This window comes from Sturnira hondurensis, unplaced genomic scaffold, assembly GCF_014824575.4.
Source record: "Sturnira hondurensis isolate 20B ecotype Veracruz unplaced genomic scaffold, ASM1482457v3 Scaffold0006413, whole genome shotgun sequence".
Lineage (NCBI taxonomy): Eukaryota > Metazoa > Chordata > Mammalia > Chiroptera > Phyllostomidae > Sturnira > Sturnira hondurensis.
Window position 1 is genome coordinate 51,960,085 of NW_028079044.1, and position 51,606 is coordinate 52,011,690.

A 51,606-nucleotide genomic window follows, 5' to 3' on the forward strand; every position below is an offset into this window, starting at 1 on the left:
GCTTCAGGAAAGCGTTTCTTTGCTCACTATCACCTCCCCAGTCCAAGGAAAGAGAAGACACCCCATTCTCATTCACCGAAGGACAAGACCCGCCTCCTGGAAGAACTCCTAACCACTGTTCACCTCCTCTGAACAGGACCCGCTCTCCCTCGGGTTCTTGCCACCACCCCTGCCAAGTGACAGCGTGCCCCGCCCCTCCGTTCCGGCCCCCGCCCGCGCCCCCTCTGGATTCCCTGGCTCCTTCCGCGCAGCCGCGGGGCGCGCGGCATCTTGGGGCTTGTAGTCCGCCTTCGGAAGGACGGACGCTCGCCACCGCCGCCGCGCCTCCACGGCACTACAACTCCCACGAGGCAGCAGAACGGCGCTCCCGTACCAACCGTGCCGGCCGGCCACCTTGCTGCGGGTCTGGGCTGCCGCTGCGGGGGAGGGGCACAAAGATGGCTGACGTGGTCGTGGGCAGAGACAAGTGCGGAGAGCAGCGCATCGTGTCGCTGCCCCTGTCCCGCATCCGGGTCATCATGAAGAGCTCCCCCGAGGTGTCCAGCATCAACCAGGAGGCGCTCATGCTCACGGCTAAGGCTACGGTGAGGCGGAGGCAGTGCGGGGAGAAGTGAGCGGGGCGCAAGGGTGGGGACCACCGGGACCAGTCGCGTTGCGCAGTCCCCTTGGGCCCGCGCGCCGCCGGCTCCCCTTCACGGGCTCGCGCCTGCGTGCCCTTGCGCAATTCGCCTCACTTCCCTTCCACGCCACGCGTGCCCCAGCTCCCCAGCTTCATCCTTGACTTCGCCCCACCCTGCCCGCGCCGGTCCCGTCCTTTCGCGCGCGCGCGCCCCTCGCCCCGCCCACGCCGCGCTGCTCCCGCGTTCCTCCGCGCGCCGTCCCGTCCTCCCTCGCGCGGGGGTCACGTGGGCAACGGCGCAGACTGGCGGGCGGCTGCTGCACCTCCTGCAACGTCGCCAATCTTTGAACCCCTGGCCTCCTCGACAGGCTTGTCCCGTTTTCTTGTGTTCGGCCTGTTTTGTGGTTTCGGGACCCGACTCCCCAGACGGTCCAGTGAGGCTTTCCTCGGAAGTTCCGCCGTCGGTTCGCCCCACCTTTCCCCGATATCCTAGCGGGACATCCCGGGCTGAAAGTAATTTTCGGGGACCCAAGCTGTGCAGCCTGCGAGATAATTATGGCTCTTCCGATTTGGGCTTGACGGTGGCGGAACAGCCCTCCCTGTTCTTTCACCGGGCCATGGTGAAGCCGCCGCCTCGGCTGCTGGAACCTTTCCCTAGATGTGCTTTCCAGCCCCGTTCCGCACACGATGTTCCCACAGCGGGTTGGACTAGAGCAAGGGGAGTGGGCAGTCTCAGATTTTGTGCCAGAGCCGTGCTTTCTCAGAGCCCAGGAAAATAACTGCCGTTCAGTACGTGATGCTGGGTCTGTGTGTGTGCCGGTACAGTTTCGGCTCCAAGTGTTCGGAAACTAAGAGTTTGTGCCTGGGACACTCCTGGACTCCCTCACTAATCACACTAGATGGAGTTCAAGAAAGAGGCCCAGCCCAGGTTGCTGCTTTACGGAAGGTGCTTGGGCAAAATAGGAAATGGGGTACAGTCAGCTTCCGGATGTTGACTATTTATAGGGAACCACCCAAGACAAAGGCTTCCCGGGCCAAACAATTTTTGAATGGTTTCTTGCCCCCGCCCCCTTTTTTAACTGTACAGACTGGTCATTAAACATTTTTGATTCATTGTTCAGTTTTCAATATTTTAAGTTAAAAATCAAAAATAAACTTTAGGGAAATGCCTGCTTCCTGCCAATTTCGATACTTCTGGTTTCTTTCTGACCTCAGTTTCTCCTTTCTCCAACGATTTCCTGTAATTTGAGACACCAAGATAATCTGCAGTCATCCAAACTTAATGTACTTTACAAATGTCAGCTCTATGATAAGTTTTCTAAGCACGCCTTTCACTTCACCTTTTCATTTGCTTTAGGAGCTCTTTGTGCAGTATCTAGCTGCCTATTCCTACAGACATGGCAGTGGGAAAGGAGAGAAAGCACTCACTTACAACGATTTGTCAAATACTGCAGAGCAATCAGAAACTTTCCAGTTTCTTGCAGGTACTTAGTTTTTGAAACATTCTGGTTAAAAAATGCTAAGTAATTTCAGGCTTTTCTCCCCTGCTTTCTCTGAAATAAACATTTTGCTGCTTTCCCTAGGTGCCAGAGTTAAGCATGACCTGGCACAGCCTTGCCTGTTGAGTGTGTTTGTAAAGGGCTCACCCAGAACGATAGTGTGGCCAATGTCTGGCACGAGGGTGTTTGGCTGCTGGTGAGCCTGGCAGACCTGGCAGACCCACCCCTCAGACCCCTCCTGCCACTGAAGGGAAACGCTGGGCTGGTGGTGTACTTGGCCCCAGAAACAGAAACTACTTGTTGTGGAACAAGCTGTGTGGCTGGGGCTAAACAGAGCTCAGCCAGGGTCTCAGGTTGGGCGGGCTGCTCACAGGCCAGCCAGCACACAGAAGCAGCAATGGTTTGCGGTCATGTGGAAACAGGTCTTCCGTGTCCGGCAGGAGGCCACCCAGAGGAACGGGAGTCCAACGTGGTGGTGCTCCGGACCCTGTTCCGGACCCTGTTCCGGAGGTCTGTTCTGCAGGAACTAGGACATCTTTGAATGGTGTTGCTATGTTCATGGCCTACCACAGGCAATTGCTAATGCTAGCTTTATGTTTTTAAGATATATTACCAAAGAAGATATTAGCTAGTAAATACCTGAAAATGCGTAAGGAGAAGAGGGAAGAAGACGAGGAGGAGGAGAGTGACAACAGTGATGAAAGTGATGATGAAGAAGCGGAGTCCTAACCCTAAAACGAAAGCTTTAAAGACTCAGCCTGGTGAGGACCCTCCTGGATTAGCACCACGGTGGTTGTTTTTTCATTGATTTTTTAGAGAGAGAAGCAAGGAGAGGGGAGAGAAGGAGAACGCGAGGCAGGGTTTGTGGGTGCACTCCTTCGTGCGTTCATCGGCTGCTGCCCGTCTGTGCCCTGCCTGGGACCAGCCCGGCCCGCTGCTTCACAGTGCCCACAGTGCCCACAGCGCCATGCAGTGGAGCCTTCACTTTTCAGACTCCGAACACACTGTCCTCTTTCCCGGCTGGGACAGAGCATCTCCTGCACCTGCACCTGCACCTGCACCATCAGCGCCAAAGGAAAGTGGTCAGGCCGCACTGTGGCTGGAGGGCGCCCAGGAGGAGCCACCTGCACCGTCTGCCTGCGCAGCCCGCACGCAGCTGTGCCCTGTAGCCGCGGGGCCCGCTCAGCTCAGCTTCTCACTCACGGGCAGATTTTGAAGGGCTTCTGAATGTCAGTTATGTGAAAACAACCAGGTCCAGTTTTAGCTAACAATGTGGAGTGTGTCGTATTTTGTTACTTTGTATGTAGTGTCTTACACTTGCAATTTTGTATTTCAAGAAAATTTGTTAGAATATTTGTCCAAGTACTGCATTTTTAACTAAAGATATTCTCATTAAAATTGTACAGTAGAGCGCTCTGTAGGTCTAATTTTGTTGTAATCCATCTGTTGCGATGCCTTGCTTAGTACCTCAGACCTTTGTGAAATTTAAAAATAGGCATTTCTAGCACTTTTATTCCCAGAGAAGAGTTTCAAGTCAGATCATAAATCCAAAAAGACGTATTACCTCTACTGAGCATATTTTTCTGAAAAAAAATTTTAGAACATTTTGCATATCTCATTTGCTGTTCCTTTCTTCATACCTATAGTAATGGTTTTTACTCTCCACAAGAGGAATCTGTAAGTCCTATATTTTTTCTTTTAGGATTTTCTTATTTATTTTTAGAGAGGGGAGGGGAGGGAGAGAAATATCAGTGTGTGCCACACGCCCCCACTGGGGACCTGGTCTACAACCCAGGCAGGTGCCCTGACTGGGAATTGAACCAGCAACCCTTTGGTTCACAGGCCAGTGCTCAATCCACTGAGCCGCAGTAGGCAGGGCATATTTTTTCACATGGGGTGAATTTTCAGTCTGTTGGTTGTGCAAACAGCTCCATTACCCCAAGTATCCCACTGTACCCCCCTGGGAGTTAGTCCGTTCCCCTGTTCTCAGGTACCCCACCAATGTTTTCTTTCTCGTTTTTTTAATATTTTAATTAAAAATTTAAAATCCACTTTTTGGTGTACACTTCTGAGTTTTGAGAAACGCAGAGTCATGTCATCGCCACAATGACGACAGAACAGCCGGATCATTTGCCCCCAGATTTCCCAACGGTCCCACTCACTCCTGCCCTGCACCTCAGAAGCCCCCCAGCTTTCTTCTGCGCCCCTGTATCAGGGCCTGCAGCAAACACCTTCAGGTCTGTGGTCCATCTTCAGGTCTCCGCAGTCCACGGCCACTCGGCCCGGCCCCGTGTGGGAGCAGCCACAGATGCACCAACAGGCGTGGGCGTGGCTGTGTGGGAAGAAAGCCCTGGACACCGGAGTTTGGATTTTGTGTTTCCACGGGTGTGAAATACTCTTTCTAAATTCTCAACCACTCAAGAATTTAATAACCATTCTCATCTCATAGGCCACACACTTACACGGCCAGTGTCATGGAAGTGGCATTGGTGCAGGCGACCTGATGGCCTTCCCAGTCGTGGGGCCTCTGAGCGCCGTGCTGCCCAGGGTGTCACCGCCCGGCCCCTTCCATTGCTGAGCGAGGGTCCGTCGTGTGGACCGTTGTGCATCCAGCCCCCAGGGGAATGGACCATTCCCAGTGTGGGTGGTTTCTGGGTTTGGAGGCTACAAGTACAGCCCTTTCTTGCTTTTCTTAATCCAACCTGCCTTTCCCTTCCCAACACCTGGCCGAGAACCAGGGGTCAGCTCCGACTCCCACACCACGCAGAGCTCAGGGCTTTGTGCTGCCCTGGGGCTTGGCTGGATGGTTTTCTGCCTCGTCTGGTCTCAGCTGCTACAGCAGGAGTGCCCAGTGCTTGCAGAGGGGGCCCTAGACTTCCGTCGTCGGCAGGGCGCTCCGCCTGGGAGGCCTGGAGTCTTAACCTGTGCAGAAGGAGGTACCCAAACACACGCGCCAGTAACTGAAGACCCCGGGGAGAGGCAGCTGTAAATACGAGGAATTTTATTTCATTTTTTGCTGACATACTATGAGGCAAAACAAAATTGACACCATACAAAATAACTTTATAAAATATCATTCACATCATATTTTATCAGATTTACAGCATTCTGTGCATGTTAAGGGTTATGTAAGGAGGTGAAAAAACACTATGCCAAACTTTTAGTATTAGTTTATATACACACAGTAAGAAACAAAACAAATAACTGTTAGGGTTTCCATGAATTTATTGCAAAAATAGTGCAAACTACCCAACCTAGAAAGCTGTAAAACAAACTCGAACGGACCCAGCGAAGCTCAAACGTGATAGATGCTCCGTGTCTCAGCCCTCGGCTTTCTGCACCAGTTCACCTGGGGGGAAGGGCACTAACTCCCACCCGTCCCGTGCGGGCGAGTCCTGGGGCGCAGAGACAGGAAGGCGCTCTCCTTGGAGAGCAGCCCCGTCCGCTGCCTGACGCCAGCATTTCCTTTAGGGTCAGGCTACTTAGTGGCAACTGTGTGAGGTGTGCTGAAAACTAAGATGCCACAATGCTGGAGTTTGACCTTAGAAACGAGCTGCCCAACCTCTGGTGGCCCGGAGAAAGGAGGCGAGAAAGCAGCATGAACAGAAAGGACTGGGGACATCTGTCGTCTGCTGATACATACACACGATGCCTTGTCCTGGGTGTGTCTGGGCAAAGTGTTCTCCTGGTGGGCACCCTTTGAACCAGATAGCAGAGTTGAAATAGAAAGGGTACTGTACCCCTACACGGGTAATTTAAAAATTTCAACAGTCTATTGGGGTCCAAAAAGCATATATCTAAACAAAATAATAAGAGCAAAACAAAATGCTCCATATAAAAGCGAACGAAACTAAATGCAGCATGTTCAGGCTCTTTTTCTTGAGGTACCTATAGAAATTTAATGACCTGCCCCAAAGGACTCTTGTCAGGTAAGAAACCAAATGCTTCTGGGGAGCCAGTCGGAGGGCATTTGTTATCACCGAGAAAGTGCAGCGAGGCCCGTCTCCACACACAGCGTACTAGAGGGTGACGCGCTCGTCCCACAGCAGCCTAAGGACCGACCCGATGGGAGTGTCACAAGGAAAACGTCAACCAGGACCATCCCATTGTTTTTGAGATCCTGCCGCAAAAAGCCTCCGCAATCAACTTTCAAAGTTTTGCCACTAAGGAATGTTGGTTCTCTTGTAAAATTCAGAAATCTCTTTAAAATAGTAAAACTATATACTACAGGAAAGATCCTTAATTTTTATTTCTTATTGGTATAAAATCAAATTCTTAAGACTCCAAAATATTGCGTTACCTCCAAAGAATTGAGTTAAAAAAGACCGCCAGAGTAGGAAATGTCTAGAATTGTAAACTGCCAAATAGAAAGGCCTGGAAAACCATCCATCAGCTTCCTCCCGCCTCTCACCTGCCTGAAGCTCTCCTACCGCACGCACGGGGCCGGGCCGCTGCGGAGTGCGGGCCTCGCCCCCTGCCCGTGGTCCTGAGCGCCTCCTCGGGGGCTGGAGGGCTGAGGCCCGCAACTGCCCGCTTGCTGCTTATGAAATAAACTTGTGTGCCAGAGGAGGAGGGGCCCGAATGGTGACAGAGCAGTGACGAGAGGACACGGAGTTGTTTCCGGCCACCCCTTCGTTGGCACCGGAAATGAAGTGACAGCTGTGAATACATGCATAGAAGAGTTTGGAGTCGGTTTGTCAAAAGCCGAATTCTCTCTGGAACACACTGTGTCCCTGTACACAGGAAGGCAGCTGGGGCTCCGATGTGCAGTCGGGGTTGGCTGGGGGTACGCTAGCCAGTGCCGTGGCCGACTGGGCTCTTCGCCCCGCCTGCAGTCTAGAATATTTAATTTTATACTGATTTTTTCCAATGCGTTAGGATTCAACACAAAAGGCACACAATAAATAAAAATATCATTAAATAAACGGAAATTATGAATTCAAGCATCGTGTGGAGTTATAGCTCACTGTTTGGTTACTTTTTCCAATTTAATCTGACAGACTTCGAAATAGCACCCAACTGTTGAACTGAGGTAGATCCACATCGTACAGAAAGCTGGGTCCCCTCCACTGTGTGTCTAAACTGAAGATGCTTTTACAGAAACAAAATCTCACTTGGTCGTGTGCAGAAGCCATGGCAGGAGGCACTGCCTGAAGAAAGCATAGAACACGAGCAGGTTTGAAAGTAAGATTCGTGCCCCAGTCATCCTCTCCGTCAGCCATAAGTAAATCTCAGACTGGAGGGGAAAAATTTCAAACACTTAAAAATAACCCTGAAAAAGTCTCAAGACTTTCAGAACAGGTCTTGTTGACGGGCTGGCTGCCAAGGAAATGCACAGCGGTCCTCTCCGTCACGCACCAGCGACAGCCAGTGAGGGGGATGGGTTGGGGGGGGAGGGAGAGAGAGAGAGAGGTGGAGAGAGAGAGGTGTATCACCAAAACTTTCCCTTTGTAACTCCAGAGAAAAGACTTGCTGAATTGGGGCACAGCACCCTGACCCGGACAGTTCACACTCGCTCTGCCTCATGTTTTTGCATACTCTGAAACCTACAAATTGAACGTCTGATTAAGGCGTGACTGGAAGTGGCATCACCACCAACATCATGCAAGCGCCGGACAGCCTCCACACGCATGGCAGCAAACCGAGACAAGGACGGGAAGCCTCAGACCCGAATGTCGCAGGGGCTGTAGTTTTATAATTCAGTTCACAATTCATGTAGCAGATAAAGAGTTACACAGAGAGGCCAGCGGATACAAATACTAGTTTCTACAGGAACTGTCAATTTACAGACAGCACTGCAAGCACGAGACTCGGACGCGCGGGCCGACTACGGCCGCCCGAGTCCAGGAGGCGGAGAACCACCCAGGACGGGGCCCTAGCAGGTGCTCAGCTTCTTAGAAGAGTAAACTTGAAATGGTTGTGATACATTTTGATTCAAAATGTCTTCTAAAATGTTTCATTGTAGGGGAAAATTAAGAAGGGGCAAGATCTACCTAGGTAACTTTTGAATTCATTTTTGGTTCTTTTTCAATTATTTTATAAAAATAAAATAAACCTAGAAAAGTTGATAAAACTCAGGGGCAAACCCCTCAATACATATTAGGTAAGTGATATGAAGTGCACCAGAGGTAAGAAAATTCTGGATTTACACGCTACATTCTTTTCTTGTATTTAATGAGTAATTAGCCACTTCGTTACACAGAAACTTACAATTATTCTCTGTAAACTTTAAAAAGTAAAAACTCACTTGCCTCTACAGTTATAAAACATGAATCCACATATTCAACAACCACATTAAAATCCACTATCAAACTCAGGACTCGAATTTCAACTTAGTGCTAACTAACGTACACACGTTCAGGGCTTTAGTCGGTGCGTGATTGGCTCTGAAAGGAACCTGGACTTCGAATGTGCTGCGTCCCTGGTGGTGGGCCAAGGGGGGGCGGGGGCTCTGGGGGAGGGGAGGGCCTAGAGGAGCTGTTGAGGGGGCTTCTCTACACATTTGTGAAATAAGTAACATTGGGTCATCTCTCCCACTTCAAGCCAGTCAAACCATCCCGTGACACGGAAGGGTGCTTTGGAATGAGACCATCAGCCAAGAAAAGCGCTCACTACCTGGCCCGAAAACTGAGAGGTACATACAAACTGCATTTCAGGGACACTGCAACTGAGGTCCTCTGCACGGCCCGCGGTGCCACCAGACCCGAGAGTACCGTTGCCATGTGTGCAGCCACGAGAGCAGCACCGAGAGCTTCCCCACGCACAAAGACCTGATGCCAGCCCCTTGGAAAGACTCCAGTTCCATAACACAAGCCCCTCGTGCTGTGTGACTCCGGACAAAGCCACCAGGTTCTGCTTATGGTCACGGCCAGTACCTGCCTACGGGTGGGTCGGTCTTCCTGGGCGTGGAAGGGGCCGCTTGGCCAGCAAGGTGCATTTCTGACCCAGGACAGGGCACGCGGTCACTGCCAGGGCTTCGGAGGCTGAGCAGCAGAAGTCGAGTCAACAGCGGGAGGTGGGTGACTGCCTCGTGGGCCATGGGAGCTCACTCACAGGGGAGGAGGCAGCCCCAGCTTGGCTCTGAGAGGGCGCCGAGGACCGGGCTGCAGAGGCACGGAGGCTGAGGCCGGTCTTCCGGGCAGCTCCGCCTGGCCCCTGGGGCTGTTCCCATGGCCCCCGACCCGCAAGCTGCCCCATGAGCCGAGCACTGCCCACCCTGGCCCAGTTGCAGGGGCTGTTCTTGGTGTCAGGGTGTCAGGGCCTCAACGCCCAGCTCCTAGGGTCACTTGGGGGCAACAGCGTGTGGTGGTTTAGCTTCAACTCAGCTCCCTAAATCCAAGACGGTTGGAAATGAGCTGATTCAGCCCCCTGGGCCCCTGGAAACGGGGTGGGGCGAGGTGAGGGCTCAACCCTTCAGTCACACTCCCCAGGAACAGTCAAGGATCTCACACGGCTCAGAGTTCTCACAGTGACCAGTACAAGAGGCATGCTAAGAGAAGCACCAGCGACCTTCAGTTCCCTGGGTCCTCCGCTGCCTCACGAGCACGAGTGTGGCTGGGGAGACCCGCCCTGACCCCGGAGACACGTGTAGACATGCGTGTGGAAGGCCAAGGGGCGGATCTGAGCTCCTCAGCCCACCACCGAGCTGAGCAGGGCACCACTGTGCGGTGTCCCCGAAACACCCTGGGTGGGACCCTGGCTGAGAACTTGGCCGCGCTCCCTGGGGCAGGCAGTGCGAGGCGGAGTCACAGCACTCTGAGAAAGGCTGCCAGGGGAATGAGCTCTTTTGGAAGCAGAGTGTGTGGAGGGGCAGGAGAAGCGTCCCAGCTCAAACAGCAGGGCCTACAGCGGTGACTCCCACATCCCCCTGGGACCCCGACTGGTCCCCAGCCAGCGAGTGCCCAGCAGAGGAGCAGGGCCCCTCACCCAGACGCCTGCCTGTCACTGTGAGACCCTTGCCTGCCCCACTGCAACTTAGCAAACCAAGGGAGGTGTCCGCTCTTCTGAGGACTCGAGAACTTAAGGACCCAGTGAAATGACACAGGGCGCAGAGGGGGGCCTGCAGCAGCGGAGTGTGGGCGGGGTGCATTCCTGGGGATGAAGCAGCAGGCAGGGCCTTGCACTGGAGGGCACACTCTGCTGGTGGCCCCAGGTCGGTGTCACACAGGAGCGATGGGAACGCAAGGCCCAGAATCAAAGGTCAGGTGTGCCCACCCCTGCAGCTGCTGTAGATGGATGCTTTGCAGGAGAGTCGGTGTTCAAGCACCCAGGGGGGTTCATGGAGGGTGCACAGGAAGCCACTGCCAGCCCATCGAAAGGGGAGCAGAAGGCCAGCTGTGCCCTGCCACAGGCGGGGCCTGAGGAGCCCGGACGGCAGGCTGGCTCCCGCTTGCCCACGGCCCCTGCGCCAGTGCCTGCGCTCCGGCCAGCCCGCCGAGTTCCTGCCGACCACTGAGATCCTAAATCTGGAGCTGGGCAGCCCCGAGGAGGGGACTCTCCGTGGTCACAGCATGGCACACCAGTTTTCAAGCCAGCATGGAACAGAGAGATGTTCACAATTCAGTTTATTCGGGCAGCGTTTTGGCTAGTTTCGGCGCGAACAGCTATGCTTAGGGACAAACACGACTCTACTGAGACTCAGAGGTAGCCTTGGTCTGCATCGCTCCTTTCAACTAAAAGGCGTTGGAAACCACCTTCTGTGGTGGTCTGGCTGAGCCAATACATTCACTGGGGACAGGAACACGGCGAAGCGCATCCAGAGAAGCACTGCGGGCCCTACGCGGCGTCAACACGGCACTACCAGGAACCCAGGGGGGCGGGGCAGGTTTCGGAAACCTGCCTGTGGCTGACCCCGGGCGTCCCGACCACAGACAGGACCATATGCCGGGTTGGGGCGGACACCGCTGAGCCCAGGAAGCCACAGGCATAAGGGAGCCACACCAGACCGTGTGTCTCTCCACACCGGCGCCAGTCGAACACAATAGTGACCTCGTGGCCTCAAAATGACAGATCTGAACACGGGCCATACAGGCGCTTGCTCTGCACATGGCCAGGTCCTGGATGGAGCCAGAAGAAAATGCTCTTGGAAGTCTCGGCAAGTAACGAGGCATCAAACACACCAGAAAAGGGCTCCAGGGCTCACAATTAGCCCTCTTAACAGCGAACCTGCAGACGGCAGGGGAGCGCGCGCCCATTCTGCCCTTCGAGAGCGGGCTGACAGACACCAGGCCAAGGCGCCGAGCCACGCCCACGGCGCTGCCACAGAGCACTGGGAGACGGGCAGAGGCTGGAGCGGAGCCACGTGCGCCCACGTGGCCGCCGCCCCTCACCCTGTGTACAGTCACCCAAACAAGTACAGCAGATGCAAGGGCGAACATAATTTAAAGAGGCTGCCAGAATCAGTGCAAGTGTTTGGAGAGGGAACTTTCCGCACACACAGAGTCAGGAGCGCATGTGACGCCAACAGCGGTGACAAGGCCACGCACGCGGTGGCCACACTGACAGTTGCCACAGCAGCTGTAGCCACTGGCTGTGGCAAGTGGAAGGGGTAATCGGGAGACTTTGGGAAAGGGTTTAAAATCTAACTAGAACAGTTGTATTCTGAAAGTGAGGCATACGAACATCGAGGAAGCTTGTCCCTCATACATTCCTTTTCTTGTGAGCGAGCGTGGGGACGAGTCGGGGAGAGGTCCCCGGGGAATGGCTATGGCTTGTCTGGGCCACCGGGATTGTCCACTGTCTGAATTAGGTCAGCTTCCACGGCCCCGCCAATGGAACCGCCTCAGGGGTGGGAAAATGCCCATGGAAATCCTTTTAACTGCCCCACAGCTCAGAGTCCCACTGAAGAACTGCCCCGGACCCCGAGGGCTCGAGACTGAGTGCTTCCACACTGGGGTGGGGCAGAGAAGCCGTCCCAGCCCCGGGGGGCTTCTGGGGACAGCCTGGTGTCCCAACTGCTTGAAGCTGGGCTGGTCCACCCTTCACATAGTGTATCAAATATAGAATCTGACTGAAAAACTGCCTTGAAAAAATAAAATTTAAGTCACCCCATAATCAATGTAAAATTACATTGCTGCATATATTAAGAAAAACAATTCACCCAGAAAAACTACATCTTGTGGCTTTCAAAAATAAATCATCCGGCAAGCCTGAAGGCAAACGTTCGGCGGTTTACAAAAGCTGGGAGAAGGGTTTCGAGTGCCCACCGGGCACCACGGCACATCCGCACCACACCAGAGCAGGAAGGCGGAGACCCACCGTGACAAGTGCGCCCTGCAGCGGCACCAGCATCGTCCAGTGCAGCATGGACGCCCCGCCCCCGCCCCTGCTGGAGGGACAGACCCCAGCCCAATTTTCCAGCCAGCATGCAGCAACCGGGGTCAACGCCGGAATGGCAGCGGGGTCTCCCGGTTTCCGACGGCTCCCTCCTGGGACCAATGCTACTGTGGTTTTCGAGCGTGCACACTCACTGGAGGGGGTGACGACCACGAGGAGAGAAGGCGACCCCGCCGTGTGGCAAGCATTTCTGTGAGGACTTCTTGCAACAGAAAACCCGGACCCAAACCAGAATGAAACCACCCCTTTCTGAAAGTGCAGGTGCGCCCCGTGTCACCGGGCCGTCTGAACGGGGAACCCGAGCCCGCGGTGCAGGGCCCTAGTGTCACCAGGGGGCTCTTCCACAAAATGGCGACCTGGACAGCCCCCCTGGGGTTTTGGGGGCACAGGGGCTTGTCTAATGCAACAGCAAGCGGCGAAGGGATGCAAATGCACTGCTTTTTCTCCAAGTGAATAATTCAAAATATAAAACAAAGAGTACCAATATAAGAATCTAACGGGGAGAGCTCTTTTTTAAGAGATGAGCTAAATCCCAGTTTTTCTGTTACATGAACCCCAATTTCTACATCATCTCATTTTCACATTCAGTTTGCTTCAAGGAAGGCACACCTTACTAACTGGGGGTGGGTGGGGGTGGGGTGCACAGCCAGCCAGACGCCAGGGCCCCTCTCAGCCTGGGCTTAAGGCAGCCCTGGGTAGAGGGCAGCAAGGGACCCCTCCCAGCTTCCAGACGAGCGGGGCCAGGACGGCTCTGCCGCATGGGCAGGCAGGCGGGGAGGGGTGGGGGCTTACACCATCTCGGAACTCAGCGTTCACCCTCGTAATGGGATACTGGTAGGAATCTGGGGAAACAGCGAATTACCTGAGAGCGCGCCTACAGCCGTCTGAATTCTGAGTCATCTGACACACACACAGGTGTGTGGCCAACCCTTCGGAGACGTTTGGTCTGTTCATGCCTTTAGTGTGAAAAGTTTTACAAAACAAGCCCAGGGCCAAAAAAAAGTACCTTCTCTAAGTAGTTTGGCCCATGGGAAAGAAAACTTAGCCTTCAAAATAAATTTTTTTAAATTTAGGTCTCGTTTTTTGCCAGCCTGCAAACTTTTCTAGGTTTTAGCTTAGGAAGAATCTCCCCGTGCTGCCGAGGACCGAGGAGCTGACCCCGGCCCACCTGCCCTGCACGAGGCAGCGGTTTCCAGAAAGCCCTGGAGCAGGGAGCTCAGATGGCACTGGACGAGGAGGTGCATGGCAAGGCCGGGGAATCTGCGTTCCACCAGCCCTGCTCTGCCCCCACCTCGATCCTGTCACACGTGCTACAAACACACTTTTGAGACAGTTTCAGAGGATCCCCCAAAGGGGCCGACAGACTGGCCTGCTTCATGTGTGTTAGTGAAGAGTCCCTCCTCGCCTTGAAGGCTCCCAGTGATTTAAGCCGAGAGTGTACTGGTGTCCTTCTGAACGCGAGCGCAAGTGCCACTAGCCAATGAAACCACGGAACTGCGACATTTATCAGAGCAAAGGCTTCCGTCATTTAAAAAAGACAAAAAAAAAAAAGATACAGCAAGAAGAGACTAATGCCATTACGAAGACGCACACACGCACCACTCCGGGCAGAGAGCGTCACAAACAACAGCCACCCTCTGTCACTGCCACCAAGCTGGGCCGCGTGTCCATGAGCGCCCCCCACCCCTCAGAGCACAGACAAGGAGTGGGTGGGCGCCCCCCTCTCCCAGAGGCACGCCGGCTGGGACCCTCGTCCACTGCAGCGCCAGAGGTGAGTGTCAGGCCGGAGGGGAGAGCTGGCAGCAGGGACAGCACCGGGAGAGCAGAAGCAGCAGGGGAGGTGCAGCCCGTTCTCGAGTCTCCACGACAAACGCAGACCGGATTCCACGGAACTGCCCGCAAGGACCAAGCGCCCACTTCGTGCAGACAGCGCTGCCTGCTGGGCCCTCCTCATGTGGCCCGCGGCGCCCCACTGTTAGTGCAAGGGTTTCTCGCTGGCACCCCACATCCGGGCTGGAAGGCAGCACCCAGCAGGGGGTCAGGCCCTGCCGCCGGCTTCCGCCTGCCGTCCTCCGGCTCAGCCCCCTGCGGCTCTGTGTTTCGGTGCGCCGCCCGACGGCCCGCCACAGAGAAGCAACTTCCCGGGGAAGAACGCATACGTTCCGTTTGTGCTTAATCAGCCGAGTGAGGCGCGGGACCAGGAGGCAGGCGGGGCAGCGAGCGGCTGCTGGCGACAGTTGACACTGAGGGGTGGGCCGCGGTTAGGCGAGTCGGCTGCACACGCCCGCACTTCGGCACTGACAACCGCAGGAGGCCGTCCAGTCTCCAGGCGCCGGACTCTGCTGATGCGCTAACACAGATCACGAGAAGCACCCATAGTCAATGGAACGGACAACAGCGCCGAGCTATCACGTGAATACTGCAAACCAGATATATATACTTCTTCTCCGATGTCACAGACGTAACAGTGAAAAAGGATTGTACTGTATTTATCACCACAGACCCGTATTCCTCAAAACTTTGGAAAATAAACATCACAGTCCTCGAGGACAAATCTTATGATTAGACTGTCGACATATTGTCTTTTTTCTCTTTTTTAATAGATTTTTATTAAAATGGCACTTGTCTGCCAATCTCTCTGGACCTGGAAATGTTGTAAACGCACGTGACCTCCGCTGCCACCGTGCCATCCCTCAAGCCCGGGGAGAGGCGGGGAGACACGACACGCCGCCGCGGCCCCTGCCTCGGGCCTGGAGGAGCCTGCGTGGGCCATGTCGGGGGCGCACTAGCGTCCCCGTGAAAGAGGCTTTTGCGATGACGTCACACCTGGTCAAGGCTTTAAAACCACAATCGCGTTTGCGCTGTTTCCCCTCTCGGAGAATGTTCACCGCTAGTTTGAGACCATCAATTTCATAGAGAATCGTGTTAAAAACAAGTAAATCGAATGACCAAATAAATTAAAAATGTTTTAAAGCCCTGAGTTCATAGACTGCTTTTAGGAGATTTTTAGGGAGCATGGGGTCCTACGTGAAGGAGCAGCTCACAGATTTTGGCAAACCACACTTCCCACGACAACGGGCCTCATTCAGGTCTGCAGCTCAAAATCCAAGTCTGGGGCAGAAGGCATTCTGGGAGACGGAGGGTCTACGCAAGTCAATGACGTCTCGTGTTGGATGCTGGCTGTCACAGAAGGGCTGGGCGTCGGTTGGTCTGAGTGTAGCTGGTCTCGTGTGAATCCGACTGGGCACACGATGGTAAACACGGCACGTCAAGCAAAGTACATGGTGCGCAGCGTGTCCTGATGGACCTGGACCGCCTTGGCCAGTGCCTGGTGGTCTCGCCCGTTACTCTGCCCGGAGGTATGGCTTCCTTCAGCACTGTGGGGACAGGGACACAGAGAGTGCAGCCTCGTATGCGGCACACGGCAGTGCCCCGGTGACAGGTCAGGACCGCGCACCAGGCACCTTCTCACAGGCGGCAGCGGAGCTCCGCTGGCGTGCCGGCGTCCAAGGTGCGGCTGGCTGCGGCCACCACGACCCCACTGCTCCTTGCTCAGGAAAAGCGGCAGCCTCAGAAAGGCCGCTGCCAAGACCTCCCACCAGAGAGGCCTGCTGCTCACTCACCTGTCATGTTCTTTGTCCACCAGGTGGTACCTGGCCCGGAAGGCCACCAGGTGTGCGTAGTAGGCTGGCGCCGGGATGGACACGGAACGCGTGCAGCGCACGTAGGTGTGACACAGCTGGTAGGTGAGGATCTGCAGCTCATCGGAAGAGAAACGATTGTCATCCCAAAGCACGTGATAGTGGGAAGGCCTGCTTGTTCCCTAAAAGCAGATGAGAGGGTCAGAGAGGTGTGCGGAACTCACCTGCAGGCAGGCACACCGATGCACGGCCTCTCCGAGGCCGTGGTCCGTGACAAACATTCACATAGGTACACATTGCTGTCGGAAGGCATCGGACCATGCCTTCCACCGCCCCACCGCCCCACACAGACCACACCCCGTCAACACGAAGAAGGGCCACAGCCAGAGAACCCGGCCACTGCAGGACAGCATGGCCAGCGCATCAGGTCCCTCACAGGGCTTTGCTCCCAGGAGAGAAGCTCTCTTGGTGGAAGCCCCACACTAACCACCAACACTCACAGCACTTCCCAAGGGGAAGCCGGCACACACGTGCAGTCCGGGGCCTCGCTGGCCTCCCACCACCAGTCCCACCGAGCACCTCCGACCCGGCTACTGCTGCCCGCTCCGCGCCTGTGCGGTGACAGACGCTTCTGTCCTCTGCTTCTTGGCTGCACCAATGGGCATCCTACTTTGCCATTTCATCGGTGGCTGTCACAGGCATGTGGGCAGCAGAGGACGCTGAGTGAGGGGCTGCTGGGGTCACAGGACTGACGACAGGACAGGTCCTTCTGAGGCCCATTTATGCCCCAGCACTTAACTATGTCAGCAGAGAAGGGTCCCCCTGAGAAAGGGCCCGGGCAGAGAACACAGGGCCAGAGACTTAGCCATTCATGGAGCCAGAGGGGCCCTGTGGGTGAGGGCTGCACCCGAGGAGGGCAGCCGGGGAAGATCAGCCGCAGTTGGCACAGAACCCAAGCCTCCACCACGCAGCCCGTCCAGGAGAGGGGCCCGGGCACAGGGGACGGGAGCTTGGGGCGGATGGCTGCACTAAGAGATGACAGGAAAGCCTCTGGGCTCTGGGGTGTCACCCCAGAGTGGAAGTGCCAAGTTCACAGTGAACGCTCATCTTCTAGGTTCACATCCTCTAGGGAGGCACATCCTCTAGGGAGGCACATGGGAGTCCTTACATGCCCTCTGAAACCAAAGCCCTATGTGAGGAAGCTCTGGGGCAGGACGGGCACCCAGCACTGAGCCCTCCTGTCCCACTGGCTGCGGCAGCGTGGACCTGGGCGCGGCACACTGTGGTGGCTGTGCTCCCTCGGAGCTGCCCTTGGCCCGCTGGAGGTCCCTTCGCCAAGAGACTGGAAGAGCCCCAAAGAGCTGGCGAGCCAGAGCACCTGTCCAGTGCACCACGCCCAGCACGGTGCGAGGGGGACGCAGGGCGGACCCCTGTCGGGGCAGTGGGAGCTCACGCTGAGTCAGCCCCTCTGCCGCTCACTGCCCTCCCCCGTCTCCTGAGACCTCTGTCACCTGCTACGAGGCCGACTTCCAACCAGCTTGCTGAGCACCAGGAACACCGTGACGCCCTTGCCCCACCCCCGTGCCTGGACTCTGCACCCCCTGCTCCTTCTGCCCAGACCTCATCATGTCCAAAATGTGCCCTCCAGCATCCCCGTGGGGCCTCTGTCCCCTGCACCAGGCCCTTCCAAGTCTCTGGCCACCTGTTAACCACCTGACCACAGGCTATAGCCCCTCCCAGGGGCTCCCCATGGAGACCCGAGCCCCGGGGAGCACCAGGCCTGAGGCTCACACTCCCTGCGGGCCGGCCATAGACGCCGTCACAGGGTCGCCTGTGACGCCAAGACGCCTGCAGCCCCCCAGCCTTACCTGGATGCCGGCGTGACTGCACAGGTAGAAGTCGAACTCGGTCGGGTGGGTGATCTTCGTGTCCACTGTGGTGCCCGCGGGGATGTTCCCGCTCTTCCCGACCTTCAGCGACACAGGAGCCATCAGGAGACAAAGTGAGCGAGCGGCACCCCCCGCACCTGTGACACTGGGCCCCAGACCCCGGGCTGCAGGGTCTGAGGCCTGCAGACCGGCCGACGCTCTGGCTCGGCGCTGCAGCACCGAGGCAAAGCCTACCCGCCACCATCCGCCGAAGGGACCTAAGTTTACACTGTAGCCGGTGGCAGCAGGCCCGCATTCCAGCCCTGCCACCGACCCGCTGGCCCCCTACTGGGCCACACGCCCTGCACACAAACACGGCAGTGGCCCACGAAGTCCCTCTGCGCCTCCAAACACACTTTCAGGCCCCGCCAGCCTTTCCTACACCTTCAGGTTTTTAAAAGGGACGCCTCCAAAGACATCGGCCCGTTTCCCTTCCATAGTTCCAAGCTCAAGCCACAGTTTAGACCCCGCGCCCGCACACGCCTGCATCTTTGCTGCACTTGAGCCTACGTGCACACAGCGTGTGGCTTCTCAGGCGTGACAACTGTACCAGGGGCTGGTCCACCGGGCTTTCGCTTTCACCAAGAGCTTCATGGATTTGGATGTTGTATGTTCTCCATCTCCCGCATGGTATCACTCGAACTGTTCTCAATTAAAGTCTCGGCTTGATCGCCGACACCTGCAGCCGGTCCGCCCTGCCTCCAAGCACCGTCCCGCGAGGGACCGGAATCTCCTGCACAAAGCTTCCTCCACAAGCACCTCCAACATGCGGGGCCAGTCACAGCGCCTCCTCCACACACGGCATGGATCCTGTTCTGCATTTTGGCTCCCTTTTTACTTTACTTTTCTTTTTTTTTAATATTTTATTTATTTATCTTTAGAGGGAAAGGGAAGGAGAGAGGAAGGAAACAGCAATGTATGGTTGCTTCTGGTGCATCCCCTGCAGGGAACTGGTCCCTGCCAGAAACTGGCCTGCAACCCAAGCATGTGCCCTGACTGGGAATCGAACCGCGATCATCTGGTTCGCAGGCCCGCGCTCAATCCACTGAGCTACACCAGCCAGGGCCTCCTTTTTACTTTTCTTGAAATAATAAAGCATAATATGCCAAAAATGTGGTGTATTTTCTTTCATCTTCGATATTAAAATGGTTACTACACAAAAATTCACCAATTTCTGTTTCTAACAAAACTGTCTCAAATGGAGTTAAAGACAGCCAAGTACTACCAGGAGCCACGTTGTGGGAGAAACCACCGGACTTCCGGCCGCCCAGAATCAGACACACTCGGCCCGAGGGTCCAGCTCAGCTGAGTCACCACCAGTCTGGGAGGGAGCCGTCGTGCGGATGCAGTCGGCGCGCTTCCACCGCCAGACGGGACGCCGGCACAGAACGTGCCCACTGCCGCAGACCTCCAGAAGGGCCAGACCTCGGCCCCCATGACCCTCAGAGCAGCCGCTGAGCCCGTTACCAGTCTGCACTTCTGCTGAAGGCACCAGGGTCCTCCTCGCAGCCATGCCCTCGCTGTAGCCAAGCCGCGCGATGCCTTGTGGGGCAGCTCGGTTACATCCCCCCAGCACCTGTAAGGGGCGTCAGAGTGGCTGGACCTCGGCACGGCACCACGCCCTCGCCACGCAGCTGCTAAAACCTGCCTCTAGAACTCTCTGGACTCACTTCTAACTTAAGCTAAGCCATCCCCTCGCACCCCCACTCTCTGCCACACTGGGCGAAGCTCTAACCAAAAGCTCTAACCGCAAGAGTTCGCCGAAGCCTGCCTGTGGAGCTCTAGGCCTGATGGATGCCTTTCGGCACGATGACCGGATCACCCTCCGGTGTGTTCTGGGTAATAGCTATAATTGTGCGAACAACTGTGTCCGTTCCTTTTAAGTTTTCCAAGGTATCTGCATAAGTTGGTAACATCCCGCAATGATTTAAATAACATGTAACATAAAACTCCTGCGTTGTAGTTTCCTTTTTGATCCGGACATTGTTACGCTTTTTCCAGCTGAGCCTCCCTGGGTTTGCCTTCAGAGGCGTTCGCCCCCATCCGCTCTACCACTTCCTGTCCCGGGAGGGAGGCGGGCTCCCTGGGCTCCCTGGGCTCCTGGCCCCCGCAGGCTTGTGGGTGGGGGAGGGACGGGGGGAGGGACGGAGGGCGGGGCCCGGGAGGCGTCTCCTACTTCCCTCTGGGCGGGGCCTGCAGGCTTACCCCTGCGCCGGCATCTCCGCGCTGATCTGCAGGCACCGCTTTACCTGCACCTCTGAAAGTTGGATCCGAAACTCGTTTTTGTTCCGTTCGGACTATTTTGTAATGTTTATTCTTTTTTTAAAAATATATTTTATTGAGTATACCATTACAGTTGTTCTATTCCCCCCCCTTCTTTCCCCTCTACCCGCACCCTCCTTCCCCCACCATTCTCACCCCCTTAGTTTATAACCACGTGTCTCAACTTCTTTAGATTCTATATTTCCCCCACTATCCTTGCCCTCCCCCTATCTATTTTCTACCTACCATCTATGCTATTTTCTGTGCCTTCTCCCCCCTTCTCCTCCTCCCTCTCCCCTGTTGCTGACCCTCCATGTGATCTCCATTTCTATGGTTCTGCTCCTGATCTAGCTGTCCTCTAGGTTTGCTTTTGTTTTAGGTGTGGTTGTTAATAACTGTGAGTTTGCCGTCCTTTCACTGTTAACATTTTTCATCTTCTTTTTCTTAGATAAGTCCCTTTAGCATTTCATATAATAAGGGCTTGGTGATGATGAACTCCTTGAACTTGACCTTATCTGAGAAGCACTTTATCTGTCCTTCCATTCTAAATGAAAGCTTTGCTGGATAAAGCAATCTTGGCTGTAGGTCTTTGGATTTCATGACTTGGAATACTTCTTTCCAGCCCCTTCTTGCCTGGAAGGTCTCTTTTGAGAAATCTGCTGACAGTCGGATGGGTACTCCTTTGTAGGTGACTGTCCCCTTATCTCTTGCTGCTTCTAGGATTCTCTCCTTCATTTTAATCTTGGCTAATGTAATGATGATGTGCCTTGGTGTGTTCCTTCTTGGGTCCAACTTCTTTGGGACTCTCTGAGCTTCCTGGATTTCCTGGAAGTCTATTTCCTTTGCCAGACTGGGGAAGTTCTCCTTCTATTTGTTCAAATAAGTTTTCCACTCGTGGCTGTTTCTTTCCCCCTTCTGGTACCCCTATAATCCAGATGCTGGAACGTTTAAAGATGTCCTGGAGGTTCCTAAGCCTCTCCTCATTGTTTTGAATTCTCATTTCTTCATTCCTTTCTGGTGGGATGTTTCGTTCTTCCTTCTGGTCCATTCCATTGATTTGAGTCCCAGTTTCCTTTCCATCGCTACTGGTTTCCTGGACATCTCCCTTCATTTCAATTAGTTTAGCCTTCATATGTTCCTCTAATTTGTGACTATAATCTACCAGTTCTGTGAGCATCCTGATAAATAGTGTCTTGAATTGTGCTTCTGAGAGGCTGGCAATTTCTCTGTCACTTAGAGTTATTGGCTCTGGGACTTTGAGTTCTTCTTGAGCCATCTTTTGGGCTGTTCGTGCCTGTTACGTATCAGGATCGGAGCCCTAGGTGTTCACCAGAGCAGGGCAACTAAGTAGCTGGGTTGTGACGCTGTATGTGGGGGCGGGGTCAACGAGGAACAATGGCATCTGAGTTCCCGCCGTGGCCCCCACAGGTGCTGCAGCTGCCACTGTCACCGGGCCCACTCGTTTTGTCCCACTGCACGCGACTGTGCCACCGCTGTCAGCCCTCGCCCCCTGGGGCCTGTGTGGTCCGTCTCACTGTGTGCGAATGTGCGACCGCGGTCAGTCTGCCCCGCACCCTGACTGGGTCCAGGCTGCCTGCCCGCCTAGGTCGGGGGATCTGTCCTGCCCGACCCTGCTCCGCTGCTGGCTCCGCCCCTCTTACCATCCCCGTTGAACGGTTAGTGGTTGTCAGACTTCCGCATAATTCAATTTTCTGTTTTTTGCTGTGTCTTTGTCCTCCAAACCTTTGTGGTATTCAAACTTGGTTGTGGGAGAAGGCACAGTGTTTCCCCCTATGCCTCCATCTTGGCGGAAGTCAATCTGATTATGTAATGTTTATTCTTTACATGTTTAATGCATGTACTACCTAGAAGTGAATTTAAAGCTTCCATTAAGCTCCTTTTCTACTGTTAATTTAAAATTGAATTGTACACTGATCAGAAGCCGTGCTTTGTAAAACACGAAGTTTGTAATCCGCGCCTTCTTTTGTCTCCTGGTACGAGAGCGATGTCCCAAAGCCCTGAACGCGACCTCCGTTGACCCAGGCAGGATCTTCCTCTTCGGCCTAGCTGGTTCAGACGCTCTCCCATAGTGCTGTCTCACCCAGGAGGGCATGTGTCAGAACACGCCTCTGGGGCCGGTGACCTTCGGTGCTCCTCGGAAAGCTGTTTCCGTTCACATGCTTGCCTTTCACGTGCTTCTAGGTCACGGTGTGGGGCACGCCGGGACTGTGGCCGAGCCTCTTCCTCACCAGAACCCGCCCTCCACATTGTGTCTTCCATCTGGACAGCCAACCCGCCCTGTACCGTATCCCCATTGTGGTGCCCGCAGACTGTCGTGACAGCCGCCTTCGGCACTGTGTGGAGGGGGACCCACTGGAGTCTGGCCCTGCGGGGCTGGTTCAAGGGCAGCTTCCTGTCTGTCCATGTCCCTCCCACTGAGAGGGTCCTCTCCCTGCGGCAGACTGCTTGAGGCTCCACCGTGCTACGTGGCGAGGATTGGTTCATGTGCACCTTGCTGGGAGCGAGGAAGGCTTTCCCACCTGAGGGTCCTACGTTCCTCACCTGGGAGGCCTCCTGCAGTCACAGCTGCTGCCTGGCAACTGCCCTGTGCCCTCACTCTGCAAGGCCAGACGGCCCACCTCTCAACCGCACCCCAGACCCTGCCTGGGCTCCAGCCTCCCCGAGGTCCCCAGGTTCTCTCTGCGCTCTCTTTATAAGCATGGTCGCTCACTGACTGGTTCTTTCTCACAGCTGCCTCCCGGGTCATTTCTTCATCAGACCAAGGACATCTCTGCCTGGTCTTGTCCCCCAGACCTATGGGGTTTCCAGGTCCAGATTCTCACTGGATGGAGGACATCTCTTCCCAAGGCCCGACAGGCCAGGTCCCCACACAGCCCTCCGACGGCAGGGCTCCCCAGTGCCCGGGGCGGAGGGGACCCCATCCCGGCCGCAGACGCACCCGCTCATTCTTGTCCGTGCAGAAGAGCCGCGTGTGGTGCCTCTTCTGAACCACGATGAAGGTGATCCCCGGCTGGTAGTCCTTCTCCAGCTTGATGCACGCCTCGCGGATGGCCAGCAGCTCGTGGTGCAGCACCTGGGGGAGGGGGGGCACGCTCAGGGCCACTGCCACAGACATTTGGGCCTCTGCCGCCCCGAGCCCATCGCTTCCCTTGCAGAATGGCATGAATGGCGCCCAGGCTTCAGGCTCAAGGGTTGAAACGAGGCGATGCATAAGAACACCTGGCATGGTGCGGAGGGTCCCCGATGGCCCCCACACAGTGGTCACGAGGTGCCACAAGGACGCACCCGGGAGCATGTCGCTCCAACAGGCAGTCTTTGTCCCCAGTCTCTCTCACGCAGCCCTCCAGGCCTCGGACTGGCCCGCCGCGTCCCGCCTGCATCCCCCACCCCGTCGCTGGCCCACCCCTTGCACTGCGCGCAGACAGACACCGAGGCCAAACAGAAACCGTGCCACCCTCTTCCGCAGAGAACCCGGGAAGCCCCTCTGCCGGGGGGCAGGTGGGTCTCAGACCCTCTGAGGACGGAAGAGGAGCCAGGCGGTGCCCACCTGCTGAAACTGCCCTTCGGACACGCCGTCGCGGTAGAAGATGATGCGGGTGGGCTTGAAGCGCGTGGACTTGTAGAACTGGATGAGCAGCTCCCGCACCATGGCAGCCAGGTCCTGGATGATCTCCTGGCGATGCTGCTGCACCCGCACCGTGGCGCAGTAGCGGTTGGGGTGGGCGTCCATGCTGCCCACCACCTGTGGGACAGGGGCACGCTCGTAGGGGCCTGGGAAGGCCGGAGCTGGGGGGGGGTGCTTTCTGCTGCCTCTCTGGCGGAAGGGTGCTCAGCCACCCCAACTTCCTTGGGGGCAGGGGCGGGGAGGAGGAAACTAACACACCCTTGCAAGGTTACGAGCCGATGCAGTGGCGCACGCAGCCCAGGCTCTGGCACAGAGGTGCTCAGAAAATGCCACTGTTTTTGGATGCGTCTGGAGGGAGTGAGGGGCAGGACACATGAGCTGCCCTGGGCTAAAAAAATTAAAAAGCCAACCCCAACTGTTGGTTTCAGACAAATGACGAATAAATACACAATTCCCCAAACGTCCCATAGGCAGTTCCCCCTGGGGATGCCGGGGTCTCTGCAGCAGGGCTCCGAGGGAGCGGCCGTGCCCACAGCGGCACCTGCGCTGCCCCGCGCACACGCCCTCCCCATCCCACTGCAACCCCCTGCAGCCTTCAGCCCCGAGGGCAGGGGTGGACCGCCAGGGGACTGTCACCTGTGAATCGAGGCTGCCCCACCCCTGCCCCTAAGAAAGTCACAAAGGTAGGAGGCAGGAAGGACTTCAGTTCAAGCCCATGCACACACTTGTCACAAAGACAGTAAGTCACCTTAAGGAGTCTGAAAGGGGCTGGGACAAGAGGGCCTTGAGCCCCAGTCCATCTCCTTATCTCACACTCAGCCTTGTGTGATGACAACAGGATGCCCGCAGTGGGGCAGTGAGGCCCTAGTCCTCCCAGGAGCCTGTCGTGGGGACAGGCGTGGTTTGGTGTGGGGTTCTGGGGAAAGTACCAACTCACACATCTTACTCCTCTCAGACGCACGTACCTGCCTGCTGTGTCCCCGAAACACCTATTTTCCAGGGGACTCTGATCCCACAAGCTGCTATTTCACAAACCTCACTGCTGCTCTTCAGGAGAGAGCTCTAGCCATATGGCTGCAGTGGGCCCATGCCGCCTCCCATGGACAGTTCAGGGAGGGACATCGCTCATGCAGGGCCCAGTGGAAGGCGTGGACACTCACAGCAGCGATTGAAGGCTTCTTCCCGTCCCCAGCTGGGGGGTGGGTGACATCGGCCCCCAGAAAGATGACGGGCTGCTGGAACACAGGCGGCCTGCGGGGGGGCGGGGTAGTGCAGTGTCAGTGGCCGAGGCGCAGCCCAGCCCACAGCGCCTGTGTGGCCGGGGCCGAGGTCAGGATGCTCATGGAGAGCCCCTCGGGTAAGGCCCCCTGAGACCCACTCCAGGGGCACCCAGTTGGGGAGGGTGCCCAGGCTCCCCTCAGCACAGGCTTACACGTTTCCGAAATAGTTACATAAAAGAAACTGGGTGCCCCCATCTGCTCCTCCTCCTCAAACTCGCAGCCCCACCCCAGGGCGGGGCCCCTCTGCTCTCCACCAGAGCCACAGTGGCACCCCAAGTCCAGACACGGGAAACGTCAAACGCCCCAGTGGGGAAGCACTGCTGGTCCCCGAGTAGCTGACGGTCACCCACAGTCGGGGCCCCGTGAAGGTGCCATGTGCAGTGGCTGGGGCTCTCCAGCCAGGTGTAGGCACCCCAGGTGCCCACAGCCCCCTGAACACGATTCCCTTATCCTCAGGGGTGCCCTGAGGCCACGGGGGGCTCTCGAAGGTCAGCTGCGTTTCAGAGGGCCTGCCCTGCCCCTCCCTTGCACTGGGAGCTGGAGTCAGTGCCAGGTTGCTGTCCTCCTGGCCCCAACCAGAAGCACGGGGTGCTCCTAGCCCAGGTAGGGACAAGCCAACGGGAGCCTCATCTCCTCGGGACTCCTGCCAGCAGTGCTCACAAGGAGCCACCCACCACCCCTGACATACTCGCCGGAACTCCCTGCCCAAGCTGAGGCTGTACCAGTGGCATGGGGGGAAAGGGGAGATTTTAGGCATGCACCCCAAGTCAGTACCCACAAATGTGGGAGGGCTCCCCGCTCCCACCCCCAGCGTGGCTCCAGCCACCCTGGCAGCTCTGGGTGTCCCTGGGGGGACGTCTGAAGGCTGCGTCCTTCCGAAGCGCAGGACTCCAAGCTGCTGGGAACTCCCCGTGCCATGGCCCAACTCCCGGTGCCACGGCCTACCGCCCACCTGCACAGAGGAGACGGGCGGGGGGGGGCACGACCATGGCCGCACTGCCTGCCTGGCCCGACATGCCGGGGAATGTGGGGGCCCTCAGAGGCCACACACACCACAGCCTCCCTAAGCCATGAGCATCCACACCACCCTTGCTCTCCACCAATGACGGTGGTATATGCGGCAGTGAAGGGGGTGCAGGCGCCCGGGGCCCCCTCCCACCTGCTGCTCCCTCCCCCAACGCTGCATCACTCCAAGCAGCATCCTCAGAAGCCCTGACTCACACCCTCCCAGGCAAACCTGAGCAGTTTCCCGAGTGGGTGGAGCCCCTCACAGCTCCCCTGCTCTGGCACTCGCCCCCTACTGTGCACGCTGCCACAGCAACCAGACTCTGCTCTGCAAGGTCACCATGACCTGTGCGTCCTTGTCCAGCCACTGGTCCAGCACCAGGACAAATCTGCTTTGGGGTCCAGGCCCCTCCCTCCCTTTCAACTCGCTCCACGGCGGTGCCTCACCTCTGTGACCTTTGCCCCCAGCCGCCCCATCCTTCCTGTCTACACCCTCCCGGGTCCCCCGCCCTCTAAGCCAGGATGCCTAAACCTGCATGCCCGACACCAGACTGGCTCCCCTCGGAGACCAGCGAAGCCCCTGGCAGCCGCGTACGCTGCTCCTCCACAAATGCTGCCCTCTCTCCACGGGCTGGGTGGGGCCCAGGACTCACCCGAGTCTCCTCTTTCCCGACCAGCCCACACCCAACTGGTCTCTGGGTACCGCCCCACCCCCAGTGCTCTCTTGGGGTAACTCAGGAATTATCCCGGGGTAATTTCTGGCCCCTGCTGGGACTGGGGCCAGGAGCCTCTGGGAGCAAAGTTGGAGGACCGCATCCTCACTCGTGACCACATCCAATGGCCGCATCCTGCCCGAGGTCGCCCTCTGGCCCCCAGCCCACAGCACCCCCAGCAGGCTTCCCTTGGAGAGCCTGGCGGGGCCCCATGTCTGGAGCACGCTGCTCCCAGTGCCCACAGCACAGGAACCCCAGCCCCACCTCCACCACAGCCGCACACGCCGGTTTGCAGGCCACCCGCCTGGGTCCCTGCGCTCACCCCCATGGCCCAGCTCCCAGCCCATGGCACTCAGCAGACACAGAACTGCTGGCGGGGTGAAGGGCGGGGCCAGCTCACCACCTGTGCTCCATGGGGCCTGCTTCACTCCCGGGAAATGTGTGAGTCGGACAACCCCAGTCCCAGACCAGACACCCAGGGTCCTTCTGCTTGACCACACCATCTCCAAACACACCCCGTGGCTTCTCTGTGGGTGATGGTGTCACTAGGGGCCTGTGCAGTGGGTGCCCGCCTGGAACAGAGGGCCAGCCTCACCTGCCCTGGGGCAGCAGGATGTTGTTCACGCCGCCCAGCTTGACATTGATCTTCAGGCAGAGGTTGGACAGCGTCTGTGGTGTGGTCCGCTGCACATTCTTCATCTGCACACACTGTGTGGCCATGCCCAGCACTGTGTCCCCAACGCGCTTCACCTCGGCTGCAGGCACAGAAGGCAGAGGCGATAGCTAGTGCCCATCTGGCTGCCCGAAGCCGCAGAGGCCTAGGTGGTATGCCCCCACTGCTGAGTTTCTGCCTGCCCCTTCGGTGGCTGAGCCCAAGAGCAGGGGCCTGGCAGGAGTGGGGGGGCAGTTATAACCCATGGGTTTGAGCTCTGGCCCTGGCTGGGCCCATCTGCCCCACCTGCGGAAGCCTCATCCCCCTTAGCCAGGGAGGCAAGGCCAGTGCGGCTCACTCCCCACGTAGGGCTGACAGGGGCCCACCACGGGTCCCAGGGTGCTTCGGCAGCACCCGGCTGGAACCCAGCGTCTGGCGTTCCTGGGGAGAAAGGCAGCCTTCCCCCACAGCACCCAGGGCGATGAGCAAGTGCTCGGAGTCAAAGATAAACACACCACAAGCCTTTGCATCCTCGGCCCAGGCCAGCCTGACACCAGAGACCAGGCTCGGCCACAGCCTCCACCTCTGGGCTCTTTCTCGAAGCAGCTGGGCTGCTCTGGGCTGTCCTGGAGACCCACTGGGGGAGGCACGGACAGCGCCCTCTTTCCTGCTTTACTTGCACCCGTGACCAGGAGGAAAAGCAGGGCCTCTCCATGCCCACACCTGTGCCGCTGATGCGGGGCCAGCTGGCAGCAACACCTGCCCCACGGTGCTCACCCTGTGGCACGTGGCCCTGGGACCACCCAACTGGGAGCCCTCATTTCCACCAGGCCTCAGTGACCACTGTCCCTCCCTGTCATCACCTGTCTCCCCACTTCTCCCGGGAGCACCAAGACGGAGGGCCTGGGCCCTCGCTCTCACCTGGGGCAGTAAATTTGGGCTGAATGAGTGCACCCTGCCTTCCTGGTACAAAGCACTCTGGGAACTTCTGGAGAAGTCTGAGCAGGGCATGGCGATTGCGAACGTAGGACCAGGCCACGGAGCTGGTGCCGACCCCAGGGGCCCCCCTGTGTGCAGGGCATGACTGTTCCCACCCAGCCAGCACCTACGTCGGAGAGTGGACAGGACGACCACACCCTGTCCACCCTGGGTGCACTGGTATCCAGGAGCCATGGCCTCGGACAAGACTGGCGAGGCGGCCCCGGTCTCTCTCAGCACACAGGTGTGCCCGAAAGGAGCACCCCCTTCACGTGGCAGGGACACAAGGGCTCGGGTGGCCGGGAGCGCCCGAGGAGGCCACGGCCGCCCCCAGGGCTGGCCGCACAGCCGGAGGCCTACCGTAGACGGGGGTTTTGCCAGGCAGGATGACCACCACCAGCTGCAGGCCCGTGTAGGTGTTCTTCAGGTGCCGGAACATGGGCTCCACGCTGTCCGCGCCCTGCGCGTACTTGCAGAAGCACGGCTGGCCCTGGATCGGCATCCCGGCATCTCTCGAGATCTTTCTGAGCTGCTCCGTGAAGGACCTGAGGAGGACGTTCGCCACACTAAGAACCACAGCCCCAAGGACTGAGACCGGCCAGGGCCCTGAGCAAAGGGCACCACGCTTACAGACCAAAACCCACTCGGCTTTGACGTCGGTCAGAATTTCCGTGGAAAAGCCACGCCGACACGCCAACTCGTGGAAACCCGGTGTGTAGGTGGAGCCTGTGTGAGGGTTACAGGGAAGGCCCTGTGGCCGTTCTGCCACCAGACAACAGAGGACTTCAGACAGTGTCCGCACTGTGCACTGCACAGTGAGACATGCCACCTCCTCGTGCGCCTGCCCAGGCTACTCCATCCAGACACACCCAGCACACTCACACCACCAATGCCGAGCAGCCGGAGGGATGCTATTACTCCCGTGTGTACAACTGGGACCCGTGGGTGACGCGACCGTGGAGAAAACAGGACAGCAGAGCAGGAGTGGCACCACCAGCAGCCGCCAGCAGGCCCAAGAAGCCAGGGCAAGTCAGGGACGGCTCAGTGGCCTCTATTTTAGGCTCCAGAGTAAAAATAACGTTGCTTGCCGCAGTGGTGCTAAGGACACTCCGGTCCAGCCTGGCCAGGTGGTGTTCAGCCTGCCACATGTCAGCACCTTAAAAAAACGTGTGGGTGTGCACCTGCACTCATGGCTCATTTCGCTGAGGGATGACCACCTGGCTCCAGGCAAAAGCGAACGCAGGGCTGGGGACAGGCGTGGGGGTTGGGGGGTGGCCCAGGGTCCAGATGTGGAGCCTGGGCGTGGCTTCCTGAGCCCTCTCTGTCCCTGGGGCAGCAGGTACCGAGGAGTGCCTGCCGGGGACAGCCTCCGGCCCTCGATGTCAGCTCTCGGAACCTTCCGGGAGCCGAGGCTTCTCAGAACGACCTCTGCTGAAGTGCTCACGGGCTATGCTTCCTGGGCTTTGCCTTTTCCCTCCTGGCTCCGCCCAAGAAGGCGGGAGCCAAAGCTTTCCTTCCCACTGGTCTGCCTGGCACAGAAGCACATGCATCAGCCCCGTGGTTCAAGCGGCGCTGCTTTCCAAGGGCCCTGCACTGGCCAGGCCCCTCCCCGGGCTACTGGGATTGGAGGGGACTCGCCACTCCAGGACAGCCGGCTAAAGCCACACTCGCTGCTTCCCTTGTCCCGGAAGCGAGGCGACACTGCCCGCCCCCGCCTGTGTCTGAACGTCTTTCCCACTCGGGCTCCACCCTCTCCTTCTCACTGACTCACGGGAACGTGCGGCTCCAGTGGTTCTTTTTTTTTTTTTAAAGATTTTATTTATTTATTTTTAGAGAGAGGGAAGGGAAGGAGACAGAGAGGGAGAGAAACGTCAATGTATGGTTGCCTCTCATGCATCCCCTGCCGGGACCTGGCCTGCAACCCAGGCGTGTGCCCTGACTGGGAATCAAACCAGCAACCCTTTGGTTCGCAGGCCGGTGCTCGATCCACTGAGCCACACCAGCCAGGGCGCCAGTATTTTTAAAAATTAGCTTTGTTCCCTGAACCCAATTTTTCCTTTGTCTCTAATTTTTACACTCATTCTCATCTGCTGTTTTGTTTCTTTCCTCTCTGATAACAGCCCCAAGGAGAAGCACCGTGGAGCGGCCCATGCTGCCTGGCCAGTGCTCCATGACTGGGCAAGGGGCCAGCCCTGCCCCCCGAACCCGCCAGCCCCGGCTGCCCCCCGACCCGTGCAGACCCGGCCCGCCCGCAGCGGCCTTACTTCAGGTGCACCTCCGTGCACTGGCGCTGGGGCGCGAAGCAGGCGATGGCCCACACTTTGATCTCGATGCCCGTGTGAAACTGCTTGTTCCTCATGTCCCAGACGCCCTGCACCGGGGTGGCGATCGCTTTGTTCTGCAAATGGCACAGCGTGCAGAGTGAGACAACGTGGGGCCAGGCCTCCGCCCTCGGACTTTGTCACTGTCCAAACTGCTGTTGGCCCTGCAACCAGACAGTGGCTCCTGAGCCTAGGACCGAGTCTTTGTGTTGTCCCCACCCCGAATGCCCAGCACGGTAGGGGGCCCACAGGCGGCTGTGGGGCGGGTAGGTGGAAGGATGGGTAGGTGCAGAGGTGAGTGGAGGGCGGGAGTGGGGTGAGGACGGAGACGCCCAGACAAAGGAACACCAGGGCAGGACGGGGCGCGCTCCACACCACACACTAAACCATCTCCGAGATTTCCAGGGGCTCCAGGAGAAAATACTAAGCGACAAAGCGAGGCACAGAGCACATTTAACACGCTATCTACAGAGGAAGAGGTAAAAACGTGACTCATCCCCGGGCGATCTTGCAAAGGAGAAAAGTAACACCGACTGCTTCCCGGGGAGCAACGAGAGCCGAGAAAAATATAAGACGTATCCCTATAACCCCTCTGTACCTTCTGAGCTTTAAAATGTGAAAGGAAACGAGCCCACAGACACGACAAAACCTTGCCAGGGGTCCCGAAGATTGATGCGCCCCGTGAACACCCCCGGTGAGAAGGTGCACATCGGGGTTCCTCCAGGTTCACGGGTGCGCCAGCCAGTGAGTGGCCTTGGAAGCCGAGGCCGCCCACCCAAAATGCTGCGCCCTGCACCTGGGGGACCGGCCGGGGGTGGCAGGGAGGCCCCCTTGCGGCACACAGGGGTGTGGGGGCAGGACACCTTTGATGACACACGGAAGAAGGCTCGAGGGTCAATGGGCACAACCACACATACCCCCAAAGGGCTGCTCACTTGTCCCCAAACACCTCCGAAGCAAAGCCAGGCCCCAGGAGAGCAGGGCCTCCGGGAAGCAGCGCCTCCCTGGCAGGCTGCCTACCTACAGAGAACAGCATCCTTAACACGCTCACTGGTTAGCGAGAACTACCTTCGGAGAAGTAAAGGCTAATTCTGGAAACCTTCCGAAAGGGCCAGGACATTCAGGCCTCCAGAAAGCCCCCTAAGCTTCGGGCTCAAGCAGAAGCAGCTCTCCGCCCGGGGGCCACGGTCCACAGCTCTGGGGGTGGTTCCATCCCAAAAGGGGTCGCCAGTGCTGCTCCATGGTCAGTGCCCAGACACACCCCCAAACGCCCACAGCACCCTCGCTGGCACGCACCCGGCCCCCGTAGAGGATGGAGGGTGGCTGCAGGACCCGCCCGGTCACATCCGTCATCTCGTCTTTGACCATGATCCCAAACTCCCGCACGTACGGGTCTGTGTTGAAACTTGCGCTTCTCATCTGGAAAAGAGGGAGGGAGGGTAGGGCCTGGGCGTCTGGGCATCCTCGCAGAAGCCAGCGTTTTTAGAAACAAGCTCTGTTCCCGTCCGGGTGTCCACTGCCCTTGGCCCTGGGCGCCCTGTGCTGATGGGCTCCCTGAGGGAATACTGCCCCAGGACCAGCCTCGGCGACATAACACTCACCAGTTTGCTAATCTCTTCTTGCCGGTCGGGCGCCGACCGGGCAGTCGCTCGGATCATGGTTGAGGTCTGATTGTCGGTCAGCTTTTTTATGCATCTCTGTCCAGCCACGATGTTGCAGACCTACAGGGAAGGCCACCGATGCAGCGTCAGTGCCAGGGCTGGGGGCAGGGTACCCGCTCTGCCCAGGGCCCAGGCAGATGCCAACGGTCCCGGGACGCTCGGGACTGGCACACCTGCACATATCGCTCAACAGCCAGGTGGCCAGCAGCAGAACCCCCACGTAACTCAGGACCCCGACTGGGAGCTGCCCGGGTAGAGAGTGCAGCTTCCAAGACCAGCAGCATGGATGCTGTGTCCTCAGAAAGTGGGGACACAGAGCTGCCTGACAAGGGGAAGGAAGTCACCTGCAGACCACAGCAGGGCAGCCCCACCCGGCCCTCGACCGGGAGTGAAGGGCAATTGCCAGGGACCTGTGGGCCCTCTTCCTGGGCAAGGAATTTTCTAGTGAGTGAAGAGTTTATTTTCCGAGCACTTTCTATCCTGTGCCAGGAGCCCGCTGGGCACGCAGTGCACACCAGGTCTTCACACACCAGAAGCACCGACCCACCGACCCAACGAGCCCCTGCAGCGGCGGGGGGGCCGAGCGGGAAAAGACTTGCCTCCAGGGGAAGGTAGGTGTGTTTCTGCTCCTGTCCGACCTGTAAACACGGGAGGTGGGGGTAGCGCAGAACCAGCTTGTGCCTGTCCTTGAAGTACTGGGCCACCGTGCACTCCACCGTCTGCCCGCTCTCCTGTTGCAGCGGGAACCTGGGGGCAGAGGCACCAGCCCATGGGCAGGCGGCAGGCGGCAGGCGGCAGGGCCTGCCCCCGCCCGAGCTGCACACCCAGGCTGCGCATGGGGGCCTGCTCTCTCTGGTGGGGGACAAGTGCAACACATCCTCTGGGTCACCGGATCCCTGAGCCCTCGCCTCCTGTTCTCCCTCTACAGCTGGGACACAAGAGGACACCCCCATGCCTGCGGTGCGCTGCCGCGGACACGGGAGTTCAGGGCAAACGGGGGCGTGTCCAGAAAGGGAGGCTGTGGGTTTCCTGGCTGATCCCACCCGAGGGCCACACGCTCTAAGTGCCGGCCCTGCAGGGCCCGCAACCTCCCAGGATGGGCCGAGGAAAGGGCCGGGCAGCTCTGCTCGGGCACCCACGGCCACGCCTGTGGGAGGGCGGAGGCAGGAGGGGCCGGCATGCGGGGAGGCCGGAGGCGTCTATGAGGATGGGAGGAGGGAGGCCAGGCCGTGCACCCAGGGACAGACCAGGCCTGCTCCATGGATGACCGTGGAGCCGAGGGAGGGCTCCCTGGGTCCAGGAGACCTTACAGGCGCTCACCTCTCCCCAGCGGATGCCCACTGCCCAGGGCGGCGCCCAGTCCACGTGGATAGGCTTTTTACTACCCAGCTTTGGAGACCAAAGTGGCAAGTGAAGTCAGGGCAGAGGCACAGCCTTGGACGGGTGGGGGCCGTGCCCAGGGAGCCCCCCCCCCAGCAGTGTGCTGGGGGCTCTGAGCAAGGAAGATACTTCTCCCTCCCCTGCAACGGTCAGCCGATGGGGAGCCCTCACTCCATCCCACCCCACCCTGGGCCCCCCACCCCCCCAGTGTTCTGTTAGGTGGTTTGGGGTCCCCTGAGCTGAAGGTGTGGCTCTGGAATCATTTTCCTAGAAGAGTCATTGCTCCTGAGCTGGGGCCTTAGGCTGACAGTGAGGGTCGGGGGTCAAGACTGGGGTCAGGGGGTCCTGAGTGTGTAGGGGAGGTGGTTACGTTTGGTGGCTGGCAGGCCGCCGGGTCACGTTGCAGACGCGGTACTTCCTCTTCATCTGCCCACAGTGTGTGATCTCCACCTTCAGACCTGGTGGCACAGAGCAGCCGGCCTCAGGGTCAGGGCCTGCCTGGCCTGGAGCGCCAGTTCTGAGGTCTGCCCCTCTGTTTCCGTGGGAACTGCTGCCAGGCCCATGCTGGGCACTCTGGAGCACCAGGGAAGGCTGACACGGGGCTGGAACAGGCTCACTCTCGGGGACGCCCTCTACCCCAGCAATGCCAAGGCCCCAGTTGGGACACTGCTCTGGGAGAGAAGCGGCTGTGTCTGGCTCAGTCTGGAGGCTGCGCTGGCCACCAGGGCTTTCAGCACCTCCTTAGGCACTATTTTTAGCAACCAGTGCTGCCCTAGGCCTTGGACAGGGACAGGTGCAGAGGGCTGGGGCCAGGCCACTGAGCCCTGGCCCCCACTTGCTTGAGCTACCACCAGGCAGAATGGGCGTGGCCTCGCCAGGGCCTCAAGGCGGCAGGCATGGAGCTGCCCTGCATCCTCAAAGTCATGAGATGCCACTGACACCCACACTCTGCTCTCCAGTCCAAACACTGAGGACAGGGACGTGGGTGGGCCAGCCCCCACCCTGCACCCTGCAGCCATTCACCCGGGACAAGGACATTACTGTGCCCACTCTGCAAGGCGGGTTGGCCCCATCCCTACACTAACCCACCAGAAGGTGGCTTTGTCCCTCAGACCCCGCTGCAGGAGTAAGGGCCACGCAGGCACTGGGCTGGCACCTACCTTTGATTTCTTTGGTAAACTTGACCCTTTGGGAATCTGTCAGAGGTTTTTGTTGTTCTTCAATACTTTTAAAATCCAAAACTTCACAAACAAACTCGATTACGGGCTGTGCCTTGTAAAACGCGGTTGCCGAGACTGGAGGAGGGAAGAAAAAGACATGGGCAGAGGAGCATGACTGGGCCGGCCCAGCTGCACCCCTTCCACAGCCAGCCATCTGGGGGCGCCTTCGCTCTGTCCTCCTTACCCGTGGGGGCTTGGGCCTGGCCACCGGCTGCCCGATAACCCCTGACCCCAAGCAGCCCCAAGGGGCTGCTGGAGTGGAGACGCCCTCTGAGCAGAAAACTAGGTTTTAATCAAACCCCACATCACGACGGGACCATGAAGGTTGGACCCTCCTGCCCCCGACTCCCTTGGTGTGGGCTCTCGGAGGTTCCCCAGCCCGACCTGGGGGCCAGACCAACAACCACACAGGAGAGAGGGGACCAACAAGACAGGGACAGCCGGATGTCCACTCTCCACCCCCACACAAGAACGATGCCGCCCCAGGGGACACCAGCCACAGCGCCTGGGGGCCCCTCAGAGATGCAGGCCCAGACCCCCAGCCACAGCCTCCGGGCAGGCCCTGCAGGTAGCTGCGGCTCCACCAGAGTGCCGCCGCCGGAGCCGAGGCGCAGGTGAGACGGGCCAGGTGTGCGCAGCACCTCTGGCTCCAGCAGAGGTTGTGTCTGGGGCTGGCCCCATGGGTCCCCCCACGAGGATCTCTGTCCCCCAGCAAGCCCTCCACCCCACAGGGAAGCCCAGGCTCGCTTACCGTCAATGTTTAGCATCATTTTCCAAAGAGAAGGGCGGACAGACTGATGGAAGCCGAACCACACTTCCCGGCCCCCGCCCAGAGGGTTGGAGCAGCCCTCGGACGCCGTGAAGAAGGAACGGCCCACGGGCGTGTACCTGCAACGAGGGGCCCACTGACACACAGGCTGCTGCCCGCTGTGTAGGTCCTGGCAGCAGTCAGCATGGGGCTGCGGGTCAGTGCAGGGGGTTCTTTCCCCTGGGCACCCCCATGGTCCCCAAGGCTCTGCCGTGCGCCGGGTGTGTGCAAGGAACGGGCGTCCTGGGAGTGAGTGCACCCTTGCCCTGCCACCTGGCGGACTGTGAGCCACTAGAGGGTCGCCACCCCTTACAGCAGCACCCACACTCTGCTCCAGCAAGGTCTAGTGTGGCCACTTGTGTGAGAAAGGAATCCCACGGAATGAAGCAGAAGCTGGAAGCAAGCGGTGTTCCTGCCGCCCGGAAAGGCTCTCCCTGTGGGAAGCTCCGCCCCCTGCGGAACTGGGACACTGCCCCTTCGGGACTCGCCTGAGACAGGCCGAGCTCCTAGCACCGGGCGCCGACCTTTCTGGGCCGGGCTGAGAATTCCGAGGAATTTTTTCACAAGTAAACCGTTTCCCACATTAGCCCTGCTATGCTTCCATCCTGGTCCCCCACGTGACCTTAGCCACCCAACTCGGAAACCGGCTCTTCCTGGTGCAGAGCTCAGGCTTCCCAGACAAGGCTGGGCTTGGGCGGGCACTCCTGGCGCTCTGGTCCCCACCCGCGGACGGTCCTCACCTCATGGACGGCAGGTGCCTCATGACGACGTCGAGGGCCTGGATCGTCTCAAAGGGGACGCTGGGCAGCCGCCCCGAAAGTGCATCGTGTAACGCCTGCAGGCTCACGCAGGACACCCACTTGATGGACACCTTGAAGATGCGGTCCTTCCCTTCTCCCGGCAGCGTGACCTCCAGCTCCACCTGGGGGGCCCCGAGCACACGGTTACGCACACTCCCCACAGCAGAGGCCGTTGGGAGGCTGAAGGTGGTGGGCCAGCTTCCAGAACACTCCTGGGTTAGGGAGACTCTGTCGGTCCTTCACCGGAGCACACCCCCGAGGGGCACGCACGACCCTCGTGCCCACAGGCTGCATCTTCAAACGGGCCCCGAGCCGGCCTCCTCCCGGCTCCACAAGAAGGGGGAGAAGCAGTGCCAGACCCTGTGACGTCCTCTGTCAGCCACGGTGTCTCCAGAGACGAGCACCCAGATCTAACAGCTTCGGGGCAATGAGCATTCCCAGAGGACGTCCACCATGTGGGGCGGGGTGGCACTGGCTGCAGCTGGGACGCGGCTGAGGACAGTCTGCATGTCCCCCTGGGCTGCTGGCCAGCGGTGCTGCTCTGTGACCCAGGACACTTCCATCTCCTCTCTGAGGCTGTAGTGCCAGTAACACAGCACTGGTCAGAGGCCCTGGGATGCGGGGCTCCCAGCCGTCACCCCTGTGGTCTGACCAAGGTGGGTGGCGGCATCGGGCTCCCTGCATGCACTTCTAGGACAAGACGGCAGCTGGCCCACCTCTCGGGTCACTCAGGCTAACCGAGCACGCCAGCACCTGGGAGGAGCTGGGAACGGTCGGACGGCTTGCGTCTCTCTGGAAAGATCCGGCCCCACGTTCGCTCCCTCGCTCTGAAAGCTGCCAGGGCAGCAGGATCAGAACTGTGACGGGGAGAGTGCAGCTTGGGGACGAGGACGGGATGGCACCGTCAGGAAAACAGACATCAAGTAGGACCCCGGGAGTGCCGGGAGGCAGCTGCGTCTGAGCTGGGTGCCCCGGCAGATGCGGGGCTGCTGTGCGGGCCTCGGCCTGCACACGTGTGGCCATCTGCTCCTAAGGAGGACTGAGGGCACCAGCAACGCCCTGGGCATCGCACTCAGTGCAGGACGGACGGGGAGGACCTAGCCCCTGGCCTGGCCCTGCCTGGAGACTGAAGGCCGGAGCTCGTGCTAAGCCCCAGGTCACAGGCCCTTTCACGAAGGGGACACACAGGCAGCATGTTTTAAATGTGCACAGGGGGCTGACACCTCAAAGAGTGAGAGTCACCCCCACCCCAAATTACCCAGGAAGAAAACCTGTCTCACCCAGCATATCTGGAGGGCATGCTGGGAATTCAAGGTCACCCCTGGCGAGTAAAGCCGGCAGGTACAGTACGAGAACTGGCTGGGCACCTCCGACCTGGGCCAGTTGGGTTCACGGCACCCTGACAGCCAAAGCCTCACTGGAGGGACCATGGCCCCAAAGGGCAGCAGGTTGGTCCCAGAGAAGAGCAGACCCCACCCATGCGCCACCCAGGGAGGCCCCCACCACCCCCCACCTGTCCTCCCACCCCCACCCCCGAAGCTCTGCTGCCCTGTTCAGAATCCCCACACCTGTCACTGCAGGTCGGCAGCTACCATGGGGCACTTGTGGCCCTGACACGCCCAATGAGACACTGCGTGGAACAGGCAGGAGTGCTGAGCAGCGACTTGGTGGGAGTCCACCTTCCCCCAGTGACGCCTTCTGTGTGTGCGGCGGCTGTTCGTAACTCAAGCTGTGTGTGTGGCCCAGGGTGCCCCCCCCTTGTCTAGGGAGGAGGCGTGCATGCCGTCCCCGATCCGCGCAGAGAGGCCCACACAACAAAGAAGACAGTTATGGAGAAAAACACACATCAGAGCAGAACGATGGCCCTTGGCTACAGGAGGCGAAGGCAGCAGAGGGCTCCTCTGCACACCAGGCCCGACAGGACCCGAGCGGCGGGCAGCGGGTGGGCAGCTATCGGGGCCCCCGCGCTCGGCAGGCGTGGTAGCTTTGGGCAGCTTCTCTAAACCTGCCCTAAAATAGGACAAGAATGGTTGGTTGGGATAAAACTTAAGGGACACTGAGCACCCACAAAGCAGGTGCTGAGCAGTGCGCAGGGGTGGCTCCTGTGGGCATCGGGACAGTGACATGAGCGAGGATGACAGACACCGGCCCCACAGCAGCCGCTAGGATCGCTGAGGGCCTCGGGGCCTCGGATCACCAGCAAGATCTGGGGCCTGGATGAGGACGCAGCTCCCCAGAGACCCAGGGCCGCGGGACACACTCCGGGGGAAGCTCTTCTTGGGGGACACTCACTTCTGACCCACACGAGGACCTGGGCGGCAGCTTCCACACAGTCTCCCCATGTGACAGCAGCCGTGGCTTGCCCAAGCTGCCACCGCGAGGAGGGGAGACGCAGGACTTGCGTCAGACCTTCCTTCCTTGGGGACTGAGGTACTGACGTCTGTAGGGACGCGACTCAGACCCCACAGCGTCTGGACTCCCCCCACTTCTGAAGAAATATGCCCCACCCCACCCTTGTGTCATTATAAATACATACAGACGAAACTGTGAGTGACTCCTCAGGCTTTCCTTCTTATACCACTTCAAATAACAACAAAGGTGCAAGTTAAACACAAGGCTTTGCAGTCAATCAGTCCCAAGTGCACAGCACGCTGCTCTGTGAGGGGTGCTCCTCCTGCCTCGGCCAGCGCAGCGCAGGGTCCTGGCACTCCCTCCAGATGGGCTGCCGATCGTCCCGCACCGGGCAGGGTGCCGGCGCTATCTCCGAGAGTCACCGGGGGACCTACAGCACAGGGCCCTCATCCCTGCCCACCGCCCCTCAGCCCCCCCTCTTATCAGGGCCCCGCAACCCCGAGCCAGAGCCACCCAGCCTGCCTGCCACCCAGATGGGCAAAAGGAGCTTAGTCCTTTAAGGACAGTCATTAAAATGCAAAAGCCAAACAGTGCAATGCCTGAGCGAGCGTGCAGGTTGCTGGACGGCAGGAGAGCAGTTTGGGACCCTCGGAGGCTCGAAGCTGCATTCCTCCCAGGGGCCTGAGTGTTTAAGTAGCTAATTGTTGCCCTGGCTGGGGTGGTTCAGGGGACTGAGTGGTCACAGGTTCAATTCCCAGTCAGGGCACAAGCCTGGGTTTTGGGCCAGGTCCCCAGTAGGGGGTGTGTAAGAGGCAAACACACACTGATGTCTCCCTCCCGCTCTTTCTCCCTCCCTTTGCCCACTCTCTAAAAAAAAATTAATCAATACAATCTTGAAAAAAGTCTTCTCTCCTGAGGATCGAGACCTCATTTTAAAAGAGCAGCCAACTGTCAAAGGACCCAGCTTTCCCTTCTCACTGGGACTCAGGTTCCTCTTCTTCAAAGTCCGTGTGAGGTGGGGTCTGAGCTGAACCTCTGCTCTCCTGCTCACGAAAAACGCGCCCCCACCCTGAGCAGCCCGCCCGTGGGGCGCTACGCCAGAGCGACCACTTCTAGGCAGAAACTTGGCTGCTCTTCAACCGGAGCCACGGCGGGGGAGACAACAGGAAAGGCGCCCGCAGTGCGAGCAGCGCCCCAGGGCGGGCGCCTTGTCGGACAGTTATTTTCGGGCCAGCTGCCAGGTCGATGATGCTGCCCCCGTCACACGCACACCCCCACGCTGGCAAGGGCACACCGCGCGCCATCCCACCACCACTCACTGCTGCCTGCCAGTGGCCTATGGCCCGGTGTGGCCTCTGGTCCCCATTTAAAAGCCTAGAGGTGTCAACTTGTTCTCAGTGGCTGCCTCTGGATGCGGACGGCCAGGGGCCCAGGGGCAGCCCCCCAGCCCCAGCCGGTAGGGGCACAGTCACAGCCAGGCACCTCCCGGCCCGCCCTGCCCCTGCCCCCAAGGACCCACCTTCTCCCTCCCGATAGGGAGGGGCATGGCCGTGTAGAGGTTCTTCCGTCCGTCGAACACTGGCTTTCGATCCCCGAAGATCTGCGCTTTAAAGTGCTGGACCATGTGCTCCACGATCTCCCTGCAAGAAACAGACCCGCGCGCGGCGTCGGTAAGACGGGCCTGCGGCCCCGGGGCTCATTCTGGCCGCAGGGCTGTCCTCGCTCTTCTGGGAAGAGCCAGACGGGAGCCCTCCGCGGTTCACGCCACTCACCGAGTGGCCCAAACACTGGAGAACGTCCTCCCCCAGCCGCCTCAGCTCGAGGTCCAGACAACTCCACTCACGTTCAAAGAACAGATCACCCAACTAAACTCAAATTTATCGCGAGCAAAATTCAGAGGGCACACACTCCGACATTTCACAGGGCCAGCGAAACTTCAAAGCCCAGAAGGCAATCGCGGGCCAACCTCACTCACAAACACAGACGTGGAAACAAAGTGTCAGCAGACAGACCCCAGAAGCACGTAAAAACCGATTTAATGTGTCAGCGCAGGACGGCTACTGGGACGATGATAAAAGTAACTGATGTGAAGCCAAGACTGAAGCTAAAAGCTGTGGAACTTCTGGAAGTGAACAAAAGAGAAAAATCTTCACGATCCCTGGGACAAAGATACCTTAGAACATGAAGAGTACCAACTGCAAAAGAAAACAAAAAAATTGGAGTTCAGAAAAATTAAACACTTTTACTCTTAAAAGACACCCGAGTGTGAAGCGCTACAACCACCGAGGGGAAGTCTGGCCGTTCGCGGCAAGGTCAGTGCCCGTGTGCTGTGCCGCCCCGTGACACCGGGCCACCACACGCACGGCCACCGCCACCCCTGTGAGCAAACATTCCTGACAGCCCTGGCCAGGAACAACGCAAACGCCCGTCGGCCGGTGCGGCGGTCACGGCAGCACCGCATGGCTCCAAACAGGCCTGGGGAGAGAGGCCGGCGTAAAGCAGCACATTCTGCAGGACGCCTCCAGGGGCCGCTTTCGAACAGCCACAACGGTCTACGGGGCCCAGAGACACTTCGGCGGGGGGCGCGGGGCGGGGGCGGGGGCAGAGGTTAGTTGCACAGGGACAGGGTAGAGCGCCGGGGCCTCCAAATGCCCCACGCCGCCATCGTTACCTGAGTGTACACATTTCTAAAGCTCATATAACTCCACTTGAACACGTTTTGCTGGAGATAATTATATCTCAATAAACTTGATTCATATTTTAAAAATCAAATGTAGGACTTCCGCCAAGATGGAGGCATAGGGGGAAACACTGTGCCTTCTCCCACAACCAAGTTTGAATACAACAAAGGTTTGGAGAACAAAGACACAGCCACAAAACAGAAAACTGAATTATATGAAAGTCCGACAACAACAAACCATTCAACCGGGACCAGTAAGAGGGGCGGAGCCAGCAGCGGAGCAGGGTCGGGCAGGAAAGATCCCCAGACCCAGGCGCGCAGGCAGCCCGGACCCAGTCAGGGTGCGGGGCAGACTGACCGCAGTCGCACATTCCTGCGCAGTGAGATGGACCATGCAGGCCCCAGGGGGCGAACCCAGTGGCGGAGGGCTGACGGCAGTGGCACATTTGTGTGCAGTGGGAAGAAACGCGAGGGCCCCAGTGACTGTGGCAGCTGCGCCGCAGCAGCGGGAGGCGGTAGACGGGACTGCCATTGCTCCTCTTTGACCTCCCCCACCCATGTATAGCATCACAACCCAGCGACTGAGTTGTCCTGCTCTGGTGAACACCTAGGGCTCCGATCCTGATACGTAACAGGCACGAACAGCCCAAAAGATGGCTCAAGAAGAACTCAAAGTCCCAGAGCCGATAACTCTAAGTGACAGAGAAATTGCCAGCCTCTCAGAAGCACAATTCAAGACACTATTTATCAGGATGCTCACAGAACTGGTTGATTATAGTCACAAATTAGAGGAACATATGAAGGCTAAACTAATTGAAATGAAGGGAAATGCACAGGAAACCAACAGTGGTGGAAAGGAAACTGGGACTCAAATCAATGGAGTGGACTAGAAGGAAGAACAAAACATCCAACCAGAAAAGAATGAAGAAACGAGAATTCAAAACAATGAGGAGAGGCTTAGGAACCTCCAGGACATCTTTAAACGTTCCAACATCCGAATTATAGGGGTATCAGAAGGGGGAAAGAAACAGCCACGAGTGGAAAACTTATTTGAACAAATAATAATAAAGGAGAACTTCCCCAATCTGGCAAAGGAAATAGACTTCCAGGAAATCCAGGAAGCTCAGAGAGTCCCAAAGAAGTTGGACCCAAGAAGGAACACACCAAGGCACATCATCATTACATTAGCCAAGATTAAAATGAAGGAGAGAATCCTAGAAGCAGCAAGAGATAAGGGGACAGTCACCTACAAAGGAGTTCCCATCAGACTGTCAGCGGATTTCTCAAAAGAGACCTTACAGGCAAGAAGGGGCTGGAAAGAAGTATTCCAAGTCATGAAATCCAAAGACCTACAGCCAAGATTGCTTTATCCAGCAAAACTTTCATTTAGAATGGAAGGACAGATAAAGTGCTTCTCAGATAAGGTCAAGTTCAAGGAGTTCATCATCACCAAGCCCTTATTATATGAAATGCTAAAGGGACTTATCTAAGAAAAAGAAGATGAAAAATATGAACAGTGAAAGGACAGCAAACTCACAGTTATTAACAACCACACCTAAAACAAAAGCAAACCAAGAGGACAGCTAGATCAGGAGTGGAACCATAGAAATGAAGATCACATGGAGGGTTAGCAACAGGGGGGTGAGAGGAGGAGAAGGAGGGAGAAGGTACAGAAAATAAGTAGCATAGACGGTAGGTAGAAAATAGATAGGGGGAGGGCGAGAATAGTGGGGGAAATGTAGAATCTAAAGAAGTTGAGACACGTGGTTATAAACTAAGGGGGGGAGAATGGTGGGGGAGGGAGTGTGTGGGTGGAGGGGAGTGAGGGGGGGCAATAGAACAACTGTAATGGTACAATCAATAAAATACATATATTAAAAAAAAGAAATAATTGGTCAAGTGAACTGCTGTACTAACTGAACTGAACACCTAGAATGTTTCAGGCACAGAGATTTTTTATGCTATGTACTTTGTAAGAGCAAAGATCACATGTGATTTTTAACGAACACGGTACCTGGCACTCAACACATATTTTATATAAATTACATAAAAAACTAGAAGTATGCATAAAAACAGATTACAGCACTTGTGATTAGTCTAGGGAGCAAAACAAACACCCAAATATAATAGAATGTGATAAAATAAAATACAACTTGTAGGATAAAACTTCTAAAAAGTATCAAATGCAAAAGGTAAAAAAGAAAATTTTTTTCTTTCATTGATTCCAGAGAGAGGGGAAGGGAGGGAGAAGGAGAGGAAGCGAAACATCGAAGTGAAAGGAAAACATCGGTTGGCTGCTCCTTGTACGCACCAGGACTGGGGACTGAACCCGCAACCCAGGCATTCGCCCTGACTGGGAATCGAACCAGCGACTTTTCAGTTTTCGGGACACAACTGAGAACTGGCCAGAGCAAATATAAAAAGTTTATAAATTATGATAATCTCAAAGGTGTAGAAAAACAGTCTTCACTAAAATTCAACACGCACTCAGGACTTTTTTGAACGAGCACACCAGGAATGGAAGGAAACGCCCTGAACCCAGCAGAGCGCCTGAGCCAGACAGTGCTCGGCTGCGGGCGGGGCCCCCGAGGTGGGGTGGGAGAAGGGGAGAGGACTGAGCGGAAGGACAAACTGCCACCACTCGTCAGGCCTGCACTTGCTGAAAACCCAGACAAACCCAGAGAGCCCTGGAAGCTTCCAGGAGACAGGCTCCTGCCATTCTGGCTGTGCAACCCCGGGGCCAGCTGACAGCGGAGTGGCCGCGAACAGTTCTTGAGCAAACACAGGTATTTCCCCCCTGTACTGAGTCTTCATTCACTCATTCGCTCACGCAGTCCTTCTGTGCACCCAGGGCCCGGGGGTGGGAGTGGGGAAGCGGGAGCCAAGGGGTGAAGGGCTAGACAGCAAAGCCCTCGGCAGGGGAACCTGTTTGGGAACAGCGTGCAGAGATAGACCTCAGGCTTGCGGACATCTCACTCCCGGCAGAGGCAGCAGGAGCGCGAGCAGAGCTGAGGCAACCAGGCCCTGGCATTCGCAGCGGGTGCGATGGGGCCTGAGCGCCTGAGCGCTGGTCGCTGCCGACGCACGCTGTCCACTGGCACGCCATGCCATGCGGGGCCGGGGCCTCCGGGCTCCTCAGGGAGGGACTGTTGGAAGGAGTCTGCCGTTACAGCTGAGCAGCCCTGAAGGGCCCCGGGGCAACCCCCCCAGCCTGAGGCCCACTCCACGGGAGGACGGGGCTACCACCCACCTCATGCCACGCAGCGGGAAGCATGCCACCGCGTTCCATCACAGGACGGCAAACTCGGGGGCCCTGCCGAGGGCCACCACGGACACGGACCAACTCCGAGACCGACCCTCCTGCCCACCCTCCCTGCTCCCCTGGCTTCAGAACAGATGGGCGCGCCACCCACGGGGATCCGTAGAGCACACACGGTGCACAGAGATGCCCAGGGGGTCCTCAGGAAAGACAGCTGCTGAAGCTGGCTGTGCCCGAGTGCCCCTTCAGAAAACACATTTCTTAGTTTGCACGACGTAAAGGATCCCATATGGCTGCCGAGTCTGGTTAGCCCGAGACTAATCTTTTTTTTTTCCAAAAGTTTTATTTATTATTTTAGAGGGGAAGGGAAGGAGAGAGGGAGAAAAATATCAATGTATGGTTGTCCCTGGTGTGTCCCCTGCTGGGAACTGGCCTGCAACCCAGGCATGTACCCTGACTGGGAATCGAACCGCAATCGTGTGGTTCGCAGGCCGGAGCTCAATCCACTGAGCTACACCAGCCAGGGCCCGAGACTAATCTTTTACAGATGAACGCCTGTCAACAGCAACAGACCCTGAAGTGACCCAAGTGATCAGCAGACACAGGTGCTAAGCTGCCACTGTGAGCACATTCAAGGTCATCAAGGAAAAGATGGGCACAGGAGTGAGCAGGCAGAGAATGTGAGCCACGGAAAAGAACCAACTGGCAGCCCTGGGACAGAAAGAAGAGCGTGTGCATTTACAACTCTTACCGGACAGTTGCCACGGAAGACTGCACACCTTTCAAGAAAAACACTCACACAGCAGGTAAAGCGACCTTCAGGACAGATCAAGAAAGGTCATCGAAGCCGGAAAAAGAGTTGTTTTTGGTTTCGCTTTGCTTTTAAACCACAGGCTCAGCGACATGAAGACAACACCGAATGGTCTATCAGACGCCTGACTGCAACCCCAGAAGCAGAGAAGAAAGTGGGGCAGAAAAAGTGTTCGAAGGGAACGACAGCCCAGGACCTCACCCAAATCTCGCAAAGGACGCCCGCACACACGCGAGCAACTCAACGACCCCAAGAAGGAGAAACGCAAAGGAAACCACATGGAGGCCCGTCGCAGTGGAACTGCGGCAAAGCAACGTGAGCGTGACAGTGTCCGGGCTCCCAAGGAGGCAGGGCGAGAGCGTGAGCTGCCCCTTCCCCAGAGTCCCCCAGACGCAAGGAGGACTCCGAGTCAACGTCACAGCACTGTCACGGTGCCGTGGACAAAGCTGTCGATTCAGAACTCACGTCCAACACAGTGCCTTTCAAAACCGATCCGGAAGTAGTCACGCTGACAGGTTTAAAGGCTGGGAAGCTGTGTCCGCAGCAGCGTGCACGAGGAAGGCGGACGCACACCGTTAGCCGCGGGCGGCGCCGGCGGGAGCCACAGAGAGCGGCCGGCTGGTGGCCGTGTGGGCGGAGGACCCTGCGAAGGCTGCGCAAGGACAACAGACCGGGGCCTGAGGCGTGGGCTCCAGTGCAGGAGAACACCAGCAGCAGGACCGGGGCGCCTGGACTCGCACCACCCTGCAATTCCTGCCTGTGCACGAACTTACAACGCTTAACAAGGTAAGTCACAGGCTTAGCCACAAAATAAGTCCCCATATGTTTCAAAAGACTGAAATCCGACAGCCTATTTTATAAGCACGAAGAAATTAAATAAAGCAACCAACAAAAATGGGTTATGTAAAAATAATCTTTAAAGAGTGAATAATTGAGCAATATACTTTTAAACACCATGAATTAAAGAACAGTTCACAAAGAAAATGAGAAAGTATTTTAAACTAAGGAAAAACTAAAATGTATCAAAACGTGTGGGCTATTGCCTAAGCCAGGTTTGGGAGCGTGCGCGGCCTCGAATAAGCAGACTGCAAGAGAAGGAAGGTTGGAGGCGGATGGTCTGAGTGTGCGGCGGGTGGGGGGGGGGAGAACACGACCACCGCCAGGGGGGAAAGTGGACGGGGGCGGGCAACAAACAAGAGCAAGGTCAGCAACGGGAAAAGTGCCCGTGAACAGATGAAGCCGACTGATAGCCCCAGCAAACCGGACAGAGGAAGAAAAGAAGAAAAAGTACAAATTCAAAACCTCAGGAACGAGCCCGGAGCCCACAGGCACTGAGAGGGCACCGTGACCGATTTTACGCCCCATGAGTTAAACAACTTATGTGAAATGGACAGATGCCATAAAAGACATAAACTACCCAAAACTGACACAGAAAGAAATGGAAAAGTCTGAACAGTGTAATGTCCAGTAAAGAAATTAAACCGTGTGGAGCACTTCCCACTAAGAAAACGCCAGGCCCGAAAGGTCTCCGTGACGAACTGGTCAGGCATTCCACCAATCTCACAGACCATCCTTCTGGGGTGCAGGGGACAGGACGCCCCCACAACCTCACCAGAGGACACGGAGCGATGTCCGCCAGGGGCACAGACACAGGAGCCCACAGCCAAAGACGGATGCTAACTCCAACAGACAGGCAAAAAGAACACACCGCGGCTGAAGACAGGCATGAAATGAACCACAACTGTCAGAAAAGCAAGCCGATGTGCCACCCCCACCAAAGAAGTCATTCGGCGCGCCACTGGGGGGACTCGGCAGATGCAGCAAAGGCACCACAGGGACGGAACGGGGTGCCCTCGGGGGTGGTGGGTCCTTGGCAAACAGGAAGAGCGCCCCCCCAGCCTGATAAGGGGTCTCCTAAAATCCTGAAAGGAATATCACAACATTTTAGAGGTGAAAGGGAGACGTCCCCTGGGACGTGGAATGAGGCAAGGCGGCTGCTTTCGGCACCCACCCTCAGCATCGTGTACGCCGGATGTCTGAGCTGCCGCGACAAAGCCAGTCAAAGGAATAAAACCCATTAAAAGCTGGAATGAAAGCAGTAAAGCCATCTTCATTCAAAACCTGAGAAACACTTAGCGTCTTTGTTGAGCTCTGTTGGTCACAGGCCATGAAACCCTCCCTTAAGGTGTGAGAGTCAGCGGTGCGTGGTGTCACAGGGCTCTGGGGGCGCCATCACCACAGAGAAGCCTCTGCGACCCCCTCGTCACCCCAAAAGCAACCCCACGCTTATTAGCAGCCCCTTCCCACCCCTTCTGGAAAATGAAACTTTAAAACACCATCTAGAGTAACAATGTGACACGCTGAAGAACGAATGAAAGAAAACCGGATGCTGAGCATCACGGCACCGAGTCCCTGCCGAGAGGAACTAACCAAACTAACCGTGGGCGTGCTCGGTCTTCTCCACAGCCCGCAACGTGGAGAGCGCACAGTGCTCACGCCTCGGTAGATGCTGGTGGATTCAATAGCGTCACGGGTTTAAGACAGATTCAAGACAGTTGCAACGAAAAAAACTCCAAGGGGCTCTCTGACAGTTAACGAAAATCGACTGGCTTCCCCCGCAAGGTGCCCGGGGCGACCCCCGCAGAGAGTGGCGCTCGTGAGCCGAGCCTCCGCGCACGCCACGCAGCAGCCCGCTCACGGTGGACGGGGCCAGGAGAGAGAACCGCAATTCTTGTAAAAAAAGGAGCACACCTTCAATACCGCCGGGTAGGCAAATATTTCTTACAGAGAACCCACTGCGTGGCGACCACTGTCAAAATGAGATGCTGGAGCTGACAAAACCATACTGTTCTGCCCGTTAAAGACACCATCCAGGAAGTGACATTGCAAAACCCAGGCTGAGAACACAGTTTCCGTACGGCCCCTGGGACACGCTGTTGTAAACCCCCCACAGATAAGTGACAAAAGGAGCCCCCACGGCCCGGGAAGACCAGACAGACACACACTGCCAGAGATAAACACGGTGTGACACTCTGCCACGTGAGCATCGTGTCATTCACGCACACACGTGCATGGAAGGCGTCCGACTCATTAGTTACCAGGAAGTGAAAATCATGCCACACCCAGAAGCGACTCTGTCCGCACCGAAACAGCAAGAACCAGAAAGACTGGCCACCGACGAGGGCGCAGAGCGGGACGGGGAGGCGCTGGGCCGGTCTGGGCGCACCCGTGAGCTCCCCATACTCTCGCCCCTCACCGCGTGCCTGTGAGGAGTGAGACCACCCTGCCCACAGAAAAGACTCAGGAAGGATCACGGCGGCCTTGCGCACAACAGGGAGCCCAGCGGCCAGAGAGCCTAACCAGGGGAGGGACACACAAGCGCTGAAGTGTGCGCACCACAGAGGGTCCCTCCGCCACAGAGGGCACGCGGTGGGTGGGTCTCTTCCAGGGAGGGAGCCGGCTTCAAAGGCCACGCAACTCCGTTATCACGGGCAGGAAGCGGACCACGTGACAGGTCGCTGCACTGACACGGGCGGGGGCGTGCGTGTGCACTGGCCAAAGCTCAATGAATGGAGCTTATGGTGTGTATTTCACTGCAACTCGATACAAAAACGTTTTTCAAAAGACAGTCGCAATGGAAACTTGCTGGGACGAAGGTGAGAGGGGCCGGCTGAGGACCGGAGGGCTGGTCAGAACCCGGGGCTGCAGGCACGGACTGCCCACACAAATCAGTGGAGGCGGGTGGAGGAGGACACGGTACCTGTTAACTCTCCTCGGGCACTTCTCCGGCTTGATGTCCAATTCATAGTGATAGATGTCGATTTTTGGAATGTCCATTTCGAAGAAGTTTGCCTGCAGCTTGATGGTTCTCCCGGAGGTCCCGAAGTCGGGTCTGGGTGGAGGCTTGAAGGCATATCCTTGGATGGGGGGCGGTGGCGGCGCAGGAGGCGTGAGCACTGGAACAGCAAAGAGGTCGCTGTCACTCGGGGAATGGTCACAGGGGGCAAAGCGTGGCTCCTGGAAGCAGAGCGGAGCGCTGCGGGGGGTTGGGGTGGGCACTGGCCTGACCCTCCTTCCCACCTCCCAGGGACCCTGTGCTGTTAGCGCCCCAGCCCTTCCATCCAAGTTGTGTCACAGAGACCCCCAGCCCCCCTGCATCCATATGCCCTCCCCCAAGACCCCCCCCACACCCATGGGCCCTGGAGGACTCACCAGTGAGTGCCCGACCCTGTGTGCCGCCAGCTCACAGCACTCACTGCCCAGCACAAGCCTGCCACCTGCGCTGTTGTCACAGCGTGGGGACCAGTCTCCCCAGTGGGACCACCAGTGTCCCCCAAGGGTCAGAGAGCACCTGGCACACAACGAGCCCAGAAACACCTGCTCGAGCCCTCCGTTTAAGGAAGGTGACTCTCAGGCGAGGGAAGGTCGCCCAAGTCCCTCGGAGCGTGTCCTCACCACGGCCACCGAGCTGCTTGATCATCAGGAGTTAAGAGGGCCTCGGCGTTCCAACCCCAGCGCTCGCCCACGCTGCCTGTCACCACCCCACCCGAGCACCACCCCCCACGGGTGGCTTCCAAAGCTTTGGACAGGAGTGCAGGGTCCACACGGGCCCTCAACTTTCCACAGTCTCTGGGCTCCCCAGAAACCACAGCTCAGCACCCCCTTCTCGAGGCCGACGTCACACATCTACTAAGGCAGCACCTGCGCAAGGAGCCAGTTCTTCACCGATAGCGCGTTCCCGAAACGCAGGGGCCGGCACACGTGCTGCCCCGGGGAGGTCCGAGGGAGACGAGGCCACGGGCAGCGATGGGGCGGGAGCATCACTGCGGCCCCCACCAACCGCGGATTTAATCAGCAAATGCTCCTTTGCCCAGTTCACACAGTACAAAGAAATTTCTCCCAATTCGCATTCTCCCTAATTCCATCTGCACAATTAAAACAGTGGTTTTAGGGAAAAAGTATTTTCTCAGTAACAGAATACTTTTAATTTTTGCTCAAAAGTTAAAAAAAAAATTCTCCTCATTAAAAAAAAATCCATGCACTTCAACTGCCATTGACCTTCACTGGGGACAGCAGCTGTCCTGAAGGCACGCCCGACCCGGGGAGACTCAGAGGCCTCAAGCGACTCCGGTTCTACTCTGTTTTCTTTCTGGGAGAATAGGACAAGCTTTAACAGCTGGTCATTTCACTACTCGCCCACCCCGCGCCTGCGGGGGTGGGGCTGGGTGGGGGGGTGTGACCTGTCCAGGCCGGTGGCCGGCTCCACCTCTGAGCTCTTTGGCCACTAATCGGTCAGTCTGGCTGCCCAGGTGCGAGTGGCTTCGGAGGGCAGGGTCCCTGGGCCCCAGAGGTGGGCACTGGCTGGACCGAAGCAGACACCAGCACGTACGTCTAAAACCCCTTTTCAGAGCCGCTTCTCAGTCAGTGAAAGGAAAACGGCGAGTGACCGACTTCCTGTGTGCGGAAGCGAGAAGTGGGAAGTGGGTCCTGAGCGCCGGCAGGTTTTGGTGTCGTTAACAGATGCCCAGGGGGGCAGGCCTGACCCCACTGGCCCTCCCCACCCGAGGGGCTGGGTGGGGGAGGGGTTCTCAGAGGAGGGTCATGGGGCTGGGGGGGTAGGTGCCCCACACAGCCACCTGCCCCCGAGAAGAGGGCGTTCCCTTGAGAGAGTGGAGTAGGGACCAGGGACGAGCTGGCACACAGGACAGGAAAACGAGGGGAAGAAGCGGAGTGAGGGGCCCTGGCTGGGGCAGGGG

At 57.7% G+C, this 51,606-nt stretch overlaps 2 protein-coding genes across 5 annotated transcripts; one reads left to right on the top strand and one right to left on the bottom strand.

Moving 5' to 3' along the window:
* The first annotated feature begins 315 nt into the window (after nucleotides 1-315).
* Nucleotides 316-3,358, top strand: CHRAC1 (chromatin accessibility complex subunit 1). Of its 3 annotated transcripts, none has more exons than XM_037048603.1 (3): nucleotides 316-584; nucleotides 1,977-2,103; nucleotides 2,556-2,816. In XM_037048603.1, the coding sequence occupies exons 1-3, from the start codon at nucleotides 438-440 to the stop codon at nucleotides 2,657-2,659; spliced, it is 378 nt and encodes a 125-aa protein (XP_036904498.1). In that variant the 5' UTR covers nucleotides 316-437; the 3' UTR covers nucleotides 2,660-2,816. The 3 variants fall into 3 exon arrangements, with proteins under 3 accessions (XP_036904498.1, XP_036904499.1, XP_036904497.1); XM_037048604.1 differs by having other exon boundaries at nucleotides 2,559-2,816; XM_037048602.1 differs by having other exon boundaries at nucleotides 338-584; nucleotides 2,723-3,358.
* A 1,741-nt stretch (nucleotides 3,359-5,099) lies between these two features.
* AGO2 (argonaute RISC catalytic component 2) lies at nucleotides 5,100-49,804 on the bottom strand. 2 transcript variants are annotated; one of them, XM_037048606.1, is made up of 18 exons: nucleotides 49,611-49,804; nucleotides 40,620-40,740; nucleotides 36,689-36,870; nucleotides 35,892-36,028; nucleotides 35,081-35,215; nucleotides 34,291-34,378; nucleotides 33,140-33,287; nucleotides 32,481-32,600; nucleotides 32,176-32,298; nucleotides 30,823-30,956; nucleotides 28,919-29,103; nucleotides 27,524-27,683; nucleotides 25,091-25,181; nucleotides 23,853-24,047; nucleotides 23,244-23,378; nucleotides 17,963-18,064; nucleotides 16,077-16,276; nucleotides 5,100-15,830 (listed from the first exon to the last, which is right to left on the bottom strand). In XM_037048606.1, exons 1-18 carry the CDS (start codon nucleotides 49,685-49,687, stop codon nucleotides 15,722-15,724), a joined length of 2,442 nt encoding a protein of 813 aa, XP_036904501.1. In that variant the 5' UTR covers nucleotides 49,688-49,804; the 3' UTR covers nucleotides 5,100-15,721. The 2 variants fall into 2 exon arrangements, with proteins under 2 accessions (XP_036904501.1, XP_036904500.1); XM_037048605.1 differs by having other exon boundaries at nucleotides 16,077-16,207; nucleotides 49,611-49,778.
* Between the last annotated feature and the right edge of the window lie 1,802 nt (nucleotides 49,805-51,606).

Coding starts and splice junctions, on each gene's coding strand:
- CHRAC1 (XM_037048602.1), top strand. CDS start 438: ATGGCTGACGTGGTCGTGGGCAGAGACAAGTGCGGAGAGCAGCGCATC. Junction 585..1,976: donor TGCTCACGGCTAAGGCTACG/GTGAGGCGGAGG, acceptor CATTTGCTTTAG/GAGCTCTTTGTGCAGTATCT. Junction 2,104..2,722: donor AACTTTCCAGTTTCTTGCAG/GTACTTAGTTTT, acceptor TATGTTTTTAAG/ATATATTACCAAAGAAGATA.
- AGO2 (XM_037048606.1), bottom strand. CDS start 49,687: ATGGACATTCCAAAAATCGACATCTATCACTATGAATTGGACATCAAG. Junction 36,029..36,688: donor AGGCACCTGCCGTCCATGAG/GTGAGGACCGTC, acceptor CCCTCGTTGCAG/GTACACGCCCGTGGGCCGTT. Junction 30,957..32,175: donor CCATCCTCTACGGGGGCCGG/GTGCGTGCCAGC, acceptor TGCCATTTGCAG/AACAAAGCGATCGCCACCCC.